The following is a 72,089-nucleotide window of genomic DNA, read 5'->3' on the forward strand; positions in this document are numbered from 1 at the left end:
AGGAGTACTTCTAACACAACGAGGGCACTGTGGCAAGCCAGGCAGTATTGTGGCAGACTTTCAAAGTGTTTATGAGAGGTTCCACGATGTCAACGGAATTTGGAGTGTTGAAAGACATCAGCAGAGAGCTGAAGCGGCGAGAAGGGGAAATCACCAGTATGCAAGAGCAAGATGCTAAATACCCTTCCCCTCAATTGGAATTAGACATTAGAACCCAGGTAGAAGAATTCAGGAAAGCGGTGGATCGCGAGGTCCGCTACTTTAATAGACCGACCGCTGCAAGGCGATATGGAGAACAGGAGCGTCCTGGCAGACTCTTGGCAAGAATGGTGAGGAGCGAGCGAGGGCCCACGTGCATACCTTGCATAACACGGCCAGATGGGGTAGTGACCACAGAACAAGCATGGATTGAGAAAACATTCTATGACTTTTATAGGCTTCTGTACTCTCCCCAAAGCATAGACACTGACCTCGATATAGACCTGTACCTTGCCAACATACCGATCCTATCTCCCACTGCTAGGGACGCCCTGGAAGGCCTGATTACTGCAGCCAAGATATCGGATGCTATTAAGGCTCTGCCCAACAGCAAAGCACCAGGCTCTGATGGCCTGGGGTGGACTTTTACAAAGAGTTTGCTGCGCTTCTCGTCCCCAAACTACACGCTGTCTGGATTGAAGCCCAAGAAAAAGGGCATCTACCAGAGACTACCAGGGAAGCTATCATCTTAAGTCAGGGAAACCCTTTGAAGATTGTGGCTCGTATAGGCCACTTTCGCTGATAAATACCGACGCCAACATCTTCCCCAAGATCCTGGCTGCGCGTTTAACACCACTAATGCCTTATATGGTCCATGAAAATCAAGCGAGCTTCATAACAGGCAGATCCACAGTGATACATTTTCGACGCTGTTACAACATACTGGCAGCAGCTCCGAAGGAACTACAGGGGGTGGCGATAGCATTGGACATGCAAAAGGCCTTTGATACGGTCTACTGGCCATTTCTGTTTAGAGTCCTACAAAATTACGGGTTCGGCGGTAACTTCATAAAGTGGGTCAAGGTGCTGTACACGCGCCCTCACGCTAGAATATGCGTCAACTGCGCTCTCTCTGCAGTGTTGGAACTGCTGGGAGGCACACGTCAAGGCTGCCCATTGTCCCCCCTACTGTTCGCACTAGTAATAGAGCCATTAGCGGATCTACTGAGGACTAGATATGGTAGATTCGGACAACAGCTGGCGGGCAGGATGGAGATTATCACACTGTATGCCGATGATATTCTATTATATTTGAAGAACCCCGAACGCAACCTACGCAGGGTTCTGGACGCAGTTAAAACATGTGGGGAGTATTCTGGCCTTAAACTAAATTCCGCTAAATCTGAAATCTTTCCCCTTACAGACGCAACTGTCCGGCCAACAGAACTCCATGGACTTCTTTGGAATCCCGTCCACATTAAATATCTGGGGGTACAAGTAGCAGAACGGCCCAACTATCCCGCACACTGAACTATGAAGCTTTAGCACATGCCCTCTGTGTCAAGATGGAACGATGGAGATCCCAACCAATATCGAGGATGGGCAAGATCGCTCTTATCAAAATGATAATTCTGCTGAAATTGTTTTATTTGTACAGTACCACCCCGGTATGGTCGAGTAGAGCATTATTTTCAGAAAATTAAGAGTGTATGAACCTCATTGGTATGGAACGGACAGTCAAGACTGAGCTGGCGGGTACTTACCAACCAATATTCCCTGGGGGGATTAACAGCACCAGACTTTAAAATCTACCATGTGGCAGCGCAAGCACACTACGCATCACAATGGGCAACTGCGTATCTTGATCCTCTGCACTCGACAGACACCATTCCAGTCCCGAAACCGAATGAGCTCCTCCACATAATGGTGGCGGCACATCCCAAATGCTACAACACCACAGATCCGGCACTCCTGACGTGCATGGCCTGGCCCAAAATAGCCGACACACAAGGGATGGAAACACTGTACCACCCGAATATGCCAATTTGGGGTTCCCACTACATATCACCCACACTTGACTCTGAGATCACTTCACATTGGGGCGCCAAAGGTATCAAGCAATTAGGGGACCTTTTTCCCGATAAGGAATTTAAAACAAGGGGAAACAAATAAAGAGAAAGTGGAAGACACGTCGAAACAGAAAATGCACTACATGCGCATGAGATCTCCCATCGCAAAGGTGTGGAGAGCCTAGGATTGGGGTACATGTTCACTGCAGGGGCAGTAAGCTCATAATGACTGCCTGAACACCGGTACCCCATAGAGCCAAGGAGATGTGGGAACTAGATCTGGGGCACCCAATCACTGATAAGCAGTGGGTACAAGTATGTGGTCTGACAAAACACATGTCATGCAACACACGTTACAAGCTGATACACTGTAAGATCAATGGATGGCAAATGTCCCAGATGTGGGAGCGAAGAAGCTGACACCCTACACATATACTGGTCATGCACGCACTTGAGAGAATACTGGGCAGATATATGTGATGTATTGGATGTGATGGCAGACCAACCTATTGAAAGGTCCCCAATGGTGTGCCTACTGGGGGCCACGGGGAAGATGAATCCCACGTGGTGAAAGTTACTAAACGTTTGTTTATTATTAGCAAAAAGGGCTATACTTATGAGGTGGAAAAACAGGAACCCACCTACTGGGATAAAGATATGCTCTGGCAATGACAATGAGCAAATGTACATAAAACTAATGCATGCCGCGACGCGGCCCAGAAACATTTGGGTCAGATATAAACAGTACCTTGCAGACAGTGTTGAAGAGGAAGAAGACGCAATTTGTAGTAACAATGTATGATTGATCTGGGAGATACGATAATGCTACGCAAGATGTGTAACTTAGGTATGATTGTATATGTAATGTACCTGTGTGAATTAAAATAAAAAAAACTTTAAAACATTTTTAAAACATTTTTTTCAAGTTATTTCCAACTTCCAGCCCAGTAGCCGCCTTTTCTTAATGCATCTTGAATGCATCCTTTGACCATTGGAATGTGCTGGCCAAACTCAAAATCTCCTCTCTAAAGCCACTCTTGAAAAAACGTTCCATACTTCCAAACATTCCTATCAATTATAGGGCTCTTGTCATTGGTTAGTTAATTGACAAACACCTGATAAAGACACCCGACTGTCCCTACACTGTAACAATCTTCTCATCCAAGAGCAATAGATTACCAGAATCTCTATATGGGTAGACCTTGGGAACCAGGCACATTTGGATGTCTACCTTGGGCAACAGTGAGATGTCTGCAGCATTAGACTGTTCCATTCAAATTGACTGGCCAGAAGGGTGTCCGAAGCTCAGCCCTGGTGTTGATCATCTCACCCTCATTGGACATATCAGAAATAGTCTTTGAATTGCCTTTCTACTCCCAACCGAGGGCCCTCAAAGCTCAGTTCTGTGTACGTGGGTTTGAACCTTACAATCCTACCCTCTTTCATCCACTTCTTTTGGTTGGACTTTCTAAAGCTATGTTGACAACATCACACACATATTGAAGATCCCACGATCCACTCTCTCTGTGGACTCAGCAGCCTTGAGAGATGTGCCATGGGAGCAGATTGATGGATGACTCTAAAACCTCTCAGTGCGTTGGCCATCCTTCGTGGCCCATACAAAACCTTTAAAATGATGGGTATCACCATGGGCTTGGATTGCTCGTCGGTAACCCGGCTCATCACAAATGCCAAAACATCATTTTTTCATCGTCACAATCCTGGGTCAAATCATTCCTTTTCTTACTTTTCCACAACAACCATTATAAGAGTACTGCCTTAGCCTGAATATGCAAATGGAGTGTACACATAACCCCTAGTGACCTTATAAGCAGACTCAAACATGTTCAGAACACAGAAGCATGGGTTTATCATGCGTCATGACGGTTCACCTGGGGGACCCTCCTCCTCGGTGAAGGCTGCATATCTTTGGGACTCATCCCTAATTAGGCCTTCTTCAGGGAGGCATGTCTCATACTAAGGAAAGACATGAAAAGCAGTCTTTTTCCTTCCCCTCTATAGACATAATTAAATCTAGAATGTAGGGGCTGATTATCAGGAGCAGCTTCACAAATACCTGTAACAGATTGATTCACGCCTGCACCAATGTGACTAGCCCCCCCCACCCTCTACCATTAGTGCACTTCACCAGAACTTTCTCGGGTATCTTTATACATGGCCAGGACAGCAGAAATTAGATTCATGGGACCTCATTAAGAGTTTCATGCTATTACCTCTCGTAATACTTCTAGACGGAATTACAGTTACCGTAGAGTCATGTGGAACCTTCAGTTATTCCCTTGTGGAAATATTGCATGTGGTAATGGTTTTGTATAGAGGACATTTCCTCCACGCAAAACTAGGTGATGCTCATGTGTTCAGTACTGAAACTCTAAATATGGCAGTGCGGTAAACGTGGTAGTAGTTCTTTTAACCCCACTTTTTTAACTGCACCATCAACCTCTGAACGATGACCATACAGCCTTATTCCACGACTTACTCAATTTGATCGATAAAAATGGATCGAATGGTACATTTGACAGATGTCAGCCAGTACCATTCGATCGATTTTTGGAGCAGGGGTTGTGGGGGTGTCCCCCGCTCCACATGTTTGGTATTTCTGGGCTTTGTGGGGTCCCCTGCTTCCTTGCCAATGGAAGCGGGGGACCCAAAAACAAAAAAACAAAAACAGAAAAAGGGGCCCTGCAGCGTCTGATCCGACCCGCGTTAGTATAGGGGAAAGGGGGGGTCTTTGGAAGGTAAAATCTGGTTTGTTTGGTCAAAGTAAAAAGGATTTGCTGCACAATTGACTACGGTCAATTCCGCAGCGAATCATTTTACTTCGATCAAACAACCCAATCCTTATTCCATATGCTGTTTATCCTGACACAGGTGCACAGCAACACTCTTTTATGTACATCATAGATTATCATGTATTTTTATTCTATTGTGCATTTGAAATGTGCTTATACAACAAGTAAATTGTGTTTCAAAGCGCCCGCAGGGCAACAGGGAGGGGACATGGGAATGAAGAACAAATACAACAATGAAAGATAGAGGCAGACCTACTAGGCCTTGTGAGAATTCAAAAAGTGCAAGTGCAGAGGGAGAGAAGGGATGAGGGAATCGGGGGTAAGTGCTAGGTGTCTCAAGAGGGAAGTGCTAGGGAGTGGGCAGCTGTAAGTGCATAGGTAGAGTGGTCAGCCGCCAAAATAAGTAAGTGTAGGTCTGCGCTGACATAGGCCAGTGGGTGCCAAGGCAAAGCGCTGGAAGGGGCGGAGGCTGTATGCGATTAGGTGTGGATGGTCAGGACACATAAGGACCCTGGTCACCAATCTCAGCAACTGTGGGATTTAAGAGAGGAGGGAGGAAGGGAAGGAGGATGTCAAAAGGAAAGTCTTGAGGAGCTTCTGGAATTTGGGGGAGGCTATTCCACAGAGGTGAGCCTGCTGAGGAAAGAGATCAGCCACCAGCTCGCTGTTTAGTGAAGCGCTTAACATACAGAGAGTTGGTGCCGGAGGAACGTAATGATCTGGAGGGAGAGCATTTAGTGAGAACAAGTTGTAGGTTGTGTGGTCCCCGCCTCCAGACAGCCTTGTGGATGATGCAGAGGGATTTGAACTTGATCCTTGCAGCAACCAGTGGAGAGTTTTTAGGGCTGGAGAGATGCGGTCCCTAGGCTTGAGGCCAAGTATATGACTCGCAGCCCTGTTCTGAATCAGCTCAAAGGGTCGTAGCAATGATATCCTCTCAGTAGAACACATCACACTCTTACACTGTGAACCTAAACTGTGATCTCCAACGCCATGCAGCAATACACAACGCGGCCGATTGATTGCACTACACGGGAATACTAATGGCATATGTGTTCTATACAATTGTCAATAACAAAACATAATCTGATATATATAATTCTCTTAGAATGTTTATGCTTTGCAAATTAAGCATGTGCACAGCATCTTTTCCCAGACACTCTTGCTACAATTCTGCATGATGGCCTTTAGACGCCAATGGCGTGACTAATGTCACAGTCATTATACCCTCACATTCAAATCCATGGGCTGTCTGCATCAGAATGCATGGCCAATCGTACAAGTATTTTAATGTCATGGTGGATGTTGTAAAAAATTAAATTAGCACTAAGGCCTTAGGTACTTTGTGATTCAAGCATACAACCCTTGTACCACAGATATATATGTCAAATGTAAAGATCTGTTATCATCTGTGTGTTTCCAAAATGTAATTATATTATTTCATACAAAGCAGGCTGTAACCCTCAATGGTGCTGTTTTTCTCAACCCTTTCTGAAGAAGGTATTTCTAAAGAGTGCAACTCGATTGCATGTCAGAAACAAATTCCCATTTTTTACAACTCCCTGAAAGCTTAACAAAGGGCTTTTTTTCCAACTGTGCATTACATCGCCCATGCAACCCATGGCTCACAACCCTCACTGCTGCCCCCTCCTTTTCCTTCTCCCTTTTTTTACTACTTGTCTTTCTTTTTTCCTTTTTTCACATTTTTACTTACCTTACGATACCAACTATATGATCAATAGGGTTTGAAAATTTGGATTCACTTTTTTTTATTTTGGTTTTCTGACTGCAAGTCTGATAACCTTCTATCAAAGAAGAATGAACGCGTGTATTTTAGGTTTTGCTGCTATGCTTTGCTCATTAAGACAAGTGTAATGTTCATATTATGACTACAATATACAGTGAAAGTGACCATTAGAAGTCAACGTTGCAAAATGTGCCAAAGAGCGGGATTACAATGTTAGTACAAGGAAAATAAACGAGTAAAAGCAATTTACGCACTATTGGCAGCATGCATCTTGTAATTCGAAGAGAAGGATTTGTAGCTTGTTCTACACACACCTTACAGGTAGGTTTTATTTTAAAAGATAATTGCCATCATTTTATAACCCTCCTAAATTGCATGCAAGAGGATTATGTCCTTTTCCATGGCATGATATGATATGACATTAATAACGCGCCTGAATACAAGTGTCTCTATTTTGGAAATGTCCATGGAATTATGGAGATTTCCAAAATAGAGAATGAATGTAAAGAGTAAAACCCAGGCAGGATTACCTTTACTCTTCACATTTCCTCTCTGTTTTGGGATTTTGTTAAATGCTCCCTGCAAATAAGGCTTTATTGGTGGCATAAATGATGGATTCCTATAGAACCCGCCTACTTTTTTACCAGGTAGAAAAATCAGGCAGTCAACCATGGTGCTATTTGAAGGTAGTGCGGGCGCGCAACATGAAAATATCTTTTTTTCCACGCCTGCGCTCTACTTCCAGTAGGTTGAAAATCCCCTTCATTGTTAAAGTGAAGCCCAAAGCATCCACCTTGCTTTTATGTCTCACTTTAATGATCCAGGATTTGAGTTTAGGTTTCCACATGTCACAAGGGGTGAGATCAGGGCACTTTCTAATGCACAAAGCCATTGAACTAATAGGTTCTGCACGCTGCTGAACTGACCTCAAGTTCACATCGACACAAACCACGCGAAGACTAATACAAAATGGCCACCAAATTGAAAGCTAGGGGTCATGCCTGGAAGGACATTTTGAAGACATTATCTAATGTGTTTCTACTCGCTAATGAGGAAGGGGTGTTGCGACATCAGCCAGAGATAGACAATGGATGTGTTGTATGTTCGTAACTTTCCCGGGCGAACTTCACAGGACACGACTGGAAGCCAGTGGAATGATCTAAGAGCTGGCGAGACACACCGCCTTTGGCGGCGCTGGAGCAGCCGCGGCACCCGGGTTTAATGAACACCTTTTCCTGGAGGCACTGAAAGGCCAGACAGAGAGCAACCATAATCCAATCTAGAGGGCCCTGTCAGATTCAGGCAGATTGCAGTTTCTCAGGGAGTGCCTGTGGCCGTGTGCATGGCTCTCATCAGGAACAGAATGGCCTAGCTGGCGCTGCTACACTGTGTACTCATAGGAGGTGCAGTCAGTCTCGGACTGGCTTTCAGGGCAATAGGCCCATGGCCGAACCGAAAACGCAATTTACTTGGGTGGGCTAGTTTTTGGGGTCAAAATGGACCCGTTTGATGAGTTACTTCACCATGCAACTAGTAGTTTTGACCAGTGTTACTGAATAAATATTCTTTAAAATGCACAATTTGAATCACAGTTCATCAGAAACCTCCCCCTTTGGTACTATTCAAACAGCGTCACAAAAGGAATGAATTCCTATTTACAACTGACCCACTTTTTTGTTGGTGCCCGAGACAATGTTATGCCCCAGGAGGACCCTGGGTGTAGTGCTGAACTTATCAAAGCTAGCACTTTTTTTGGGAAGAACATGTATTTCAAACAATATTAGAAACTTGGATACATGTTTTTATAGGGATGATATCAGTCAGTCCTCAAGAAAAAGGGAATGACGGTCATTCATCACCCGTATTTGTTTTGTAGCACTTTTTGCCGAAACTATTTGCCCGAAAAAAAATAATCAATAAATAGTGGGTGGGAGGACAAGGTCACATGAGGGGTAGGATGGGGAAAAAGTGCAGTAAAAAAACTGGGGAGGAATGAACATAGAACCCAACAAAGCAATAAAAAAAGAAAATATAAAATGCACTACCATCTTTTTTACCATTTTCACTTAGACATTAAAGCCCTGATTCATGGAATCTTTTGCACTGATTAAGAGAGCAGTGCAAAGTGGATTTTTGAAGCGCAAGTTCACTTTGCACTGCAAACTACTTTTTGCACCGTGCTAAATGGGCCTAAATCACTGTACTTTCACAGTGCAAAGTAACTTTTTAACAATAGCAGCCACAAGGAAGGAAGGCTATATGAACAAGCATTGGCAATCAGGGGAGTTGCTAGGTCTGGAAAAGACCCGGGGCTATGCTGATGTCGGAACTGTTGGGACTGGGGGCTAGCTAGTCTTTTGGCTGTAGCTCCTGAGATTCTATCCGGGGCTACAACCAAAAGATCAGGGGCTATAGCCCCCTTAGCCCCCCCCTAGCAACGCCCCTGTTGGCAATGCCAACAGTTTGGGCTATTGTGGAGGCATGGGAAAGGCATTTGCCAGACACTGCCGTAGTGGCATTAATTGGTCATTGATGACAGCAAGTGCAAAATGGTGTCAGTGCCTTGGCATCTAACAGCCGTGTCTAGCAAATGCCTAATACTTATACACAAGCTGCAGCACTAAACATTTGGCTTTGCCAATGCTTGTTTTAACATGACTCCAGTGAAGGACACACATAGGGCTTCATTACAACTCCGGCGGTAGCCGTGCTGGCAAAACCGGCACGGCTGCCACCAGAGTTGCGTTTTTACCGGAAACCCGCGAATGGTGCAAGAACCGTGTCATGCCGAGTTCGGCAGACCCGGTATTTGCCCTTTTGCGAGTTTCGGCAATAAGGAACTCCCCATCCCCATTCGGCCCCATAGGGCTGAATGGGAATGGGACGTTGGATGCACCAGCACCATTCAGAAGGGTGACGGTGCATGCGACGGGCTGTGCTCGAGGGTGCCGCTCAGCCCGCCCTTGTCAGACCTGGCGGGCTGACAGGAGCCCGCAAGCACAGCTCTTAGTATGGCGGTCCGGGAACTACGGTACCGGCATGCTTACGGATACCGCAGTTCCGGGACCACCAGGGTCGTAATGAGGCCCATAGTGATTGTAAATTGAGTGGCTGAAAGCACACCTGGTTTAGACATTTTACTAGAACAGTAGCACGGTTTACAGCTCCAATTATGTCATTAACTTTCAGAAGACTGCTTTGAAAAAACACTGGCAGGCACTTCAAGTGCACAGTTGGATAGTAAGGCTTGATTAAAGTTATTATTAATATTATTACTTGTGTATTTATTGAGCGCGGACCTAGCTTCGGGAAGCAACAGAGCACTTTACAATCATGGAGGAAGAAGAATACAGTGAGGAAAGCAGAGAAAAGGGAGCAGTGGACTAACAGAGGAGAGTGAGGGTGGGCAATTGGCAGCAAGGGATTTACAATCAACCAGGGGGCGAGACAGTGGGGAGCAGATCACTGAGTCTCAGGCAGGGTGGGGGAGTGCAGGGTGTGTGAATTGTAGGAGTTCCCACAAGGTGGTGTTTTGGGCAGGGAGGGGCAGAAATGGGTTGGGATGGCCATAAGGATGAGCATGTCCATGGGTAGTCAATGGGTGGGCAAATAACGAAACATTTGTGTCCTTCCTCATATGCCATTCCTCCCTATCTGTACTCTAATGCAATAGTGCTGGCATATCAGTGGATCTGTCATCTAATAGACCAAATTAAAAAGGAACACATACCCCGGCATAGACACAGGACTCGGATTATGCAGCCTCACTGAATATAAATGTACTGAAGCATGGACATAGAAGAAAGAGCAAACGCAACAGAAGGTTGCACACCTTAGCATAGAGAGCAGATAGAGATTAGAAGGTACCAGGAAGGTGGACACATGAGCAGATAGAGATTAGAAGGTACCAGGAAGGGGGACCTATGAGCAGATAGAGATTAGAAGGTACCAGGAAGGGGGACACATGAGCAGATAGAGATTAGAAGGTACCAGGAAGGGGGACCTATGAGCAGATAGAGATTAGAAGGTACCAGGAAGGGGGACATATGAGCAGATAGAGATTAGAAGGTACCAGGAAGGGGGACATATGAGCAGATATAGATTAGAAGGTACCAGGAAGGGGGACATATGAGCAGATAGAGATTAGAAGGTACCAGGAAGGGGGACATATGAGCAGATAGAGATTAGAAGGTACCCAAAGGGGGACATGAGCATATAGAGATTAGAAGGTACCAGGAAGGGGGACATATGAGCAGATAGAGATTAGAAGGTACCAGGAAGGGGGACATATGAGCAGATAAACATTAGAAGGTACCAGGAAGGGGGACATATGAGCAGATAGAGATTAGAAGGTACCAGGAAGGTGGACATATGAGCAGATAGAGATTAGAAGGTACCAGGAAGGGGGACACATGAGCAGATAGAGATTAGAAGGTACCCGGAAGGGGGACAAAGGTACCAGGAAGGGGGACACGTGAGCAGATAGAGATTAGAAGGTACCAGGAAGGTGGACATATGAGCAGATAGAGATTAGAAGGTACCAGGAAGGGGGACATATGAGCAGATAGAGATTAGAAGGTACCAGGAAGGTGGACACGTGAGCAGATAGAGATTAGAAGGTACCAGGAAGGTGGACACGTGAGCAGATAGAGATTAGAAGGTACCAGGAAGGTGGGCATATGAGCAGATAGAGAGTAGAAGGCACCAGGAAGGTGGGCATATGAGCAGATAGAGAGTAGAAAGTACCAGGAAGGGGGACACATGAGCAGATAGAGATTAGAAGGTACCAGGAAGGTGGACACATGAGCAGATAGAGATTAGAAGGTACCAGGAAGGGGGACACATGAGCAGATAGAGATTAGAAGGTACCCGGAAGGGGGACATGTGAGCAGATAGAGATTAGAAGGTACCAGGAAGGTGGACACGTGAGCAGATAGAGATTAGAAGGTACCAGGAAGGTGGACACATGAGCAGATAGAGATTAGAAGGTACCCGGAAGGTGGACATATGAGCAGATAGAGATTAGAATGTACCAGGAAGGTGGACATATGAATGTAGTCAGTTAAATCATGAGTGAGGATTTCTGAACAGTACCCTGATAACTAAATAACTATTGGGGGCTGACCATTTTGAAATGTTTAGGGGTTGAGAAATGTAACAGGTTATTTGAGTTGTCCAGGATCAGGCACTGTAGTTAACAGGCGAACCTGGGGTTTGAGCTAGTGTGCAATTTCAGCACTTCAGCACTGTTTTCCAGCTCTTGTGATATAGCAAGGTGCCGGTATTTGTGAATGTTTGACGTTCATGGCTTAAAATATCCTGTTTTGTAGACCTGGACTGGAACGTACACAAATCATTCAATAACCCAACATTTTCAAACAAAAGTCTTTACTGTGGATTGTTATTCATGATGTGCAGAAGAGCATTTGAAATTGTATGAAACAGCAAACTGTTTCTCGTGACAAAGAAGCAGGCCTGAAAACAGGCTTGCCACAGGACTGAGATATTGGGTTAGATCTTTTATGTCTAGGACCCTTCCCAGCAAATGGCTTAGATAAAGGAAAGAAAAGACAATGGGGGTCATTCCGAGGTTGGAGGTAAGGAATTACCGGCACCGGTAAGGGTGCCAATGCCGGTAATCCCTTACCTCCGTATTCCGAGGTCCCTTTGCGGGTCCTTCCTTACCTCCTGCTTTTAGTGCCGTAATTACCTCCTTCCCCATTCCCATTGAGCCCTATCGGGCAGAAATGGGAATGGGGAAGGGCAAAAGGTGAATGGGGATTTACCGGTCCCTCCAACCCTGGAATGGACTGGTAATTACTCCATTCACCATGCCGGATTTGGGACGGTTTTGGAGGCAACCATGGAGCTAATTACTCCATGGTTAGCTCCAAACCCGGAATGAGGCCCAATGGCCTAAACATTTTACCAGAATGTGAGAGGACAAACATGTTTTACAGAAGGCACCATAGTACAATAAAATATGATACGATATGTGTCCAAGATCACTGAATTGTCTGGAGGTAAAGCTGAAACATGAGCCTCAATGCTTTGGTTCCACAGTTTTGAATTTGGCTAATCATCTCCTGACTAACACTTTATACTGTTTATTGGTGGTTGCTGTGCAGGGTCGGACTGGGACAGAAATAGGCCTGGTCACCCAAAAACAATTGGCCCACCCCTTGCCTCAAAAATGTGACCCACCCCTCGCCTCACAACCCTTGACCTATGATGACATCACCAGAAGTGATGTCATTTGACCCCACCCAAAAGTGACATCCTGTGAAGTGATAAAACGCGACCTTTCACCCCTTCACAAAACATGAAGTGGTATCAAATAGCATTGTTCCTAAGTACACTAAATTACTGTTAATGCAAGCAGACGCCCAAGGCCAAATGATAATTTGTTATTGTATAGTACTTACTCTTAGGCTTTTTTTTATAGAACAAATATGCATACAATATCAACCAACCTGTGTTGGTACTCATTTATCGACCTAAGAAGGATGAAAGGCTTTTTGAAAAAATAAATTGAAAAAAAAATATTTTTTGTGTACTTTTTTTTCTTCTTCCAAACCGCCCCAAGCATGGCCATAAACCGGTCCCTACTCCCCAGGGAAGATTTCGGCCCAGCCAGGGGCCGAAAGGCAGAGGGGCCAATCCGAACCTGTTGCTGTCGAATTTTTACAACCCCCGTCAAGAGGAGCAGAGTTCTAGAAGAGCACCCTCCTGATGCTATGTTCATTTGTGCAGCAATTGTGATCTCGTTCAGGTGTGTTGTTTTGTAACACAGTACGTGTTACTGTCCCCAGAGTATATGTGCAAGGAAGTTTCTCACCCTCACACATAGGAAAGGCAGCATCATACTAGCCAGCATGTAGTCCTGCTGAATACTACCTAGCTTTCTTCTGAACCACAGTAGCACTCAAATGTATCAACATGCACTGAGACCTTGGTTTTACAAGTGCTCTATCTATTGTCTACAAAAACGTGAACAATATACAAGAGTTGCACTAGAGTAAACAGACAAACTGTATGCACGACAGTGCACACAGGGAGCATTACATGATTACAGGACCTGAACGGAATGTACTTGTCAACAAAAGCCTGGCAGCAGGTTTACAGCCTCACCAAAGAAGTATAAACGATTAAGATGTTTAAAAAATGGGCAAAGACCTCTTTGCAATAGGCAGCCATGTGCCTCACCCCCAATGAGGGCCACTTCTTTTGCCCATTTTGCCCTCCCATAAAGACGTCTCTGATTCTGAGAGATTATTTCATGGTCTTTGACGCTTTAATGAGTCCTTTTAGATCATGTTGCCTCATTATAACCTTGCCGGTCCGGAAACAACAGTGCCGGTAAGCTTACCGGCACCGTTGTTTCCGGACCAGCAAAGTACAAGTCTGAAGGGCGGGTGCCGCCCAGCAGGTCTGACTTGCCGGGTGGACCGGCACCCGCCAACAGACTTTCACGGAAGCACCGATTAACGGTGCCGGTGCTTCCGTGGTCCCCACTCCAATAGAATCCTATGAGACTCTATGGGAATGGAGAACAACACAGTTACTGGCGCCTCACTTTCCGGCATTCAGGGTTGTAATACCCCGGTGTTACCAGCAAGCCAGGCACCGGTAACTGTTTACGGGTCTGGCGGCTACCTGCCGGTTTCACTGTGATGGTTACCGCCGGACCTGCAATGAGGGCAATTGACTCTTTGAGTATGTGGAAGCACGAAAAGTGTATATACTATATAGATGAGCCAGCCAGATAGCACAGTGAGCTCAGCGTTCTAACGCAGGTTTGAATCCCAGCTGGGCCAACTCAGCCTTTCATCCTTCCAAGTTGGATAAAATGAGTACAAAGTGGGTAATGATATCAATTGTTATTACAGTGCGTTGATGCCCTTGGGTGAGCTAGCGCTATATAAAAACTGGTATTATTATTACATACTGCCCGCTTGTACTCATGGTAAGTGGGCATTATTGGGGCCTTATTCGAGTTAGGAAGGCTCAACAGGTGAAAGGAGCCTGGGAATATCTGCCAAGCCAATCCTGGCGAAGGACACACCGTTCTTCTGGACCTTGATAGCCTGGGAAATGAAGGGCCATACTCCAAGACTTGATAGTAATATTTCCAGTGCGACTTGGAGGACACACTATTAAAAGGTGTTCAGCAGCTTGGAAAGGAGGGTGAATCTGGTCTTACATCAGGGGAGCAATAAAAGGGGGCAGGTTACCCCAAACTATGTTCCGTTCTCTGTCCCCCATTTTCCTCTTTATGAGGTCGGGAAGGCTTTAGATTCTCAGGCATCGGGGAAGACCCCAGGCCGAAATAGACTCCCAATGGACCATTTTTTAAATCTGACCGCATGGTTTGGGACCCTGCCCTGCTCATCTGGTTTCATTCGATTTTAATAACAGTGCACATCTCTGAATCTTTTAAGATTGCAGGGCTGGTTCCTATGTTCAAAAAAAGGGAATATGGCTTATCCTATTTCCCTTTGTTTATTTGTTTGTTTATCGATTTATAAAGCACACAAAACCCTTAGGTTTCTGGGCGCAGTACATGTAGTCTCATAGTTCAGTGGCACGTATGGTTAAAGACATATACAAATAATCCGTTATAAAACATTACAGTTAAATACAAAATATTTACAGAAAATTTAATAAATAAATAAATAAATAAATAAAACCATATATACATAGTTAGCTTTACCTCAACAGTTTACATAACAAGAGATAGTGTTGTAGCTTTAGAATGCATCATTACAAATATTTTCAACGGTTGTATTGCCTGGGATCCTGGAAGGGGAGATTAATGCCCACATCATAACCCCAGCAAGAGTGGGTTTCGTAGCGGCGGGGACCATACAACGGGGCTTTAGTCTAATGCTCTCAATAATTAAATACACGCTACTTTGGAAGGGCTCTCTATATGTAGGCTTTGTTGATCTGAAAGCCGCATTTCAACATGGTCGGTAGGACCATAGTATGGCACTCTATGAGAACTCACACTGCTGGAGCTACTTAGGGGCCTGCATCATGATACAAGAGACAGAGGTCTCCTGGGTCAGCAGAGTCAGGTAACTGAAAACATTGCGATTGCTAAAGGTGTGACGCAAAATTGTGTCTTTAACCCAACCTTATTTCATCTTTTTATTAATGATGTAGTTTCCTGCCTCCAGCATAAGGCTGGAGACCTCCCAAGAATGGGTATCGAACCAGTCTTGATTTTACTTTTTGAGGATAATGCAGTCATTCTCCCCTAAACAGAGAATGGTCTGAGGCAATTGTTGGTGAGTTTTGAAGAGTTTGGCACTAAACATGTCTATCCATTAACGGGGCAAAACTAAGATAACGATTAGAGGAAAACAAAAACGAAGGAACCCAAAGATAATCTTAGGTGGGGCGCTCGGTCAATAAGTTAAATAATTTCATCAATTGGGGACTATATTTGCCTGCAATGGGTCCTGGAAGCCCCAGGCGGATAAAAGTCACGTGATTCTAATGCAGGCAGCGGAGGGATACTCTGTTTTTCATGCCATTTCGGTGACTGATTTGTGGATGTCCTACTAGAAGCTTATAGAGCTACAGCCATAGCCGGAGCGTTGCATGTCGCCAGGGTCTTGGCCATGTTAATTCGCTCGTATTACAGTGAGCAGAGAAAATATTTCTGAAATCACTATTAAGGATTCCATTTGTAACATCATAAAATGTGGCCCAAAAAGAACTAGGAAAAAGACCCATCTCTGAAGGAGCTGGCGTTGAAACCCCTAATGTTTTGGGTAAGGCGATGGGCAAATCCTGTCTGTTTTGTATATAAAACTATCGTCATAGAGCTTTGTGCTTGTCCAGGGTCAAAAGATCTTACCTGGTTTAGAGGAATCATAAATAGTTGCTTTGGGTCTGGACAATTTCTGGAAAAGCCAACCAATACCACGAAGCAAGATTTGAAGTACTTGAAAGCAGCTGAAATCCCCAGTATTGCTCGAGAGAATCTTAGATACCAATATGGGGGCCTTTTCTATTAGATTCCGTCTTGGCTCCTTGCCTTTGGCTGAGAAGGTGGGGAGGTGGAAAGGAGCCAACCTGAGTAACTTATGTTGTGCATGTTATGTTATGATATAATATGATATTTTATTTTTAGCACGCATATATACAAGTGTTTCAAGGCGCAACGAGGCAAGGGAGTGGAACAAGGGAGGACAAGACAACGGTCTTACTAGGCCAAGTGACATTGAGATCGGCCAAGTGACGTTGAGATGTGGAGGTCTCAGTCTGACAATTGTACATTTCCTGTGTGTATGTCCACTTTATGTGGCCCATAGGAACACATGGCTAAACCTCTTCTAAACAAGACCGGGATCAGGTGTAAGTGTGAGGCGATGGAGTGGGCCTCTAGCTGGCTAAGGAGGATGATGTTTTTGCAGTGGCTCATTTCATTTGGAGAGCATGGTCAAGAGCGAGTAGGCGGTAGAAAGGCATGGAGCTGGTGTATGTGTGTATGTTTGTTTTTCTGCTAGAAGCCCCTTGGGTTTTAAAATGTATTCTTTTAACATGTCTAACATTTTATCAGTTTGAGAACAATTCTGGTCATTTTTGTAATTGTTTTAAATCTAATGTTGGTTGAAGAAATAAAATGTACTGATTAATTGATTGTATATGATTTATTTTTATCAGGAGATGTAATGGTTCACATTTATTGCATTTTCTGTTCTAGTTAGCTGTTTTTTCTTGTTTGGTTGGGTGTCGCTAAAATGGGACAACAATGTGTGTATAAATGGACCTTTTTTTGGACCTGCTCAATGGCAAATGTCATGCCCAGGAAGGACAGACAGTTTGAGAGACACCATAACAGAAGAGGTGCCGTGAGAAAGAGTGTGGGGGAGTATGGGGTTACAATCAATCTGTAAATCACACTTTTAAGAAGTCGTTATATTTCCATTAATCAAACATCCATCCGCCTGTACGCTGGGCAACCCTGAGTCAATATGTCGTGCTAGAGACCTTCTTGCAAGGAGACATATATCCTGTGTCTCTGAGTATCCTACCCCCAGCTCTATATCTGTTCTGTCATTACCTCAGAAAAGCGCTTCGTTATGCATCTGTACGGTTGTATATCTCTGTAAAGCACTCCGTTATGCATCGGTACTGTAGTATGCATCTGTACTGTAGTACACCTCTGTAGTGTGCTCCGTTATGCATCTGTACTGTTGTACACCCCTATAAAGTGCTCCTTATGCATCTGTACTGTTGTTACCTCTGTAAAGGGCTCGGTTATGCATCTGTAATGTTGTACACCTCTGTAAAGTGCTCCTTTATACATCTGTACTGTTGTATACCTCTGTAAAGCACTCCGTTATGCATCTGTACTGTAGTATGCATCTGTACTGTAGTACACCTTTGTAAAGTGCTCCGTTATGCATCTGTACTGTAGTACACCTTTGTAAAGTGCTCCGTTATGCATTTGTACTGTTGTTACCGCTGTAAAGGGCTTGGTTATGCATCTGTAATGTTGTACACCTCTGTAAAGTGCTCTGTTATGCATCTGTATTGTTGTTACCTCTGTAAAGACCTCTGATGCTTCCAAAAGCTAGGTCCGAGCTCATTAAATACCATAATAAAAATAATAATAAGGAAGGCAGATGGACGAGTGGGTGAATGGTGGGGTGGATGCATGGATGGATGGATTGACTGGAAAAACTATAAATAGATAGATAGATAAACAGACATACAGATAGATAGATAGATAGATAGATAGATAGATAGATAGATAGATAGATAGATAAACAGACAGACAGACAGACAGACAGATAGACAGACAGACAGACAGACAGACAGACAGACAGACAGGCAGACAGACAGACAGACAGACAGACAGACAGACAGACAGACAGATAGATAGATAGATAGATAGATAGATAGATAGATTATGATGTGTTAATAGGCAGATATCTTTTAAGATATTCCCAAGATATGTCCCTAATTACATAAAACAAATCTTGTCCATCGGCTGAACAGTCATGTCACCTAAAAGAGATCACACAGACCTTCTTACTCTTTCTTAAAGAAGCCAGCATTGGAAGAAGGTATTTCATATGCTGTTTGGGCAGGGGATATAGAACATATCAGTTGTGTTTGCCATATCCACCTGACGTGCCTAGAAGCCTCCAACAGACACAGTGAGGCACAAGAAGCCAAGTTGTCCAAGCCACTGTCCCTTTGGGGTCTAGAATACTGAGGCGCACTACCCGTTCCATTCTTTTCTTGATCTCAGTGGGCAGGACTCTGCCCATGTCTTCTAGCCCACACTGCATGCAAGACTATAGAAGAGGAATGCTGCTTTGTGGTCGGTCAATAGTGGGTGAAGTCTGGTCGCAGTTGACTTCAAAAAGTCTATTCGATTTCAGAAAGAGCTCTCTGGGTCAGGGTCTGACTGGGACAACAAATAGGCCCGGACAGCAAATGAAAGGTGGCCCTGTACACAAAAAACGAGGCCCACAATCGTGAATTCCTGAAATTTGAGACTATTCTCAACACCATATGGAAAGATGATGGATTGGTAGCGCTGCAATGTGTGTTTATTGAAAGCAATGCTTTGGGTAATTATTGGGAAAAGTCAGGATTACAATTTAATGTCAACAACCCTGGAAGGGTGCGATGTGTTGCAGCATTTCCAGTATAGTGGTAAAAGAAAATAAACACAACGACACATGGAATCTTGAGACTAAACCAAACCAACAACGAATGACACTTTTCTGAGACACTAGCCTGTTCGACATATATAACATGCATGTATAGGTTATGGTTGAGCGGTAGAGAAGGACGTTAGGAGTAATATGTCTTACAGTTATGTAGCGCCTTAAAGTATTTTCTCAGAGCTAAGCTCTATAAGATTTCCCTACGACTTTGTAGCCAATATTTCATACTGTGCAACGCTCCAATCCTTCTTACCTTTAAATCAATCACCTACCGCCATCCTTCATTCATGCATGCACTCACAAGACAGGAGAGAACATTTATTTCCAAATTCAAAGACCACAATAAAGTAGAAATGTAACTGAGTTGTCGGTACCGAACAAGCCAAGCGTGCAGTTTAGTTGATCTTTAAGTTTGAATTTTCGATTTTACATTGGTAGCAAGCATTTAGCAAACATGTGATTGTTACCGTTGTGTGGCACAAAACAGCGCAAGTCTTCAATATTGCATGTTTCTGTAATGTGTGGCACAGGCCGCCATCAGGGCCCATTTCTTGGACAGTTTCATTTTGGAAAAGGGCGCCAAGACACTCTCAATGTGTGCAACTCCACTGCAATATCATGGCCGCCCTCTTCGTTAACACTGCAGTGCCTCCAAGGGTTGCCTCGATGACAGGGATGCCTTCAGCCTGATTGGTTCCTCATGCTACAACTAGCCAATCGGGTAGCCGGCAGGCTGTAAAGCTGTCTCCCAAAACCAAAGGCCCACATCAGAGGCCCTGTCTGAGCCTGTCCGGGCTGAGGAGGGCCTGGAGGTCCTTCTCCTACTTGCCCCCAGTTCCTGAAACGATAAACCAGCCTCCAGATATTTACTGCTACCACATGTACTTATATACATTGACCTCTACTTTATCGTAGAATCCTCCAGTGAGTGATGGATGAACTATCCCACTGCCTCCTCAACTAGCTTTTCACCTGCCTATGTTCTCTGCCTTCCTTCCCTTATCTTTCCTACCTCTCCTCTCTCTGCATTGTACCACTATTTTGAAACTCAAATTTAGGTGTGTGGGCCTTTTACCTCTGTGTACCTTTTTTGCACTGCATTGTACCACTATTTTTGAAAATCACATTGAGGTGTGTGTGCCTTTACATCTGTGCACCTTTTTTGCTCTGCATTGTATCACTATTTTTGAAAATCGAATTTAGATGGGTGTGCCTTTACATCTGTGCACCTTTTTTGCTCTGCATTGTACCACTATATTTGAAAATCAAATTTAGGTCTGTGTGCCTTTTACATCTGTGCACCCTTTTTGCTCTGCATTGTACCACTATTTTTGAAAATCGAATTTGGGTGTGTGCGCCTTTACATCTGTGCACCTATTTTGCTCTGCATTGTATCACTATTTTTGAAAATCGAATTTAGGTGTGTGTGCCTTTACATCTGTGCACCTTTCTGCTCTGCATTGTACCATCTTGCTTCTTAAATTTGCTTTACCCTTTGGATTAGTGTGTGCCTTTGTGACTACTAGGCCACCTGGTGAGTTAGCTAACGTCTGTGCTGTGCAGCCACTCCTCTGTCATTCCTCTACTATCCTACATCGCCCCTATAGCTCTCTCCACTTCACCCATCTTCTCTGCTACACTATCAGCTATCCCCTCCTCTCTCACAAAGTCCCAAAGAAAGAAACACAAGAAAGACATCCTTAGTGCTAACCATGTCCTTCCCATTGCAGACACCTATGCCAGTGCTTCTTCCAAAGAGGTCTTCACTGATATAATCTTCTCTGTCCACTCTCCAGACCTATGGACCCCCTTCTCATCTGTACTCTCTCTCCTTCCATACCCTCTCCCATTAATGGCAGAACCAAGTGGGAAGTCCTCTTGGCCGGCTTCTCTTCTTCACGTTGCTTCGTTAATGTCTGCCACACAGGCACCATCCTGGTCCAGGGTCTTCAACCAAATCTCGTTCTCTTTGACCGGGTCCTGCCATCTCTCATTAACTTCCTTCCTTCTCCTGCATTTCTCCCTACTACTCTCTCTCTCCCTCCTCTGACTGGTGTACCACACCCCTGTACCCAACCTAAGAAAACCTTCAAAGGCAGAGACCTCCCCCACGTGGCGAATCTTAATGCCCGCTCAGCCAGCAAACACTCTGCCGACATTTGCCTCCTTCTTGAAAACATTGACCTTGACACTCTCGCTCTTACAGAGACATGGTTCAATGCCAACTCAGTCACTGCTTTTGACTCCCTCCTCCCCGATGGCTTTAAGATATTATCCAAACCTCAGCCTCACTGTGCTGGTGGTGGGGTTGCCTTAATCTTCCCTGAGTGTGAACTGGGATGACCGACCCAGCCCTTTAAGATGAGGTAGCAATACTTAGAGATCGATGGTGATGCAGAATAAACTCAAACATTTTTAATAAAAAGGACTCAGAAAGTTGGCAAAGTACAATTGTTTTAATATCAATTATCTAAAACAGGGAGCACACCGGACATCATCCGACGTCGCACAAGCAACCTCAATCATAATATAAAACATGGCATTCTTATACAAAAAATTTGTCATCACTGACGTCAATCTACGTGGCAAACCATAAAAACCTACTTGGGGATGTGATAGGTTTACAGGGAAAATCTAGGTATACGTTCCATACTGATCAGGGAAGGTGATTGGGTATCTAACATCAGGTGGGCAACTAAGCCCTCCCTTAGTGCAGGTCACTATGAATGTCATCAAATACATGACGTCCCATTGGTTATACAAACTATAAGGCTCTCTCTTACGTGTTGGCACCCTTGTACCCCACTGTAATATTCCACAAACGTAAGCAGCACGCAGGCTGGCACCCAGGTGCTTGGTGGGCTGGTCATAACCATACCTTCCCACCAATTTGCTTACCATTTATCATCACTCTGCTGTCTGCCAGTCAATTAGCCCTTTGAAGATTGGCCTTGAATTTGTTCTTCGTGCCTGAGAATAAAAGGGAGTATAGGCATCCCCTGCCTCCCAGTTTTGATTCAGCTCAGTCCAGTGTCTATTTCCATCTGACCACGTGATTGGAGACCATGTTTCAGAGCATTTTGCTTTAATAAACTCTATTAAATGAAAAGCCTCTGACGTCTTCAATGTTCTTCCAAATCACCTCAACAAGAGTTTGTTCTTTTTATGTGTTAATTGTAGCTTCTGTAAGAACGTCCTGACTCGTCGTGGCCTTGACCTCTTGTTGCTAGGCCAACTAAGCCTTTCCTTGATCCACCTCCATGGTTAAGCTTTCAATTTCTAACTGTGAATCACTAAAAATCCTTTCCGCTCACAGTATCCAGCTCTGCTAAAGTACGTTGTGGAATTGTCCATAGTCCATACATTTCCTATTCATACATGTTGGCGCATCGTCGCAATCTATTCACTAAATGGCCAGCCTTAAAGAATACTTTACTTGCTTGCGTTGCTGTGACTGTACAATTGTAAAATGACTTGATATCTTCTTAATTATTTCTGTAATATGAAATTAACATCTTTATCTCGAGCCCAAACTGTTGCTCATCTTAAACACCTTCTCTTGGGTGCCTATGGATCATCTAATTTCTGTCGTCTCTGCATCTCTTCTGGGTGCATCAGCTTTGCTCTGTATGACGTCACCAATCTGCACTTTTGCTCGTCTTTCCCACTTCCTCTGGGATTTCATTCAGATGGCCATCATATTGTCGTGTATGCATGTATGCATGAATGGCTTTCTCAATGAAAACCTTACTTCCATGATCCTTTTCGGTATTCTCACTGGTATTGCACGTGTCTCACACTCTGGCTCCCAAAATATTAGCAGCATGGGGGAGGAGCTTTGGGTGAGGGTACTTGGGTCCACCTCTACAAGTGGGTTCCTAATTCCATTTTACCCACCCAGCCCTAATTTTCCTTTGAGATCCTGGTGTGCAAGTTGGTAATCTCTCCCTCCTCCACCCTGACCATTGCCACCATCTACTATCCTCCAGGTTCTATCACCCTGTTCCTCTCTGAATGGGCAGATTTCCGTTCTTCCTTACTTTCATCCACCTCCAATATCCACTTCTTGGGTGATTTCAACATCCACTGCTATAGCTTCCACTGTCTTCATTGACCTCTGCACCTCTCTATCACTCTCTATTCTCCCCTCTGGTCCAACCCACTCAGCTGGTCACACTCGTGATGCCCTCATCCATTCGGACCTCCCTCTCTCTTCCCCACTGGTCACCCCTCTATCCTGGTCAGACCATTCTCTCCTTTCCTCCCACTTAGGCCCCTGGGGCCCTCTGACCACGCCCCCAAAACCATGCCAACCTCGTTCACCAACATTCGCCCGATTAAATGAGTATCAGCTGCTGCCTTCGCCACCACCCCTGCTTCCCCCCCACTGCAGAGTCTTCCACTTATTCTGCTTTCAGCAACCTCCATCTGGCTACCACCAATGCCCTCCACACCTTTGCCCCAGTCATGAGAATCCACCTGAAACCTGCCTCTAAGCGTAACACCTGGTATGACTCCGATCTTGCAGCTCTGAATGAAAGTGCAGAGTGGCAGAACAGAAAGTGGCACACCTCAGACATTTTCTGACAAACTGGCCTGCGGTCTGCTCCAAAGACAATACAGACTCTCCATCCATGCCAAGAAAAGAGCCCACATACAGGCACGGGTCTCTAGTCCGTCCAACAACACAGCTGAACTTTTCAAGATTTTCAGGGATCTAGCCAACCCTTCTTCAGTCTCCTCCTCCCCTTCTCCCTTCCAGGCCCTCTGTAATGCACTATCCACATACTACCCCATAAAAACTCAGGACATCCTGAACTCCCTTCTCACTCACCCTCCCAACCCTTCCCACACCCCCATGCCTCCCTTGGCCCCTCACTCTCAATCTCCTCCTTGCCCCCTCTCCTCCTTCTCCCCCATCACATGTGAAGATGTTACCAGAGTTGTCATCTCCATGAAGGTCTCTTCTAAACAGGTGTCCTCTTGCTCAACCAGAACAATCAAGGACAACATTGGCTCTCTTACCCTCTAATCACTCTTTTGCTAATAGATCTTTCTCCTCCCCCCTCAAGCACTCTCCTGTTCGCCCCCTCCTGAAAAAACCTTCAGCAGACCCTACCTGTCCTGCCAACTACTGCCCTATTTCCATTACCCCCATCCCAGGGAAACTGCTGGAGAAGCTGGACCTGCCCCAACTCCACTCTCACACCGAACTTGTTGGTGGTCTCCACGACCATCAATTTGGATTCCGAGCATCCAGAGGCCCGGAAACGGCTCTTCTGAACACCTGTGAAGAACTGCTTGTATCTCTGGACTCCAACTCCCGCAGCTGTCCTTATACTACTCTATCTCTCCTCTGCATCTGACACTGTCAACCATTCCATCCTCATACAAGGACTCCACGATGCCCTTGGTTTCTTGGATCGGGCACTGGACTGGCTGACATCCTTCCTAACTGACCGCTCGTCCCAAGTCATCCAGGGCACCATCTCCTCTCAAACCTCCTTCTCCGCTTTGGCGTCCCCCAAGGTTATATACTGTACCCTTGGCTCTTTAACATCTACCTTGCTCTGCTGGCACGCCTCACCTCCTCTTTTCCCCCAATTTCCAGTGTTATGCAGACGACACTCAACTCTTTCTCAAACTTCCTGCTGACCCCCTTGCACCTTCCATTATCCCTGACTGCCTATCAACCATTCAGTCCTGGTGCACCTCTAACGATCTCTGCCTCAACGCCTGTAAAACTGAGAGCCTTCCCCTCGGGACCCCTACACCCACTTTCTTCCCTTCACTCTGGCATTCCTCCATGGGCTCCCCCTTGCTCCTTCCTTTGAAGCCAGAAACCTTGGAGTCATCTTCGACTCCACTCTCTCCTTCCTCCCTCACACTCAGGACATTGACAAGAAGTCCCACTTTCAGCTATTCCTTCTCAAAGGAATTCTCCCTTTTCTCACTTTTCCCCAGAGGCTCAATGTTACCCAAGCCCTGATTCTCTCTTGGCTTGACTATTGCAATAGCCTCCTCCTGAATCTACCATCTTCCAATCTGCGACCTCTCCAGCTAATCCAGAATAGGGTAGCAAGACTTATCCTTGGCCTTAAACCCAGGGACTGCATCTCTCCATCCCTAAAAAGTCTTCACTGGCTCCCGGTTGCTGCTCGGATTAAATTCAAATCCCTCTGCATCATCCACAAGGTTGTATGGGCCCGGGGACCACACTATCTTCAACTCTATCTCACTAAATACTCTCCCTCCAGACCTCTATATTCCTCTGGCACCAACTCTTTGTGTGTAAAGTGCTATGCTAAACAGAGGGCAGGAAGTCGATCTGGACAGCCTCCCCCGCCCTCTCCTCCTTTAGCAGGACTTCCTTAAATTCCGGAAGCTCCTCAAGACTTTCCTCTTTACCTCTTCCTTTCCATCTTCTCTCCACTGCTAATCTTACAAGTGCTGCGATTGGTGTCCTGGGTCCTTATGCATTCTTGGGCCCCTGACTTACCACACCCAATCGCCTAGCTTCTGTCTACCCTCAGCACTTGCCTTGGTACTCCCTCTGCCTTGGAGTCTTGCATTCACACCCAACACGGCTCCAGGCCGTGTGGCACTTCCCATACCATGCCTTCATCTGTTGCTCACTCTCTAGCACGGACACTACTGCACCGTCTCCCTCTGCCCTCTTCCTTACTGCACTTGCACGTTCTGAATACTCACAAGGCATGTTAGGTTTGTCCTTTTTCTCCTTTCCCCTCTGTTGTGTATTTAATTTGTATCACTCCCTTGTTCCCTCCCCTGCCCAGTAGGCGCTTTGAAACAGTATGCGTGTCCCCAGTTTTACATGTTTAGTCAAGTTCGCATTTTATCTTTGTGTGAAACGAGAACTTAAAACCACCCACAAACAAGAACAGAAAATAGTGAACGTGCAACTGAATACAGAGCTTAAACACATAAAAGATTAACTCAGTTGACTGACATAAAATCCAAATTGCCAAACGTCGTATTTTGATATTCAGCTGAGTTTGTGTTTTTGTGTATTACGTAGCTTGATCAACAGCAGGTTCCAGCTCTTTAGTGAATGTGTTAAGATCTGTGGTATACTAAAACATGCATGCCAACATCATCCATTCAGGAGCCGACTACGCACTCCTGATTTTTCTTTGCATTCTGGGAATTGTAGTTCTACTATTCCCTTCCTTTCATACCCCTAGGTCTACACCTCGCAGAATGCTAATAAAAAAGAAGTGGATAAACTTCTAACACAGATGGGCTAAATGCAAGATTTGGCTCACTGACACAAATGGGATAAATGTGAGGTATGGCTCACTAACACAGATGGGTTAACTGCAAGATATGGCTCACTAACACAGATGGGCTAAATGCAAGATATGGCTCAATAACATAAATGGGAAAAAAGCAAGATATGGCTCACTAATACAAATGGGCTAAATGCCTGATATGGCTCAATAACACAGATGGGATAAATGCAAGTCATCGCCTACTGACACAGATGTGCCAAATGCAAGACTCTACCCTAGGACACACACATGCTAAATGTGAGGTATGGCTCACCAACACAGATGGGATAACTGCAAGATATGGCTCACTAACAAAGATTGGCTAAATTGTATTTATTTATTTTATTTATTGTTTGCTTGTTAGGTGCTTATACCGGAAATTCATTCTGTTTAAAAGCGCCCATAGGGCAGCAGGTAGGGAACATGGGATAGCAGTACAATGAAATACAAAAAATACAGAGGCGGAAGGGATGGCCGAACCTACTATGCCTTGTGAGTAGTCAGAACGTGCAAGTAGAGGAAGGAAGAGGGAAGTGGGGTAGGTGCTGTAGTGTCCATGCTCATGGGTGAGCCACAGATGAAGCGCAAGGTATGTTAAGTGCTATGCGGCCCGGAGCCGTGTTGGGAGGAAAGTGCAAATCTCCAGTGCGGAGGGTGTGCTGAGGCAAGTGCTGAGGAAGACAGATGCTGGGGAGATTGGGTGTGAATGGTCTGAGGCCCAGGGATACATAAGGATCCAAGACACCAATCATAGCAACGGGTCGATTAGGAGAGGAGGGAAGAAGGGAAAGAGGAGGAAAAGAGGAGAGTCTTGAGGTGCTTTTGGAACTTCAGAAGGTCCTGCTCAGGACGCAGAGGGAGGGGCAGGCTGTTTCAGAGGAGGGATCCAGCTGAGGAAAGCAAGCAGCTTCCTGCTCTCTATTTAGCAAAATGCTTTACACACAGAGAGTTGGTGCCGGAAGAGCGTAGAGGTCTAGAAGGAGAGTATTTGCTAAGAGAGAGTTGCAAATAGTGCGGTCCCCGGCCCCAGACAGCCTTGTGGATGATGCAGAGGGATTTGAATTTGATCCTGTAGCAACTGGGAGCCAGTGGAGGCTTTTTAGGGCAGGAGAGATGCGGTCCCTTGGCTTAAGGCAAAGGATACGTTGTGCTGCTCTATTCTGGATTAGCTGAAGGGGTCACACAGTGGAGGAAGCTAGATTGAGGAGGAGGCTGCTGCAATAATCAAGCCTAGAGACAACCATGGATCGGGAATCATTGAGCTTCTGGGGGAAAGTGAGAAATAGGAGAATTCCTTTGAGAAGGAAGAGTGGGAAGTGGGAATGTCCTGCCTGTGATGGAGGAAGGATAAAGAGGAGTCAAAGATGACTCCAAGTTTTCTGGTTTCAAAAGAAGGAGCAGGGAGAGAGCCCAAGGTGGGAGGCCCGAGGGAAGGGAGGAAGGAGGGAGCAGGGGTCCCAATAGGAAGGATCTCAGTTTTGCTGCCATTGAGACAGAGATCATTGGAAAAGCGGTAAGCCTGGATTGCAGACAGGCAGTCAGAGATGAAGGAAGGTGCGAGTGAGTCAGCAGGAAGTCTGAAAAAGAGTTGAGTGTCGTCTGCATAACACTGGAAGTTGGGGGAGAAGGAGGAGATGGGACATGCCAGATGAGCAAGGTAGATGTTAAAGAGTCAGGGGGAATGAATGGATCCCTGGGGGACACTACAGGTGGAGAAAGAAGTAGGAGAGGAAAAGGTCCCCGGGGTGACATGGGAAGAGTGGTCAGTTAGGAAAGAAGTCTGCCATTCCATTGCCTGTTACGAGATACCAAGGGTATTTTTGTATGAGGATGGAATGGCTGATCGTGTCAAAGGCAGAAGAGGGATCAAGTAGACAGCTGGGGATTTGGAGTCCAGGGATGCAAGCAGTTCTTCACAGGTGCTCAGAAGAGATGTTTCCATGTCTCTGGATGCTCGGAATCCAGATTGATGACCATGGAGACCGCCGACAAGTTCAGTGTGCGAGTTGAGTTGGGGCAAGGCCAGCTTCTCCAGCAGTTTCCCCAGGAAGGGGGTGATTGAAATAGGGCAGTAGTTGGCTGGACAGATAGGGTCTGCTGAAGGTTTTTTCAGGAGGGGGCGCATGAAGGAGTGCTTGAGGTAGGAGGGGAAAGATCAACTGGTGAAAGAGTGGTTGCAGAAATTAGTGAGTGCGGGTGCAAGAGAGCCAATGTTGTCCTTGAAATTTCTGGACAAGCAGGGGGGAACCTGTTTGGAAGAAGCCTTCATAGAGAGGACACCTCTGGTAACTTCTTCAGGTGTGACAGGGGTTAAGGAGGAGAAGGCGGAAGGAGGCACGGGTGTGGCCAAGAGGCAAAGGGGTGTGGGATGGGTTAGGTGGGTGAGTAACAAGAGTGTTCAGGATGTTGTGAGTTTTGGTGGCAAAGTGGGTGGCCAGATATGAATGTCATCAAATACATGACGTCCCATTGGTTATACAAACTATAGGGCTCTCTCTTACGTGTTGGCACCCTTGTACCCCACTGTAATATTCCACAAACGTAAGCAGCACGTAGGGTGGCACCCAGGTGCTTGGTGGGCTGGTCATAACCATAGCTTCCCACCAATTTGCTTACCATTTATCATCACTCTGCTGTCTGCCAGTCAATTAGCCCTTTGAAGATTGGCCTTGAATTTGTTCTTCGTGCCTGACAATAAAAGGGAGTATAAGCACCCCCTGCCTCCCAGTTTTGATTCAGCTCAGTCCAGTGTCTATTTCCATCCGACCACGTGACTGGAGACCATGTTTCAGAGCATTTTGCTTTATTAGACTCTATTAAATGAAAAGCCTCTGACATCTTCAATGTTCTTTTTACGCGTTAATTGTAGCTTCTGTAAGAACGTCCTGACTCGTCGTGGCCTTGACCTCTTGTTGCTAGGCCAACTAAGCCTTTCCTTGATCCACCTCCATGGTTAAGCTTTCAATTTCTAACTGTGAATCACTAAAAATCCTTTCCGCTCACGGTATCCAGCTCTGCTAAAGTACGTTGTGGAATTGTCCATAGTCCATACATTTCCTATTCATACATGTTGGCGCATCGCCGCAATCTATTCACTAAATAGCCAGCCTTAAAGAATACTTTATTTGCTTGCATTGCTGTGACTGTACAATTGTAAAATGACTTGATATCTTCTTAATTATTTCTGCAGTATGAAATGAACATCTTTATCTCGAGCCCAAAATGTTGCTCATCTTAAACACCTCCTCTTGGGTGCCTATGGATCATCTAATTTCTTTCGTCTCTGCATCTCTTCTGGGTGCATCAGCTTTGCTCTGTATGATGTCACCAATATGCACTTTTGCTCGTCTTTCCCACTTCCTCTGGGATTTCATTCAGATGGCCATCATATTGTCGTGTATGCATGTATGCATGAATGGCTTTCTCAATGAAAACATTACTTCCATGATCCTTTTCTGTATCGGTATTCTCACTGGTATTGCACGTGTCTCACACTCTGGCTCCCAACATATAAGCAGCATGGGGGAGGAGCTTTGGGTGAGGGTACTTGTGTCCACCTCTACAAGTGGGTTCCTAATTCCATTTTACCCACCCAGCCCTACTTTTCCTTTGAGATCCTGGTGTGCAAGTTGGTAATCTCTCCCTCCTCCACCCTGACCATTGCCACCATCTACTGTCCTCCAGGTTCTATCACCCTGTTCCTCTCTGAATGGGCAGATTTCCGTTCTTTCATCCACCTCCAATCTCCACTTCTTGGGTGATTTCAACATCCAATTGGACGCCCCTGCTACAGCTTCCACTCTCTTCATTGACCTCTGCACCTCTCTATCACTCTCTATTCTCCCCTCTGGTCCAACCCATTTGGCTGGTCACACTCGTGATGGCCTCATCCATTCGGACCTCCCTCTCTCTTCCCCACTGGTCACCCCTCTATCCTGGTCAGACCATTCTCTCCTTTCCTCCCACTTAGGCCCCTGGGGCACTCTAACCACGCCCCAAAAACCATGCCAAACTCGTTCACCAACATTCGCCAGATGAAACGAGTATCAGCTGCTGCCTTCGCCACCACCCCTGCCCCCCCCACTGCAGATTCTTCCACTTATTCTGCTTTTAGCAACCTCCATCTGGCCACCACCAATGCCCTCCACACCTTTGCCCCAGTCATGAGAATCCACCTGAAACCTGCCTCTAAGCGTAACACCTGGTATGACTCCGATCTTGCAGCTCTGAATGAAAGTGCAGAGTGGCAGAACAGAAAGTGGCACACCTCAGACATTTTCTGACAAACTGGCCTGCGGTCTGCTCCAAAGACAATACAGACTCTCCATCCATGCCAAGAAAAGAGCCCACATACAGGCACGGGTCTCTAGTCTGTCCAACAACACAGCTGAACTTTTCAAGATTTTCAGGGAACTAGCCAATCCTTCTTCAGTCTCCTCCTCCCCTTCTTCCTTCCAGGCCCTCTGTAATGCAATATGCACACACTATGCCACAAAAACTCAGGACATCCTGAACTCCCTTCTCACTCACCCTCCCAACCCTTCCCACACCCCCATGCCTCCCTTGGCCCCCCACTCTCAATCTCCTCCTTGCCGCCTCTCCTCCTTCTCCCCCATCACATGTGAAGATGTTACCAGAGTTGCCAGCTCCATGAAGGTCTCTTCTAAACAGGTGTACCCTTGCTCATCCAGAACCATCAAGGACAACATAGGCTCTCTTACCCTCTCGCTCACTGATTTCTGCAATCACTCTTTTGCCAATGGATCTTTCTCCTCCCCCCTCAAGCACTCTCCTGTTCGCCCCCTCCTGAAAAAACCTTCAGCAGACCCTACCTGTCCTGCCAACTACTGCCCTATTTCCTGTAAGAGGATTCAATTCAACACTACAGCTAAGTCAATGCCTAGTCTGGGATACTGAATGGAAACCCTTATTGATATATCTTTATGTCCAGTTCATGCGTTCTGGATGACTACCCCTATATAACACCCCTCTCTTGGAATCCCCCTGACCCCACTGAGCCAAGAAGTAGTTCTGTTTTGCAAGTTAAAAGGTTTATTTGATAATTTAAACAATAGATATATATATCACACTTTATAATAAATTAATAATTGAATATCACACTTACTCTGAGCAGTAATCAATAATGGATAGTCTGGCACTAGCACACTTGTGAATAGGAACAGAAGAATAAGGTGGTAGAGAATACTTTATATAAGTTCAGATGGATGTAATGTTGAATGAAAATGCAATACAGAAAATACTCAATATGATTTCCACAAAACAATGTAATCACTTTGTTGGACAATTCACCCCCCCTGTTATGCAATGCAAGGAAATGGAAGGAAAGCACACAGTTCTCAGAAATGCAATCAATTGTAATTCAGTTCACCCCAGCAAGCTTAGACTACAGAAGTTTGAAACACAAGCCCAAAATGCTTTTATATGTATTGGCAATGAAGTGAAAAATATGCTAAAATGCTTTTAATTCCCTCTAGAGGTTCAGGGTGATTGGTATCAAGTTAATATTAGTCCAGGCTCACTCTAGCAATGATTCAGGGATGGTTCTTAAGAGGCAAACGAATTTTTAGCAAGGAAAGCAAAGAAGCTGCTGTTTTCACACGTGGAGAAATTTGCAAATCGCGGCAAATTCGCGAGTTCGTTTTTCGCGATTGCGGCAAATTTATAGAGAATAGGAATGCGGTTCTAGGTTCGTTGAAAAGCCAAGATTCCCAGCTTTCAGAGGAAAGTTACTGCAAGTCTCTAAGACAAACGGTCACGGAGATATGAGCGATATGGTAAAGGTCGTTTTTCAGATTTGAAATTTTAAAGTTCAAAGTGACAAGTGACAGCTAGCAACTAGAAAATGACAGGTGACAGCTTTGCAAATGACAGGTGACCGTTAGGAGACAGTTCTGGTTAGATTAAAATAGATTGAATGATATTATTTTAACTAAGAGATTGGTTCTGCACAGTTCTGCTAGGTACTCACAATATATTTAGAAATAGAATGGGCCTCGCCACGGATCTGGTCAGGTTTTCTTCACTCGCCACGGACGGTCTCTGCGCACAGCGTCTGGGTCAGCTCTCTAGTTCTGCGAACAGCGGACTGGTCTGGGTCTCTGGTTCTGATCAGGTCTGTGGGTCCGGATACAGCGGTCTCCGGTTCAGCTGGTCTCTCTCTGGATACAACACTGCTCTCTGGCAAATGGCAAGAGTTCTTGCAAAGAATTCAAACAGCTCGCCTGGCTGTGATAATGGCAATGATTTGAGGCCTGCTAAAGAGGGATTTAGCTTGTAGTTGACCTCTCTGCTACAAATTCTGAAGTAAAGTCTTGGTCTCTGAAGGTGGATAGATTGAAGTCTCTATGTTGGCTCTCTGGAGGTTGATGGAGGTAAAGTATGGATTTTCCCGGCAGAGCGTCCCGCAGCAGATGGAATTTAATGTCCCTATCTGTCCTGACTGTCTGCTTTTATGTGTTTTGAAAATGGGTGGAGAGGCTAGCTTCCTAGGCCCTACCCCTCTCCACTTGTCATTGGCCACTTCATCCTCTTCCCCTTGATTGGGGGAATGAAATGAAGTGTCATCATGATGAGGTCTGTTTATGGTACAGAGAACCCACCCCTGTCAAATTACACACAATCTATATTTTGACCCAAAAGACATTTGCACAGGTACACATTTGTTTAAAATTACATGCACCCATCACATATCACAGGAGGTATACCCTGTCCAAATCTGCTCTTCCTGGGAGCTTGCATTCAGAAATGGCAACATTTGCACTTTTTAACTGGTTTCGTAATATCGTACATTACCCCAAATTTACACACATGTGCGCAAGGAGTATGGACATTACTTGATGAAGTGTCAGATATTTAACATGCATACATTTTAAGTAATACCCTCTTAACTGCTAGTTTGCCCCCAGATCATGCCACCGGTTCTACAAACCTCTTAAAATGTGGGCAGAAAAATCACAAGAATTATGTTATCATTTAAATAATTTTCACAAGTCCGTACTATGAGTTATTCATCTTTTTCTAAAACCATATTCTGGCTACAGGGGTGTGTCTTTTCAGGTCACATGGTACAGAAACCAGTCTTTCCACTTTCTTCAAGCTCAGCCTCTGTCTCCAGTTTCTCCCCCTCCCAGTTTCTGCCAAGAGGAAGCCATTTTTATTACCCCTGCAATAAACCATCTGCCTGGGCCCTGGAAGGCCCATTGTTCAAGAGGAAGCCATTTATGGCCACTTCAATAAACCCTCTGCCTGGGTCCTATGTTTAGTCTCTAGCAGTCCCTTGGTAATTCAATCAGAGAAGTGTCATATCCCTTTTGGTGGGAGCAGCAAAAGGCAGGTAGGCCTGGGAACACAGCTGTTGTGCAAGTCTCAACTCCTGTCGGGGGTAGCTGGTAGGCAGAATTCAGTTCCTTAAGCCAGCCCCCAGCTAATGTCACTTTTAGTTACCCAGTTTTTTGCATTCAAATAAAACTAACCATTTTACATATGCAGCTAGAATGCTGATTATAAGTTTAAAACTATGACATTTAAACAATTGCAACCTATGTGACACTCAAAAGTAGGTCACTCATTTCTTTTAAACATTTAGATTTTAAGTGTCTTTCAGTCCAAATTTACTTAAACTGCTGAAATCCACAGCTCAGCCAGTCTTGTTATAAACCTTCAAGTCACTTCAGAATATAACTTTACATTGTATCCACCCCTCAGTAAGTCTTTCTTTGGCATGCTTTGGGTTCATTTATTCAGTTTTACACACAAAAAAAATCTGGTGGTTTTAAAACGCCGGCTTTCTGATAGTGGTGAGTACTGGTAATGCACCCATTTTTGGGATTCAAGAAAATGAATTCCCCACAATTCTAGGTTGCTTTTGGCAATCAGCATTGCCATTCCCAATGGTTTCAGGCTACTGTGTGGGTAGTCCAATGGTGGTTTTAGGCAGTGCCCTTCTGTGCCCATAACATCGGCAAAAATGAGTGGCAGCCTATTCTTCATGCATTTCCCTGTGCATTTTCTGGGAAGCTCTGTCCGTCATGATGTTTTCAATGCCAGTACTGCACAGTTTTTGAGGTAGGGCTCGGATGCCTGGGTAAGAACATCCCACAAGCCCCCTCTTGCGATGGCCATTCTGTTTCACTGATGGGACTCGCAAGACCTGGGATGTTTCCTCATCTTCTTCCAATAGATGGCACAGTTCAGCATCTTTTCCTCCATCCAGTACTGATCGATCGGTTCTCCTCGCCGGTCCTGATGGGAATATTGGGCGGTACCCTGGGCCCCTTGCGTCTCTGCTCCCGGTCTCCGGATCGTCCTCCTTGGCCCGTCTCCAGGTTTTCTTTCTCCTAGGACGACAAAGGAAGAGCGGCAATACCTATTCATGGACATTTTTCCCCCACCATTGATATAGTGAGGTGGCATGTATATTTTGGACATGCAAATTTTTTTAATTTAAGCGACAGGAACACACAAACTTGAGAAACACAGAATTTGATAGGCGATATGTAGGATCTTTTAAGTTAGAACTGAATTAATCTGAGACAGTACCCTCTAGGATTCCAGAGGATTCCTCCAGTTGTTGCAGAGTGTGCCTGGGATGGCAACACTTCAACTGGTTAATGTGGACCCACTTGTCTTCCCCCTCTGCCAAACCGCCTTTGGGGATGCGGATCTTATAGGCCACAGGGGAGATTTTGTCTATAATCTCAAAGGGTCCCTTCCATGTAGGCAAAAATTTTCGCTGTTTGGCCTGGTTCCTTTGGAAATTGTATAGATAGACCCGGTCCCCCACCAGATATTCCTTCCTGGAAGTCTTCAGGTCATAGTGGGTCTTCATGCTATCAGCTGATCTTTCTAGATTCCGCTGAGCATAAGCAAAAGCATGTTGAAGGTGTTTCCTTAAATTCTCCACATACTCATGAGTTGTGGAGGCATTTATCAGTGTCTGCTCTTGGGTCCTGGTGAGCAAATGCTGAGGAAGCACCATCTTGCGCCCAGTCATCAACCAAATGGTGACATTTTGGTTGCAGATGAAGGGGTAGATCTGATGGCCATTAGGACCAGAGGTAATCGGATATCCCAACTTGGCCCAGAATCCACCACAAACTTTTTTAATATGCTCACAATGGTTCGGTTATATCTCTCTACTGCCCCAGAAGAAGCTGGCCGGTAAGCAATATGCAACTTCCTTTTGACCCCCAGTATCTCCCACATTCGAGGTGACCATCTTTGTCATCACTTCACTGGTGAAGTGGCTACCTCTGTCTGACTCAATCCTTTGAGGTAGACCGAAACGGGAAAAGATGTGGTTAATCATCAGGGCAGCTGCAGTTTCTGCCTTGCAATTTGGGGCTGGGAGACATTCCACCCACTTGGTAAACAAGCATGTCACAGTCAACATGTACTTATTCCCCCTAGCAGAGCGAATCACGGGGCCTACAAAGTCGATTTGTAAATCTGACCATAGCAGGGTCATCCCCCTCTTTTGGAGAGGCGCACGGTGTGTGAGGGATGTTGGCTGAAATTGTGCACACACAAGACAACCCTTCAAATATTGGTTGAGGTCCCGACCCATGTGTGGGCAGTATGCAACCTCTCTTAAGATTTTCAAAGTTGTGTGAAACCCCCAATGACCGGAGGTGGCCGCATCATGGGCGTGACTTAACATCAGGCTTCGGAATGAGGTAGGAACCACCCACTGATCGTAGCCAGCTTTGGATTTCCTTACCAGCAAACCGTCTTGGATTCGGAACATTTTTGGACATTTCATCAACACTCTTAGGTCCTCTTTCCCAATATAATCGGTATCCGTCAGGGGAAAGTTCTCAGGGTCCTCAAGGTGCTGGTAAAATTTACCAATTATTGGATCCCCCTTCTGAGCGGTAATCAAATCAGCATCAGGGGTCTCCTTACTCCATTGTGCAATTGAAAGGTCGTTGTGAGCATTTGTCTGGGACCTAGTGATAGCAGTGACCTGGATCTCCCCCAACAGGGACTCAATCTCAATTAGATCCCCTTGGATGGCCCCGGTTTTGGCCAGCTGATCAGCTAAGTCATTTCCAGATTTGTCTGGTCCCTCTACTTTGGAATGACCCTTGATCTTCTTCCAATAGATGGTCATCTCATTCGAGGTGACCAGATCATCAATGTTTTGGATCAACTTCCCATGTTTCAAGGGTTTGTTATTAGCACATAACATGCCTCTGGTTTTCCAATTAACCAGGTGCTCCACGAACCCGTTCCGTACATAATCCGAGTCTGTGATTATGACCAGTTCGTGGAGTTGATGCTGGACAGCAGTGAGGATGGCCTGATGCACAGCCATCAATTCTTCCACCTGACTACTTCGGGGACCAATTTTGTATCCAGCGGAGGGTTCTGGGAACTCCTTCACCCATGCATTCCCTACGCCGGCCACCAGTTCTTTCTCCCCGTCGTTGTCAACATGGTAAGAGCATCCATCCACATATACAGTGGGCATTCCCTCACACTTGTCTTCTTCAAAGACTTTGTGGGGGGAATTAAGGTATGCCTCCATGTTGTCCTTGATTTTTAGACTTTCGTCCTCGAGACAGTTTTCTCTGGCACCATCATGCAAGTCAGCCAGACCTTGCGCGAGGGGACCCATCTTGTTTTGGCCATATCTGACCTCCACAGGAAAGCCTTGCATTGACAGAATCCAGGAAGTAATTCGGGAATTACTCACATTTCCGGGCCGGATTCTGTCACTTTGGAGATATTGCAGAGGCTGGTGTGGAGTCTCCACTATGATGTGTTCCCCCTGGATAAACGGGCATAATTCTTCAATGCCCACACCGTTGCCAGGAGTGCCTTCTCACAATCGTTGAATTTTTCCTCCACAGAGGATAAAGTTTTGCTCGCATAGGAGATTACTTTATTGCCCTTGTCATGCTTTTGGTATAATCCGCCGTCAAGCACGTATTAGAGAACCCCGTCTCCAGGAAGAACTCCTTGTTTCTGACAGGGTAAGCTAGGCAAGGCGCTTGTGAGAGGCTTCTTTTGAGTTGTTTTACCGCCTCGGCTTGTTCTGGACCCCATTCCCATTTGACCCCCCCCCCTTCAGGAGATGAATCAGGTGTCTGGTGATCTCTGCGTAGCCCTCAATGAACTTTCTGCTGTAATTAGTCAGTCCAAGGAGGCTCCTTAGTTCCCGCAGAGTTGTGGGGTCTTTCAATTTTTGGAGGGCTTCCACTTTCTTTTCCTGGGGACAGAGACCCTGAGGAGTAATCTCATGCCCCAAGAAATTAACACGGGTTCGACACCACTGTGCTTTCTGAAAGGAAAGTTTTGCTCCGGCGGCCCTCAACTGCGTCAGAACATAACGGATCTCCGCTATGTGTTCCTCCACAGATGAACTTTTGATGAGGACATCATCTACATAAGCCAGGTTACCCCTCGCACCCAGGTCGGGCATGGCCTTATGTAGGAAAATGTTAAACTCATTACCGGAGTTAAGGTATCCGAAGGGAGTCCGGGTCCATGTGTACTGCTGGCCCCCAAAGGTAAAAGCCAGCTTGTATTGGTCCTCCCTACTGACAGGCACAGTCCAGTATCCATTGGTCAGGTCTATTGCAGTGAATACCTGTGACCCCTGGATCTGGGCCAGCCCTTGGTCAATGTAGGGCAGAGGCCATCGGGAAGTATGGACCCGTTTGTTGAGCTCCCTGAGGTCGGCGCAGAGTCTCCACTGGCCGTTTGGCTTCAATATTCCCAGCACCGGATTATTGAAGGTGCTGTGGACTGGACGGATTATTCCCCGGGACTCAAGGTTCTTAATTATTTCAGTAAGGGACTCCATTGATGCGAGAGGCAAACGATATTGCTTCACAAACACTGGAGTCATTCCAGGGTCCGTGGGGATTGTTGTTGTGTGGATGTCGGTGCGACCACAGTCATATGAGTCTACCGCAAAGAGATCTTGGAAATCCAAGAAGACTTGTTTCAACTTTTGCTTCTGTTCCAGAGTCACACAGGCATCAGCTAGGTTGACTCTCTCTTCCACCATCTGCCTGAAGCCTGGAAAGACTTCTGGTTTGGCTATCTCAGCAGCCTCCTCCAGCTTGGTGGAGAAGTCCCTGGTCAGAGTGCTGATTTGGACTGGAGGCTTCAGGTGGGAAAGGCAGCCCTCATGGACCTGGAAAATCACCTCATCCCTCCTGAAGTCACAAGTCACATCTTCCTTGCCATAAGGGCAAGAAGTGTACACCAGGAAGTTCCCCCCATGCCGGGTAGAAATCCTGTCTGGTGTTGTATTGTCATCACTGTCACTGTCAAAGCAGTCCTTGGGGATTGGCCCTAACAGTCCATTACCTAAATCAATGGAAAAATGTCGGTCATCAACCGCCATTCCAATAATGGTGCCTGCGACTAGAGTAATACTCTTTAAGTCGCTGTTATCCACCTCTATTGGAATGGTGTCATGTTCTATGTTGACTAATGGAGTTGGGTTTACCCCCAACCCTTGCTGTTGGAGAGAAGCGTTTAGATGTATGTAAGCATCAGGGTTTTTCATATATTGTCCTCTTTTAACTTTCACTTCCAGGGAGAATTGTCGGGTCCTTTCTGGGATGGTGACTTCCTCTTTGATCTGAATTTCAACTGCATAAGGTAGCAATTGAGCTGACCTAAATGCTTTTTCTGGATCATCAAAGCCCATGGGATTATCCGCTAATCGGGACCAAGCTTTGAAGTTTATTAGGTCCAAACTAATGGCAAAGCGATTGAGAATGTCACTGCCTAAGTAAAAAGCGGCAGTGATGTCTCGCACGACCCAACAATTGTGGACTATGCTCTTGTTGCCAATGGAGATTTTGAGCATACACCTGCTTGGCAGGAGATGCTTGGAATTGGGTGCTTCTAGGTCCATTTCCCATTTGTCTTTCAGTTTGAAGGTGGGAATGGCTGGATCTTTTGGGAGTTGGCGAAACATGGCTTCGCTGATGAAGCTCTTACCATTGTTCACGCACACTCGAGCGAGACAGAGTCCTTCCCATCATTTAACTGAACAGGGATGAACAACTGCTCTCCAATTTGCTGAATATCAGCCAGGCTCTGAGCTGATTTCACATCTTTCTGGACTATAGGAGTGGGAGTTTCTGATTGTGGATTAGTAAAGAATTTCAGGGTGTTTCCTTCCAGTGTGGAATACCACCTTAAACTGGAAGGAAGGTTGATTTTCAGAAATAGAGCGGACCCCCCATCACCAGTCTGTTGTCCTACTGCTATTACTGTCACGTCTGGAATTTGGCTATTCTGGAAGTGAAATTCTACTTGGTCAGATTTTTGTTCAACCATGTGGCAGGTGCCGTTTAAACTAACATGGTTGACAATCTGTTTTAATTTTATTGGTCGGCTAGTCTGGGTCCAGAGGACCTTGTTTACGCAATCTATTAGGGGTGACAACCTTCTCAGGAGGTCATTCCCTAGTAAACAAGGGGTGCCCTCTGGAGTCACAACTATGACCGGGTGTTTCAACTTGTGTCGCCCAATTTTAATGTCCAAGTCTGCCGTCCCCTCGACGGGAATTTCCTTCCCGTCAAAGTTCTGCAGTTGTCCAGGAAGAGAGGTGAGAGGAATTTGGTAATTCTCTCCCCTTCCTGCATTGAGTTCGTCAAAGGCCCTTCTGGACAGAAGGGTAGCTTGAGATCCAGTGTCCACCAGTGCCAAAATTGTACCCTGCCCCTGTACTTGTACCGGGGCATAGTATCTTCCCTCCTTCTCCTCAAGGGGGCACAGATAATGCACATTTTTGGACAACTGGTGGGCTAACTTTCTGGTTTTGGACATCGCTAGCGAAGAGATTTGGGCAGAATTCTGTGGAGAGCCTTGGGCATCTGAAAGAAAAAATTGGCAACTGGAGATCAGAGCCATTGTGGGGTCCCCTGGCTCCGGGCCGCCCTCCCCTTTTGGGAGGCAGTCATCAGGATGGGTTTGAACCAGTGGATTTTCTTGCTGTTGGTTCTGGGATGAGATATTGGGCGGGGGTAGCTCAGTCTCCACATCTCCCTAGTCTGGATTGGCATCCGTAGGGACCCATTTTTCTTTGGGAGGAGTTCCCCCCTCTCTGAAGGAGAAGATCCTTTTCCCAGGATCCTCTGAGGATCCCTCTCCCTCAAATTGGAAGATCTGTACCTCCTCCTCAAACTGAGTCTGTTTGGGTCTTTTGTTTCTCCTACCCCCCCTCTGCTCCTTAGGAGGCAGACTTTCAGGGGCAAGAGATTTTGTTTCCGGTTCCTGGGTTTCCAGGGGCTGTTTACAAGTGAGGAAGGAAGCTTCCTCCAAGGCTTTACACCCCCCTTCCCCTTGTGCCTCCTCCCTGGGAACCGGTGAGTTATCGGGGTGCTGCCCCCGTCATTGTTCTGGGGCACCAGGTTCAGAGTTGGGTGCGTTCTGCACCGGCATGCCGATCTGAGGGTTCTGCTGAGCCCTCAGTATGTGACCCAGATCCCGCGCCATGTTTTGAACCTGGCGCTCTAACTGGGAAACCCGCTCAGGCTGATATGGGGCCCTGTTTTCTCCCCTGGGCTGATCCCGGGAAGGGTAGCTATCCCTTCTTTGGTAGTACCCCTGGTTGGGAAGATTTGGATACCCCTCCACCCTTGGCCTCCCCTCTCCCGGATTTGGTTGTCTGGGCTCAGGGAATTGGGGAAAGAAGGGTGGAGGATTTTGGGGCTGGAAGTTGGGTGGATACCTGGGGAAGAAGTTCTGCCCAGGGTTTGGTGAGTTTCTGGGAGGTGCTTGGCTGGATCCCCCCCCTTGGGCTGGAGGAGTCCACACATAACCCAGGATGGGTCTGTTTCCCTTGTAACGGGGGCTTACATAATCAGGAGAGCGAGGGACCCCATTTGTGGGGCTGCCTCCCTGGCTCCCTGTCTGTGACTGGCCCGAGGACCTTCTGGGCCTAGCATTATTAGGTGCAGGTAGGTTTTTAGGCCCCCCCATCTCCAACTCTAAAACGGGGGTGACCTTTACCTCTGCCACCTTGGCAGCAGCAGGGGTGTTGTTGGCTTTGGGGTTTTTGGGCGCATTATTTTTATTTTCTATTGGCTTCTGCACCTCATAGACCCGGGTCGCCTGTTCAATGACCCAGTCTAAAGATCTTTTCTCGTGAAAATCCCTCACGAGCTGGGTCATTATGTATTTGGGCAAGGCATGGAAAAACGTATTAATAAATTCTCTGCTATCCGTGCGCACCCTTCTTGTGGTCTGTGCAAAAGCACGCTTTAACTCCTGCACAAACACTTGTGGGGCCTGATCCTCCCCACATTGTAAATTGTAGGCTGCCTTGCGAGCCTCTTAAGGATTTCTATGAGTAGAAAAATGTTTCAGGATGGCCGCCTTATAGGTGGACCATCTTAAATGATTTTGGTCCTCCAGCCCCGCAAAGAAACTGGAGTATTCCGGGGAGAAGGTCCACTTTACATATTGAATACAGCTTTGGCTGTCCTTCAAATGGAAAGTCTCCATCATTTGCTCAAACAACTCTAAGTGCTCCCAAACAGAATACTTGGCGTTCTTATGATAAGGCGTGATGACGCTCCTGATTGCCTTAATCTGCTTTAAGGGGTCCTTAAGCAAGGCCCTTTTTGTCTTATTGGCCCTTTTGGTCCGGATAACTCTGGTCCATTCATCTTCTGACTCAGAGGCACTGCTCCCAGAGGTTCCCGTCTGTTCTTCCAGGTTTTCCCGGATTCTGCGAGCCTGGGAATGGCTGGCAGAATGTGGGGACCTGGTCTCCTGTGTCCTGTACCGCTCAGAGGAGTCTTCAGATCCCTCCTTGCTGCCAGGATTTGATGGGTACCCCCCCCCACTGACCTAACTGGCAGAGGTTTTCAGGATGCCCTTAATGGGCCTACTCACCTGGGGTTCCCCATCAAATTGCACTGTGCTTGGGTGCCCATACCCGGATGCCCGCCCCTCCATTCCTGGGTGGTACTGGCCTATGAGCCCCATGCTTCTGGCTGGATAGTAATCTGCCATCCCTGTGGCCCTGTGCTCATGTGCGCCAGGGGACATGGGGGTGGCAGAGTCCAGGGACTGAGAGAAATAAAGGCCTCTGGTACTAGGGCTCCTGGGGTTATGCTCAGGAGTTTCTCTTTCCCAGCGAACCTCATCTCTATCCCCCCCTGCTCCCTGTTGCAATGCAAGAGCCTGCGCCTTCAGTTCCTCAGTTAAGGCCTTACTAGATTCTATCAGTCTCTCCTGCATCGCTACAAAAGAAGGAGCAGGGAGAGAGCCCATGGTGGGAGGACCGAGGGAAGGGAGGAAGGAGGGAGCAGGGGTCCCAATAGGAAGGATCTCAGTTTTGCTGCCATTGAGACAGAGATCATTGGAAGAGCAGTAAGCCTGGATGGCAGACAGGCAGTCAGAGATGAAGGAAGGTGCGAGTGAGTCAGCAGGAAGTCTGAAAAAGAGTTGAGTGTCGTCTGCATAACACTGGAAGTTGGGGGAGAAGGAGGAGATGGGACATGCCAGATGAGCAAGGTCGATGTTAAAGAGCCAGGGGGAATGAATGGATCCTACAGGTGGAGAAAGAAGTAGGAGAGGAAAAGGTTCCCAGGGTGAAATGGGAAGAGTGGTCAGTTAGGAAAGAAGTCTGCCATTCCATTGCCTGTTACGAGATACCAAGGGAATTTTGTATGAGGATGGAATGGCTGATAGTGTCAAACGCAGAAGAGGGATCAAGTAGACAGCGGGGATATGGAGTCCAGGGATGCGAGCTGTTCTTCACAGGTGCTCAGAAGAGATGTTTCTATGTCTCTGGATGCTCGGAATCCAGATTGATGACCATGGAGACCGCCGACAAGTTCAGTGTGCGAGTTGAGTTGGGGCAAGGCCAACTTCTCCAGCAGTTTCCCCAGAAGGGGGTGATTGAAATAGGGCAGTAGTTGGCTGGACAGATAGGGTCTGCTGAAGGTTTTTTCAGGAGGGGGCGCATGAAGGAGTGCTTGAGGTAGGAGGGGAAAGATCCACTGGTGAAAGAGTGGTTGCAGAAATTAGTGAGTGCGGGTGCAAGAGAGCCAATGTTGTCCTTGAAATTTCTGGACAAGCAGGGGGGAACCTGTTTGGAAGAAGCCTTCATAGATTGGACACCTCTGGTAACTTCTTCAGGTGTGACAGGGGTTAAGGAGGAGAAGGCAGAAGGAGGCACGGGTGTGGCCAAGGGAGGCAAAGGGGTGTGGGATGGGTTGGGTGGGTGAGTAACAAGGGTGTTCAGGATGTCGTGAGTTTTGGTGGCAAAGTGGGTGGCCAGATATGGCTCATCAACATAGATGGGCTAAATGCAAGACATGGCCCACCAAGACAAATGGGTTAAATGCAAGGTATGGCTTACTGACCCAAATGGTCCAAATGCAAAGTATGGGCACCAACACAGATGGGTCAAATGCAAGATAGGGCTCACTAACACAAATGGGCTAAATGTGAGATATTGCTCACTAACAAAGATGGGCCAAACACAGATGGGCTAAATGCAAGATATGGCTCACTGATACAGGTGGGCCAAATACAAGATATGGCTCACTGACACAAATGTGCTAAATGTGAGGTATGGCTCACCGACACAGATGGGCCAAATTCAAGATATGGCTCACTGACACAGATGGGCCAAATGCAAGATATGGCTCAGTAACACAGATGGGCTAAATGTGAAGTATAGCTCACTAACACAAATGGGCTAAATGCAAGATATGGCTCACCGGCACAGATGGGCTAAATGCAAGACATGGCTCTTTGACACAAATGGGCCAGATGCAAGGTACAGCTCACCTACTAAGATGGGCCAAATGCAAGATATTGGCCACTAACACAGATGGGCCAAATGCAAGACCCGGCCCACTGACACAAACGGGCTAAATGCAAGGTATGGCTCGCCAACACAGATGGGTTGACTGCAAGATATGGTTCACTAAAAAAAATGGCCAAATGCAAGATATGGCTCACTTACATAGATGGGCTAAATGCAAGACATGGCCAACCAACACAAATGCACCAAAATCAAGACATGGCTTACTCATACAGATGGGCCAAATGCGAGGTATGGGCACCAACACACATGGGTCAAATGAAAGATATGGCTCACTAACATAAATGGGGTGAGGTATGGCTTACTAACACAGATGGGCTTAATGTAAGATATGACTCACTGGCACACATGGGCAAAATGCAAGATATGGCTCACTAACAAAAACGAGCTAAAAGCGAGGTACGGCCCACTAACACAGATGGACCAAATGCAATATATGGCCCACTGACACAGATGGGCTAAATGTTATTGTTAATGTTAAAGGTATTTATACCGCGCACCGTAAACAATGGAGTTGGTCCCCAGGCGCTCAGGCGGATCTGCAAACAAGAAAGCGGGGTGGGTTAGTCGGGTGAAGAGGGAGCAGGAAACCGAGAGAAGTGGTGTGCTGTTGGCAGCTTCAGTTCGGTTTTCACTGTGCGCTGAGCTTTGATGTGAATATCGGACTGATGCGAGACCTTGTGTGCTGTTGGTGCGATTTATGTGTTGTTCGTTTTTTGTTGCGGAGTGGTGAAGTGTGTGCGGTTTGCTGAGTGAGAAGATGATTTGGTGGATTTTCGTGTGGCCTAGGTATGCAGAGATTTGTACATAAGGTTAGTGGGTTATATACCTTAGTCCTTATAAATCTTGTTCTATGTATCCGTTGTCCTATAGGTAGGCATATTTTCCACTTTTCTTTCCTGTCCATCTTATTGTTATGAGTGATGGCGTGGCTCATTTCCAGCTGTGTTGTATTTGAACTTAGTGTAATGGGAAGGGGCCTGTCTTGTCCTCTACTCTGGTTTTGGTGCTGTAAATTAACAGTCACCCACTCCCTTGCTATCTATTTCCACCAGTGGTCCATTGGTGGCTGTGTGTAGTTTGTAGGCCAAGGTGTTATTGATATATCGTTTTTGCCCTACCATCCCGATCTATCTGTGTTTAATCTATGGTATCTTCTTATCCTATTTTTCTCTCAGTTGGTAAATTGATATGGCGTAGATTGTTCTTCCTTAACTTTGTTTATGGGTGGTAGCTTAGGGGGATGGGGTGGGTCGGTTTCTTCACTCAGCATTGGTTCAGCTGTCTATATGCCCACATAGGCGTTCTTCTAGTTATGGGGTGAAGACACAGGATTTGAGGAGTTTTCTGAATAGTAAGTGATTTCTTGTGTTACGTAAGTTCTTAGGGAGCTCGTTCCAAGTTTTTGTGACGAGGTGAGAGAAAGAAGATTCTCAGAATTTTCTTTTGTTGTAGAGTTTTGGTTCCAAACGGATGTCGTTGCCCGATCTGAGCGTCCTTGTTGGATGATGTAGGCTTAATTTGTCTCTTAGGAACTCTGTGCCTTGGTTGTGGATTGCTCTGTGTTTAATGCACATTGATTTGAACTTGATTAGTTCTTTTAATTGTAGCTGATGTAGTGTTTTCAGCGCTGGTGTGATCTGTTGTCATCAGGGTAGTTTGAGGAGTAGTCCGGCTGCTGCATTTTGTGTGAGTTGTAGTTTTTTTTAGAAGTCGTTCAGGCATTCCCAGATATAGGCTATTGGCATAGTCTACTCTGGACATGACGAGAGCGATGACGGTGAGTATTTTGTTTGCGAATTACAGGAATGGTAGGATCCTTTTTACCGCTCGTTGGAGAAAGAAGCATTTCTTGATTAGAGTGTTTAGTTGTGGCTCTAGAGTAAGTTTGTTGTCCATCAAGACTCACAGGTGTTTTACAATCGATGATTGGGCTGGGGTTGTACCGAGTTCCCTTGGCCAAGGGATGTAGTAGTTGTCTCCTCAGTGTTTGTGATGATCATTATTTTGATTTTGCCTGGGTTCAGCCTGAGGTAGTTCAAGTTCATCCAGTTGTATTTTTCATGAAGGCAGTTCTCTAATGTTGTGTTTTCTTCTTGAATGTCTTGTATTTTGTAGACTATTTCTGTATCGTCAGCATAGTTGTAGCAGGTGAGGCTGTGTCTTTTGATGATCTTGATTATTTGAGACAGGTAGATGTTGAATAATTATGGGGAGAAGGATGATCCTTGTGGTACTCCGCATGAGGATTCTCTTGGGTTGGATTTGAAAGGTTTCATCCATATGGTCTCTGTTCTGTTTGTTAGGAAGGATTTGTGATGAGGATGTCGTTGTTAACTGTGTCAAATGCCGCAGAGAGTTCTAGAAGTATCAAAGTGGTACTGATATCCAAATCTACGTTTGCCTTCAGGTCATCCCATATTGAGAGGAGTGCTGATTCTGTTCCTCTCACTGGTCTAAAGCCTACTTGTGCCTGATCTAGTAGGCGGGTCTCTTCTATGAATTCTTGGGTGCTCTGTATATGTGTATTTCGAGCACTTTAGCTGGGTACCGGATGTTGGAGATGGGTCTGTAGTTGGAGAAGTCCTCTACGTTTCCTGCTGTATCTTTGAGTAGCAGCCTGATGTATGCTGATTTGAAGGATTGTGGCACTTTCCCTGTTGAGATTGAAAGGTTGAAGACAATTCTATGGTATTCCATGAGTTTTCCTTGTGAGAGGATTGATTTGTATATGTCCGGGGGGCAGGGATCCGCGGGGAACCTGTTTTGTTGCATTGATTTAACAGTTTGACGAATGTCTCCATTGATATTTGGGGGAAGCTTCAGAGTTTGTTTGGGCGTTCCTTGTAGGGGTAGGAGGGTTCTATAGTCTGTTTGCATGATCTGTTTTGTATGGTCTGTTGGATGGTGATGATTTTGTTATTGAAATGGTCTTCTAGGTCTTCAATCTTCGATTGTATTGGAATGTTGTTGCAGCCAGGTGGATTTTGTATTTCATTTATGATTTTAAAGATTTCTTTTTGGGTGTTTGGTGCTTTGAAGATTTGGTTGTCGTCGTATTTCCTTTTTGCTTTTGGTATTTACTTTTTGTATGAGCGGATATGTTGTTGTAATTTGAATTTTTTTAATCCTCCATTCTAGTTCCAGTTTTCGTTTTTTTCTTTTCATGGCGATGAGTAGGGGGGTGAACCATTTTGCCGTTGCTCTTTTGCGTGAAGGGGTGAACGTTTTTTCTTTGGTGATCTTGTCGATTGTTGTTGTGATCCAATTGCAGAGTAGAACTGTTTTTTTGTCCAGGTCAGCTTCGTCCATAGTTGTTGCTTGTGGTTTGCTGAGTTCCAGAGGTTCAGTTAGGTTGGAACTTTTTCATGGTTCTGCAATTTCTTTTCATGATGGTCGGTGGCTTATTTGTTGCTTGTTTATTGGAGTGGTCAGTGTGATTATGAAGGGAATGATGAGGTGGTCGCTCCATAGTGTTTGAATTGGTGGCACCGTGGTAATGAGATTTCTGTTGGTGAAGATTGTGTCAAGTGTCTGCCTTGCAGTGTGGGTTGCTCCTTTGACTAGTTGGTGTAGATTCATTGTTGCTAGTTGGCTGGCTAGAGATTTTTGTGTGGCTGTGGTTTCTTCATCGAACCAGATGTGGAAGTATCAGAGAATGATCAGGTGATTGTGCTTGATGGCTAGGTTGGTGATTGCTTCCATGAAGAAATCTACGAAGGTTGAATCGTAAATTGGCGGTCTATATATCAATATGAATTTCAGGTTTGTTCTGGGGTTTGCTGATAGGTGTAGGATTAGGGATTCACCTTCATCAATGTTTCATGGGCATTCCAGTCTAATTTCCAGGTGTTCCTTGTGGCTGATTGCCAGTCCACCAGCTCTTTTGCTTTTCCTGTTTGCTTGGACACACTTGAAGTTATCAAGCAGGCAGTTGTTGAGAGTGATCTTGTAATTGTCATCTAGCCATGTTTCAGTTAGAAACAGGATGTCGATACCACCGTCACATAGGAGGTCGTATATTTTGGTGGCACGTTTGGACATTGACTTTGCGTTGATTAGATTGCAATGGATCTTTTTGGTGTGTTTTTGTTTGTTGTTCCTCGTTTTGGTTTGTGGGTGTTCAATCGGGGTGCTTTTGTATTGACATTGATTGGTTGAAGATTAGCGAAGGCTGCTTCTTCATTGAATAGGTCTTTTGGATTGATAATTGGGTTGTTCAATCAGGGTGCTTCTCTATTGAGGCTGATTGGTTGAAGATCAGCAAAGGCTGCTTCTTCATTGAATCGGTCTGTTAGATTGATGGTTGGGTTGTTGACTTCTAGTGCTTTGTTTTCACGCGTGGTTGATGTGGATATAAATAGTGCCCTCTTGTTCTTGTGATGTACGGAGTGCGGGGGTTAGTATCATCCCAATCTCTTCTTGGGTACTCCTGTCTTTTTTCCGGTTGTTTGGGGGGAGTTATTTGCTTGTCTCGAGATGTCAGTGTCATGGAAGTATCAAGGCTCTGCGGTTGTGGAAAGGTACGGTATAAGGATTTTTCTCTTACAATGTTTGTTCTGTTGATAGTAGTATTTGGCGGGGTGTATTCTGTATTCAAGACCGCTTCTACTGGAGGCACTTCATCTTACGTTGCGATGCCTGGGCGATCTCGAAGGGGGTCTGTCCATTCCGTCGGTTGGGTTAAGGAGTTCCTTTTTCTATAGGGGGACTGTCCAAGGGAGTAGGGGAGTACTAGGGTTGGGTGTGTGGCTCGGCTGATTGGTGCTATGGGGAGGAGGGTAGTAGGGTTAGTGATTGGAGGTAGTTACTGGCTTTGGAGGCTGCTGGGTGTTCTTGGGTGTCGGACGGCCTAGGAGTTGTTGGAGTTGGGCGTGTGGCTTGGCTGTTTCTGGCTATGTTTGGGGCTATGGGGAGGAGGGTAGCAGGGGTAGTGATTGGAGGTAATCACTAGCTTTGGAGGCTACCAGGTATTCTTGGGTGTCGGGCGGACTAGGTACTGATAGAGTGCCCAGGGGTTTGAGATGACAAGATAGTTGGAGCCTCAGTTCCACTGATGTTTTAATTGAGATACTCTTTGATTTAGGATTGCAGAGTGTTGGGGAGGGGTCTAGGTTTCGGCTAGGCCAAGCAATAAGTTAAGCACCTCGATTATTGAGATCTAGACAACAAGGGGGAGGCTCTGGCTTCCCAGAAAGTGGTCAAGTACCAAGATATGGGACACCTGGATAGTGGGAGGGAGGCCTGTGTTTCACAAACGCCTGAATTTGCTATGCCTAGACAGCAGGAGTAAGGACTGGGTTTCACAGATGGCTAGTGGTATTTAGAACATCTAGAATTGACAGACCTGGACTCTGGGTGAGAGGCCTAGGTTTCAAAGATTTGCAGGCCATACTTAGAACACCTAGATTTGAGACACCTAGACAGTGGGAGAGACGTCCAGGTTTCAACCAGTAGCAGGCAGTAATTAGAACAACTAGATTTGAGACACCTAGATAATGGTAGAAAGGCCTAGGTTTCAGAAAATGGCAGGCGGTAGATAGAACATCTAGACTTGAGACACCTAGATAACAGGACAAAGGCCTAGGTTTCAAACGTTAGCAGGCAATAGTTAGAATACCAAGGTTTGAGACACCCAGACGTGAGACAACTAGATAACGGGAGAAAGGCCTAGGTTTCAAACATTAGCCAGCAGTAGTTACAACATCTAGAATTGAGAATCCTAGACAACGGGAGAGTGGCCTAGGGTTCAAACAGCAGCAGGTATTGATTTGAACAACTAGAATTTGCGATACCTAGATAATGGAGAGAAAGCCCTAGGTTTCAAAGGGTGGCAGGCAGTTGTGAGAACAGCTTGATTTGAGACAACTGGATAACAGGAGAAAGGCCTAAGTTTCAGAAACTGACAGGTATTAATTAGAACAGATAGACAATGTGATGGAGGCCTAGATTTCAAAGAGTAGCAGGCAGTAATTAGAGAAGCTAATTTTGTGATACCTAGATTATGGGAGAAAGGCCAATGTTTCAAAGAGTGGCAGGCAGAAATTAGAACACCTAGATTTGGGATACCTAGACAACGGGACAGTTTCCAATTTCCAAAGCGTGCAACTCCGGCTGATATTCACAGTACTGTCCCAATGTGGCGCATGCTACTGTTAACTGTTACAGTGGCACTCTCTAGGTGTGACTCAATGCAAGATTAAAAATGTCCACGGCGTACGACATGGTCAATATTCACAGTACTATCTCAGTGTGGCGCTCTCTAGAAGTGGCTCAATGCAATACTAACAATTCTCTAAGAGTGAAATGCAGGCTGATATTTACAGTACTATCTCAAAGTGGCACTTTCTAGATGTGACTCAATGCAATATTAACAATTCTCTAAGAGTTTGACGCAGGCCAATATTCACAGTACCATCTCAATGTGGCATTTTCTATATGTGACTCATTGCAATATTAATATTAACAGTTCTCTAAGATTGCGACGCAGGCCGATGTTCACAGTACTAGTGTAGAGGAGGTCCCAGATATGGCCTGCACTCCAGCCACCCATTTTGAAATACCAGGAACATACTCGCCGAGATATGTGACGTATGAGGAGCAAATAAACTAACAGAGAGCAGCACTAGGGCTCTGCCCAGTGCCCATCAGAAGAGCAATACCTGTTGAAGTGCCAATAACCAGACAACCATGGGCAGCAGGGTACCCATTGAGACAACCGTACCAGCAGCTGACACAAAATGAAGACTACTTACAAACTGTCCCTGAAGAGACCCAAAGGGCTCTAATTGAAGACGAATGGTGACGACACAAGGGCCTGGACAGAAGTTCAGTTGAACGAAACGACAATCAAAAGATGACACGCAAAGACGAAATGTAAGGAATAATGATGTAATGGACTTAAAAGGAGAAACGATGCTGAACTTTAAAGAAACGTAACCATAAAACAGGATGAAGATAAGCAACTAGCTAACGCCTGTAAATAGGCTCGGAATGCAGGAAGCTAAGGAAAACTGCTTGCTATTCTCAGTAGAAGAAAAGAGCGGTAAGCGCCAACTATATATCTACCTCAACAAAGCACATTATAAAAGCGCAAATCCATTTTACAAAAGCAGAATTAAGCCCAGGATGGGAGGGGGTCAAACAGGCCAGGATTCATATACCAGCACAAAGCCAGATGAAAGAGCGGAATCGAAACTTAGCAAGAAGCAGCTCATGTCTGTGAATTCGAGGTCACCAAAGGAAGGGGGGAGAGCGGCAACTTCGAAGAATCGAAACTTAAAAGCATAGCAGCCTGCCACGTGAAGGTCGAGATAAGGAGGCCCAGGCAGGTGGCAAGGCTGAAGGGAGAAACAAATACGCAAATAGAAGGAAAATGAAGCAGCTTCACGGTGTACTAATACGTGAACAGCCAGGCGTGGAGAGGTACCAACGTCTGATATCACCCAACACCAGAGGATGTCATAACTTTTCTTGATAAGAAGCTACAGTTTTGAGGCCTTCCTCTGCCAACTAATTGACACATAGCCCTAAAGTACTGATTGATGGAAGGGAGGCATGGGGAATCTTGGGGCATCCGCATCTGGGTGACCATTCTGCATGCTGCTAATTAAAGTGGATATTTATGCCTAGGGGTGTAACCGACCCAATCACAATGGACCAAATAATCAAGGGTCCTATAGCTAGTAGAACCAATGAGACGTCATACTTTTAGTGACGTCTAGCACGAGTGATGTAGAGGGATGGGCTTAGATGCCCACCCGATCAGAAATATCCAATCCTCACACTCCGTTACCATATACAGATATAGGGCCTCATTACCTGGTAGGCAGTGAGCCAGCCATGGTGCTATTAGCGCCATGGCTCATGCCGGTAAAATACCGGCACCGCCTTGGCGGAAAGGGGATTTACCACCCCATTCCAAGGTTGGAGGGGCGGTAAATCCCCTTTCCGCCATTGCCCTTCCCCATTCCCATTTCTGCCCCATAGGGCTCTATGGGAATGGGGAAGGCGCTAATTACGGCACCGCAATTTTGCGGTGCCGTAATTAGCTCCGAGGTCCCTTAGCGGGTTGGATTTTAACGCCTGCAAAAAGCAGGCGTTAAATCCCCCAACCCTCAAAGGGACCTCGTAGTAAGGCGGTAGGGATTTACCGGTACCGGTATTTTACCGGTACCGGTAAATCCCTAACGCCATCCGTGTAATGAGGCCCATAGTACCTATACTTAAGTTATCTTTTTAACCAATAGAATTGCATGACAACTTGTGAGTGTTACACGTCAATGATGACGAGAATTTGCTATAACTATTGGTGTCTGAATGAAGAATTGGGGAGTTGAGGCGAAACGGGCGATCGCATCACTGATGATTTCCTATTGTTTCCCCGTTTTTTGTACTTGTCATTAACCGGACTTCCCTTTGCCAAACCATTGAGTTGTCTGTATTGATTGGTGTTGGAGTAAGAGAATCCCGCACCACATCCACCTTAAGGTGTAGCTATCTCGTCTTAAAGTACTCAAGGGTGAGCTCTGATCCCACGGGCCCATCAGAGGTTGCTCTGCCCTCCTGTTCACTTGGTAGCAGAGGACGGTTATTGGCCATCAATTATTGATTATTGATTAAAATAAGACTCCTATTGACCGTCGACACAAAGTAACTCTAGGTCTTCCGCAATATCACGAGTCCTTCACCATTTGGCCGAGTAGACTGTGAAGCTTCCCGTGGACAATGATAGTTTAAATTTATCCAAAACTGCAGTGGGTCTGAAGGGACCGTTTTAAAAAACATAAACCCTTCCATTCCTACGGGCAGCGGATTAGGTGAAAGACTTAAGGAGGCGGTAACGGAGGCGGTGATCCCGAGGGTCCAGAGAGGAACAATGCGAGCGGTGAGTGAAACAAAAATTGAATGCTTTGGCAAATGTCATAGGCATTAGAACAAGTAAGGGAAAAGGTAACGGAGGGAGGTGGGAAAAACAAAATAAACAGAAATAGAGAAGACTGTAGATATATATAAGGGGATAATGACTTGAGTATAATTGAATACACAGAGGTTACCGGGGTAGACACCCAAGAAAACAGAGATTACCAGGGCAGACTCCCGAGAAGAGAGAGGATACCAAGGCGGACACCTGAGATAAAGAGAGAGGATACGCCTTATTCCTGCTCTTTAATATAGCGTTCAGAAGAAACGTGAACTCAGAGCCCACATAGTAGGGGACGATTAGGCTACCACCACGTTTAAAGTGGTCGTGTTCAGAGTTTGTTTAAACTCCATGTCGGGGTACAAATTAGAGGCAGAAATATTTGTGTCCAGCTGGTGTCTGTCTAGTCTGTCAAGTGTCTGTTGTATGTGTTCTGTGTATGTCGCATGTAAGGAATTTTGTCTCTTTGTTGTTTGAAACTAAGTACGGTTTTTACGTGATTCTATAGTTGAGGGGGAATCGCACACAAATGGATGTTCTTGAGTAAATTGGTGATACAAAAGTTTTGGCGGGAAAAGATTGGATTGGAGCTTGCAGTATTTGGTGCTCGCTCATATTGTTGGGAGTGTTGAAGTTGCATGAAAGTATTGTTAGAAACAGATTTAAGCATGAAAGACATTACTCCATTAGCACACTTATGTAAACAACTGCCGAAACAGGCACCCAAGCTTAAGAAATACAGCACTGAGTGGGTTAAGGGTACCGCCCACAGGATGTTTATGCCATATGCCGTGGCCATGAAATGGGTCTTTATCAAAAGCCGTCTTACAGCATATGACAAATTACTTGCATGCCACATATACAGGCAAGAAACTAGGGAAACGCCTTGCTGTTCTAGAACTTTAGAAAAGTTTGAACAGTCAAAGGAGGAAGAGCCACCTGCTGACCTGATATTAAACGTATGCACGGAGGGGGGTGAAACGCCTACCGCGCCACCTGCCCCGCCTGAAACAGAAACTGAGGGAAGTAAGCCTGAGGGACTCTACCCATTAAGAGAGCTTAAGGCAGCCACAGGGTATAACAACCCTGCATATAAGTCACCTACGTACAGTAGTGATGAAAATAAAGGGAAGGATCAGGATAAGAATCTTACCTCCGCAGTCCCGAGGGACAAGGAGAGACGCGATGATGGGAGGAAGGATCAGGCACATATTAGTGCATCTCTCAATAACGAGAGAGAGGGAAGGAAATGGAAAATAGTTAAAAACATAACTGATGAGATAGCATTTGCAAAGGACGAATGGATAGGAGGACAGATATTGTGAAACTCGATGGAAAAGTAAGTGAGGATGTGAGACCTAAAGAGAAGTCAGATGAGGCACAGAGTAGGGAGAAGGAGAAGGAAAAGGAATTAAGGGACGAAAGGATAAGAAGGAAAGATAGGCTGAGGTGAGAACAGCTATATCGCGAGGAGCAAGAAAAGCAGCTCGATCGCAAACAGAAAGCCGCCTATGACCAGTACAGACAGAAACAGCTAAGGTTGGAAGAAGAACAGAGGGTACGTGAAAAAAGGATAAAAGAAAAGATGAGGAAGCTTGAAGGGCAGAGATGAACGTAGAAATGAAAGGAGAAGGGAAGAAGATAAGGTCAGAGAAGAGGTGAGGAAGCGCAAAGAATTTGATGATGATATTGAATGTAAGCATAGACAGAGGACACGCGATCTCGAATATCTGGAGCGGGAAGTTAAAAAACCCTATCCTGTTGTAGACTGGGAAGACATTGAAGAATTCTTTCCTGCGTACGACACCAGAAGCATCGCAGAGACGATCGATAAAATATATGATGAAATGGGGTTAGAACAAATATCCTGAGGGGAAAGGGAAGACGTGCGCTTGGAAAGCATCAGCTGTATGACACTGAGGATGTCACCCGAAGTAGTGGGAACAGGAGACTGTCCCTGGACAGACTAGAAATCAGTAAAAACGATGATGACACAAGGAGTTGCGTGAATTGGGAACTATCAATGTCCGACTCCGTAGAGGAGATGGAGTGCAAGACTTATAAAGAGGGGAGACGGCGCAAAAAGCAGGTCCAAGGGACAAAGGGGTAAGATGGCCAGACGCTAGCGAGTCCACACCGAGGACATCAGAGTCTGCCGCGCAGTCTGACGAGCATGAAGGAACACCCCCATGGTCAGAGTGGGGTGTCAGCACCCGCCTACGTAGACAGGTGGAGGACATTGCCAGGCAGACGGCGATGCGGGAATGTTACCCCAGCGATAGACAGGAGAGCTATGGGGGAAGAGAAAGAAGGCTGCGCAATCCAATTTCAGTTAATAGAAAATGGGGGAGCAAGACCGCAATATATTCCATGGCCACACATGGATCGCGAAAACCTGAAAAACAAGCTTCTAATGCTGAAATCGTGAGCCGGGAAGTGGATACACGAGTTAGAATAAATGACATGGGGTGTCACGTTAGCAATAGGGGACATTAAAGGTCTTCTGTTCACCATACTTGGTGAGAGAGCAGACGATGTGTGGGGACGGGCAGAGTACCTTGGTATAGCCATAATTAACACTGCACACGATGGAGCGCCATTTAATAATTGCATAGCAGCAGTATGGAAAGCGTTACGAGTGCTTTACCCGAACACTTCCGATATGGGAGCTATAATGACTGGAAAAATGAAGGAGTCAGAAGATCTGTTGATTTATACCCAGAATTTCCAAGACGCGTGGGTGCTCGAAACGCATGAATCTTGGACAAAATATATACCAGTGTTTTACCACATATTGTGCCAAGGGTTGCCAGAACCAGTACAGAAACAGCTCAAGAAATTGGTAGGTGTTGAGGCTAAACCTTGGTCTGAAATACACAAACTATCGTACATTATTGTAGATTGTTGTAAGAAAAGAATTGGAAACAGGAGGCATCTCGAAAGGGTGAGGAAGCAAAGCTGGTGCAAAAGAAATTATCAAAGTATACTCTCGAGGGAGCCATGCTAACTAACTCAGCTGAACAGAATATACAAAAGGTGGCTAACCCACAGCAGAATAACCAGGGTAACGTAGGACAGTAACCAAGGGAAAGAGGATTTAGAGGAATAGGATGGCAGAGTAATCAAGGAGGGTTCCAAAGCAATCAAGGAGGCTTACAAAACGTGCAAACGGGCAGCCTAGGTATGTCAAACGGACAACTAATCCGACCAGCGCCAATATGTTGGCTGTGTGGAATGACGGGGCATTTAGCGCGCACGTGTAGAAGTCAAGGTGTGTGGCAGAATAGTCAAGGAATGGGAGCAGGCACGGCGAATCCACCTGCAATCTCAGAACAGGCGGTGCACAGAATCACACAGTGTAGCAGCAAGCACCAGGCGTGCAGCAAGGTGCGCAACAAGCTGTTCAACCCCCGAACATGGGGAATTTGCCACAAGGGCAATTTCAAGAGGCACCACTGCAAACGTCTCAGGGCACAAACTCCGGAAGGGGAGGCAACCCAGGGAATAGAGAGAAGCCAGAAGTGTACAGTGGACCGAACTTATATATGAACTAGGACAGCTCACTGGGAACCCTGATGTGCTCTATCCTATCAGTGACACTAGACCCTAATAGGGAACCGAGGGTGAATTTCGTCATAGGGGGTAAAAAATATTCCTTCTTAGTCAACACGGGTGCAACACGCTCTTGCATACGCCAAGGCAAGTTTTCCTGTCCGGCGAGGCCATAGATACTCAGAGCTTTACAGGAGCTCAAAGTCCGGTTCCCTTTACAGACGCACTCCCAGTCTCCGTAGGAGAGTGTGAGATGAATGTACCTTTATTATTTTCACGTCAGACCCCAGTAAACATTTTGGGTTGAGACTTAATGACAAAATTGAACATGAAGATCTTGTTCACGGAGGAGGGCATAGTATGCTACACTCCAGGAATGCATTATTCTATACCATTAGAGCCAGAGGTTTTTGCATATGGCATGTGTGTGCTTATGGCAGGATTACCAGGCCTCGCAGATAGAACTATGAGAACCCCTGATGAGTTTCTATTCAGACCAAGTATAACTATGCATGAAGAGAAGGGACAAGTATTTCCCTTGATGATACACGCAGCAGCAGTGCGAGGGAAAGTAGCATTGGTCGACGGATACGATGATGAAGGCCGACAATGGTGCACAATTATCGCCATTGAAAAGGGTATCGTGTGACTTACGTCACCGATGATGATCTGTTTGAAGAACAACCAGACTCAGAAGAGACAAGGGTGGAAGTGAGTCTCATATTTTGGGTAAAAATAATCAAAAGAGAAGTGCCTCAGAGAATGATGTTGGCGCTGATATTTCCAGGTGCCTGTATGGACAACAGGACCATATGATGTAGGCCTCCTGAAGGGGGTGGGAGAAGTGAAAATTAAACTGAAACCAGGAGCAATTTTACAGAGAGTGCGACAATATCCCATGTCCAGAGAGGCGATTGAAGGGATCGCGAAGACAATTTCCACCATGATGGACCAGGGCATCTTTGTGACATCAGAGTCACCCTGTAATATGGTGATTTATCCTGTCAAGAAATCAAAGGAAGGTTCTTGGCATTTAATCCAAGATTTAAGAGCATTAAACAAAATTGTTGAAGCCGAGTTCCCTCTAGTCCCTAATCTATCTACAATCCTATGTAACATACCCATCGAGGCAAAATATTTCACGGTGATTGACTTGAAAAATGCCTTTTTCTCAATCCCATTGCACCGTGACTCTCAAGATCTGACGTCATTCACATTCAGACAAATGCGCCTGAAAAGCATGAGGGTGCCACAGGGGTACTGTGAGTCCCCGCCCATTTTCAACAGAGTCCTACAGATGAACCTAAGCAATATTGCATTAAAAAGTGTTGTCTTGCAGTATGTGGACGACATCTTGATCTGCAGCTCCACAGAAGAACAATGCAGGCACGATTCTGTTCAGCTACTGACTATACTAGCTAAGAAAGAATATAAGGTTGACATGGAAAAGCTACAATACTGTCAACAGGAGGTGCTGTACATAGTCCAGCTAATTTCACATGAAGGTAAAAAGGTGACCCCAGAAAGGGCTGAGGCCATCATGAACACGGCTAAGCCACTCACGATAAAGCAAATGCAGGGCTTTTTAGGCCAGTGCAATTATGTCAGAGCATGGGTCTTCGATTACAGCTTGTATGACAAAGGAAAAGATTGAATGGACTGAGGCAATGGAAAAGGGGTTTGCAGAACTCAAGAGAGTGATTTGCACGGCTCCAGTTCTCGGGATTCTTAATTATGCAGAGGAATTCTACCTGTTCTCACACACAGATGGCAGCATTATGACGGCAGTGCTCGCTCAAAAAACCTTGTTGGGGTACAAGCCCCTGGCATCTTACAATGGGAACCTGGACCCAGTAATGAGAGGCCACTTCCCATGTGAACAAAGCTTAGCTGCTGCAGCGATCGCCATAGAGAAAGTGACAACCATTGTAATGGGATGTTCTATGACGTTATACGTCGGGCACTCATTATTCACCATTTTAGAGAAACAAAAGGGCACATTGGCATCTCAAAGAGCTTCTGCCTATGAAGTGATTATATCTAATCCATCGATCAAAATAGTTTGATGTAAAACAGTGAACCCAGCTACATTCATAGCTGAGCCAGTCACTGAAGGAGAGCCGATACATGACTGTGTAAACTATGAAGAATTCTATGATGAAATCCCTATGGTGAAAGAAAATGCTCTGTCGGGAGGAGAGATCGTTTTTATTGACGGATCTTCGAGAATCGACCAAGAAGACGAACAAAGATCCACAGACGTCGCAGTGATGAAACACATAGCAAATTGAGATTTTTGAGTACTCGTCAGTGTACGAATACCATCTCATTATTCAGCGCAGGCTGCAGAATTATTAGCGTTGATACTCGCCATTGAGAATCACGCAGACCAGGAAGTTACGGTGTACAGTGACTCCGCCTATGTGACGTCCACAGTGCACGCAGAACTAGCACGCTGGAAAAGGAGGGGCTACCTCCGAGCAGACGGCACGCCAGTGCAGCATGCAGCCTTATTGGACAGGCTGTTTAAGGCACTACAGCTCCCAGTGAGCATAGCGGTCGTGAAATGCGCCACCCACACCAAAGGGACAGATTTCGTGTCACGCGGAAACCATGCAGCAGACACGGTAGCCAAGTGTATGGCCTCCAAAAGTGAGAGGATCATGGAAGTGGAAGTGGCATGCACCCATGAGAGAATGATGGTGGCCCATACCACACCCGAAGCCTATAGTAATCTGGGGCAGACCCAATTAATGGAGCTTCAAGGGGAGGCACCACAGGATGAGAAGAACCTGTGGAAACGTTTAGGGTGTTCTTTAAACCCCTCTGACGGATTGTGGCAGCAAATCAGCACTGGTAAACCAGTAATGCCTGTAGCTCTACTAAAAATAGCATTGGAGCAATTGCATTACCCATTACACATGTCAAAAGAGAATTTAGCAGCAACGCTCGCAGAAGACTGGTTTGTACCGAATTTAGCAGAGCATGTTGCATTCTTTATGGTGAACTGCATAATCTGCCAGCAATTCACCGCTGGGCACACATTAAAAGTAGTGAGAGGAGTCATCCCCCGGTCAAATGGGCCTTTTCAGCACTTACATATCGACTATGTCAACATTATTCAAGTGTGTAACGGGTACAGATACTTAATTGTAGTGTTGTGTCCATTCTCTAGATGGATAGAAGCAGGTCCATGTACACACACAGACTCTACCTGTGTGGCCAAATTCCTAGTGAGAGAAGTGTTCCCTAGATGGGGGGTGTGTGAAGTGATGAGATCAGATAAAGGGGCTCATTTTGTAAATGCAGGCTTTGAACAGATTAGCTTGTTCCTTGGTATAAAGCACTAGTTCTCATCAGCGTATCATCTGGAAGGTAATGGAATTTGTGAGCGGCTCAACGGCTTGTTAAAGGAAAGAATAGCCAAGTTGAAGCTTACTCTAAAGAGGGGATGGTTGCACTGCCTTCCATTGCATTGTATGCTCTTCGGAACCAACCAGGCTCCGACCATCATCTTACGCCGCACGAGATAGTCACAGGAAGGAGAATGAATACTCCCCTAGCCCCTCGAGACAGAGCTAGATGTGATGCCCATACTACCCAAGAGGTCCTGGGAACCGAAATGCAAAAATATCTGAACTGCATGACATCCAGCCTTACTGTAATTTCAGTGGCAACGAAAAGGTTGCAGCACAGCACAAAACACAGCAGGAGACACTGAAACAGACGCAGTTCAAGGTCTACATGTTCCACTCATCTTCCCTGGAGATGCCATGTTGGTAAAAAACCATATGAGAAAAAAGTGGGACGAGCCGAGTTTCAATGGTCCTTTCATCGTGGAGGACTGCACTCCTTCAGCTGTAAAACTGCAGGGCAGGAGAGCATGGATTTTTCTCAATGACATTAAGCCCTATGTCCAAGAAAGCCCTCTTGCTGCATCCCACCGCAAATAAACTACAGACAACAGGGAAGAACCACAGCACGTACAGATGAGATCCATGACGAGGAAGAAGGATGCATGAGCAGCAAAGCCAAGACAAAAGAACCCATTTGCAATTCGTGGCTTGAATTGGACATTTCCTCTAAGCAAAAAAGGGGATAAGGACATAAAACGGACACTCTGTGCATCCTTGTTGCGGGGTGAAGATGAAAATTGCGCATGTAAGCCACAACACGTTTGCTGACATGAACTTGTAAACCAAGCCACTCTTAAGCATTGTTGAGAAACAAGACCCTAACAGACACTGATCAAGGACTTTTACTTTAAGAGCAAAATACAGTATCCTGAATCATCCAATACCAAGACTTTGCTTGGCAGCACTTATGGTGTCCCCCAGCAGAAACATCACAAAGGACGTGCTTACCTACTTCCAGTTAGTATTGGTATCATACCCGCACTAGTAGGGAGGGTCACCAGTGTCTCAGACTTTATCCAAGATCCTGCCAACAAGAAGGTAATCTGGCAACTATTTACCGTCATCGCAGAAGCCTTCATTGTACTACCTGAATACAGTGATAAAGACACAAATGCTTCCACCACAGGCGATTCCAGATGAACTCATCAATACACTTTTCTTTCGCATAATCGAAGAGTGCCCATCTATTGTTGGGAGAACAACTGACACTCTGACCTTTATTCGATATCCAGCAAACTCTGAACATTTGAGCCAGCTGTGGAACAAACTTAGCTATTTGGTCGCAATCCACGCTTCAGGAAAGTGCAAGGATTGTTCACGTCAAGGGAAGGGCCTGTAATCCTGAACCCAGCAAGGCAGGTCAAATGTCCCTGTCACCTGAAGACAGCCGACTGGTACATAACGTCCTCTTTCGCAGAGTCAAGCACGTCATCATTTCGCCGTGGGACAGATCGAGGGAGCAGAGACAAGAATTTCACCTTTGGTTGTTTGATTGCCATTTTCCCATTTCTTCACAGTGACCAGTGTCCAGCATGTCCTCAGGACTGAAGCAGATTCAGGGGCGGACTGGGAACTAACCTACTTTGAACATGCACAATAAAAGTGACTCATCAAAGTGTTAGTTTAATTTATTTTTTCATAGTGTAGCAAGGATACTGCATCCTGTATCAAGAGACAATCGTCACCCGCAACAGGGGGGACACTTGTGAAGCATCAGACACTTTATGATACAAACTGTTCAAGAACAATATTGAATCGGGGGAATTCAATAACATTGACATTGAATAAATGATCGGGATTGGGGCCCAGAACAGTAACCTGGTCCTCCCACAAACAGAGGGGCACTCTCGCTTCTCTGGGAGAAAATGCTGCTGCCTCACTTACTGTACCATCATGTATTTATGCATTGTGCTTATCATTATTTTGCTGTTATTGACGATCAGAACTGCATTTTTTCTTGATGCACGAAGCAGTGTACGAATCAGTCCTACAAAAGCACCCAGACCCCATATAAAGTAATTCCAGTCCTGAGAAAATCTAATGGTAAGGTAAATGACCTGAGAATGAATGTAGTTAGCAGTGGGACATACACACATGAGATAACGAATGAAGAGAAAAGCTGGAGACAGGGTCAGCACGGAATGAATGAAAACATAGCACAGACAACTACACGCACCCACACAGTGGATGCACACGAACCAGGGCATGTGTCCATGGCCACAGAACCTCAAGCGAAGGCAACAGAGAGCATGGAACTGCCTACCGAACAATCAGTCCCAGAAAATAATGAGAGAGACCGAAAAGAATCGAGAGAAAGGCCAACGAAAGAAGACTTAACAAAAGCCCTTAAGAAGACAGAGGCGGCTGCAGGAGAATTCACTGCAAGGACACAAATGTTAATAGATCTATCTAATAGATCTATTAGCTAGAGTGAAGAAACGGCATGAGGAACTGAAAAATAAAACCACAGAGACTGTATTGACGAGCGCACAAGTTCCAAAAGGAGGGACAAGTACCAGATCCACGATGCAGCCATATACTGGGCCAGTGACAGGCTGGTGGTTGATAAAGGCACTTATTGACGGCAGAAAAAGAATGCAAGAAGAGAAGGAGAGAATTGCAAAACCTCCACCTACCTCATCGATGCAGATAAGGAAACCTGCTCCATGGATCAGGATGCCCGAGAGTCCTCCAGCAAGGAAAAGCCGCACAGATGCGTTTAGGGATGCAGCTATAGCAAACTAAAGAAAGACACTAAGGATCAAGAGAAGCCTGCATGAAGATAACAGTGAACCGAACAACTACCTGGACAGCACAGCACATCTAGGAAACAACATATGGTACCAACCCATAAAAGAAGTCGGAAGAAGTGGATCAGAAGGAGAATGCTTTGTTTGTGCACTTCTACCATACAGCATGGGCAAATCCAAGATCTTCGTGCTTGTGGAAATGGATGTCCCGACAGCACACTGTTTGTCACACTTAGCAATGTGCCACACCAGAGGACAGTTTATGGGAAGGGATGCCTCATTGATATGGGCAACCAAAATGGATTACCCCGATGAAGATGACTACCTCCAGGACATTAAGACAAGAAATAGAGCCCATATTAGGAATCACGTGATCAGGTATGAAAGGCCAGAAGTTAAACGAGCAGGAATAAGATGGGAAAATAACCCAAGACTGAACGTCCAATGAAAAACTCCAGAAGAAGCTCAAATTTGGAAGAACAGAGGCCAGATGCAGATTTGGGTAAAAGTGCTTTCACCAAATGGATGGGAAGAAGGAGTGGTGATCTGCCGAGCATGGATGGTCCTTGGAGCCTGCAAGGAAGCAATAGAAAACTCAGAGATTGTGCAAACCTTTATGGCCGAAACTCACAAAATTACTAACATGGGTCGAAGACAGAGGAGGACTCTCGCAGATAGTGCCACTGGAAAGCACAAAATTGTGCTTCAGGAACAATGGCATGAGGAAGATGGGAGAGAATCAAATTTTTGAAGCTCCAGGAATGACTCACGGAACTGCAGTAATTATGGATCATTGCTGGGCGTGTGGCTCCAAAGCATACATAAGACTGCCGAGAAACCGGGGAGGCATATGCACAATAGTGAACGTCCATGTTCCTGCACTAGTGATCCCAAAAAGTGAACTGAATATTGACAGTTTCTCGAAAGCAGATGCCCACATGAGGAAAAGGAGATCTGTGGACAACACGAGTGAAGAGAGAACATTATTTTTCTGCCAAATCAGAGGAAGCATTTCATGCAATCCCGTATGAACACAGGCTTTTCAGCCTCATCTCATCAGTGTTCACAACGATCCTCATGCCTAGAATCCAAGTTGGAGTAAATACCAAATGGTTACAGATAACCAGATGGGAGTTATTGCAGACCATTAACACTACCATAAAAGGATTCAATGGGATTAAGGAAGAACTAAGAACAATCCGACTGATGACTCTACAGAACAAATATGTACTTAACATGATCACAGCGATAGATGGAGGTGTTTGTGCAAAAATCGGAGAATCATGTTGCACGTTTATACCTTCACACGACGAAGAAAATGGAACTTTAACAGAAGCCATAAGTATGCTGACAAACCTACAGAACCAGATGATCGATGAAACTGAAGAAGTTGATGATGACAGCTGGTTTGGAACACTATTCTCATGGGTCCCACAATGGATGGCAAACATATTCAAGTTTCTGGGAGCCCTGCTATTGATGATACTACTAGGATTTTGTGTCATTAAGATAATAATCTCAGAATGGCATAAAACTGCGAAGAAAGCCATAGGGATGAAGATCATGATCGATGTCAAACCAGGATGGAAGCCCAGAAACCTGACAGATGAAGAAATAAGAGACTTCATGAAGGCCAGCAAATATGCGCCACAAGGGACAAAGTTCCTGTATCCCAGGAAATGTAGAAATTATGAAGGAAAATGGTTCTATTGCAGCCCAAATGGACAGTGCCAGCTAATGACCTGGAACAAAGATGAACATGTAAAAACAGCAGGAAGTTTGAAAGTAGTGATACAAATTTGGACTCCTAAGAGACACTCTTTCACACCATTATGTAAAAACCCAGAAGACGAAGAAATGGATACAGAAGAACTAAGCAAGACAAATCCTAAGGAGGAAGTAGAAGTGGTTGATGAACCGACCAGAGGGGGGAGTGTAGAGGAGGTCCAAGATATGGCCTGCACTCCAGCCACCCGTTTTGAAATACCAGGAACATACTCGCCGAGATATGTGACGTATGAGGAGCAAATAAACCAACAGAGAGCAGCACTAGGACTCCACCCAGTCCCCATCAGAACAGCAATACCTGTTGAACTGGCAATAACTAGACAACCATGGGCAACACGGAACCAATTGAGGCAACCATAACAGCAGCTGACACGAAATTAACACTACTTACAAACTGTCCACGAAGAGACCCAAAGGGCCCTAATTGAAGATGAATGGTGACAACACAAGGGCCCGGACAGACGTTCAGATGAACGAAACGACAATCAAAATATGACACGCAAAGATGAAATGTAAGGAATAATGATGCAATGGACTTAAAAGGAGAAACGATGCTGAACTTTAAAGAAACGTAACCATAAAACAGGATGAAGATACGCAACTAGCTAATGCCTGTAAATAGGCTCGGAACGCAAGAAGCTAAGGAAACAGTACTGCTTGCTATGCTTAGTAGATGAATAGAGTGGCAAGCGCATACTATATATGTACCTCAAAGAAGCACATTATACAAGTGCAAATCCATTTTATAAAATTAGAATTAAGCCCAGGATGGTAGGGGTCAAACAGGCCAGGATTCATATACCAGCACAAAGCCAGACGAAAGACCGGAATCGAAACTGAGAAAGAAGCAGCTCATGCCTGGGAATTCGAGGTCACCCAAGGAAGGGAGGAGAGCGGCAACTTCGAAGATTCGAAACTTAAGAGCATAGCAGCCTGCTACATGAAGGTCGAGATAAGGAGGCCCAGGCAGGTGGCAAGGCTGAAGGGAGAATCAAATACGCAAATAGAAGGAAAATGAAAAAGCTTCACAGTGTACTAACAGGTGACCAGCCAGGCACAGAGAGGTACCAACGTCTGATATCACCCAACACCAGAGGATGCCATAACTTTTCCTGATAAGAAGCTACAGTTTCAAGGCCATCCTCTGCCAACTAATTGACACATAACCCTAAAGTACTGATTGATGGAACAGAGGCAGGGTGAATCTTGGGGCATACCACATCTGGGTGACCATTCTGCATGCTGCTAATTAAAGTGGAGATTTATGCCTAGGGGTGTAACCGACCCAATCAAAACGGACCAAATAATCAAGGGTCCTCTAGCTAGTGGAACCAATGAGACGTCATACTTTTTGTGATGTCTAGCACGAGTGATGTAGAGGGATGGGCTTAGATGCCCACCCGATAAGAGCTAACCAATCCTCAAACTTTGTTACCATATACAGATATAGTACCTATACTTAAGTTATCTTTTTAACCAATAGAATTGCATGACAACTTTTGAGTGTTAAATGTCAATGATGATGAGAATTTACTATTACTATTGCTTTCTGATGAAGAATTGGGGAGTTGAGGCGAGACGGGCGATCACATCACTGATGATTTCCTATTGTTTCCCCGTTTTTTGTACTTGTCATTAAACGGACTTCCCTTTGCCAAACCATTGAGTTGTCCTTATTGATTGGTGTTGGAGTAAGAGAATCCCGCACACCATCCACCTCAAGGTGCAGCTATCTCGTCTTAAAGTACTCGAGGGTGAGCTCTGATCCCATGAGCCCGTCAGAGGTCGCTTCGCCCTCCTGTACACTATCTCAGCGTGGCACAGGCCAATAATCACAGTACCATATCAGTGTGGCACAGGCCAATAATCATAGTACTATCTTAGTATCTAAAGTAGCCATTGATTGAGGAAATGCTTTGATAGGCCATACTGTCTAACCTCAACAAGAAAGCAGCGTCGCTCAAAGCTAGTTCAAATGGTAGGGGAGGAGAAGAAATCTAGCAGGCTGGAAATACAAATCATGGTAGCAGCAGAGACCACCAAAAATAATAAGGTGCTTCCTTAACCATGAGTGTCAAATGACACTCTGCATAAAGGAGGGTACTTAAATCCAGATATGTCAAAAAGTATGAAGATAGGTTCAAAGTCAACCAGAGTATGCGAGAACCATAAATCATATGGAAAATAGGCTACTGACCTGGAAGTCTAGCTCTCCAAGATTGATACCTTTTATAGATTCTTAGCTTTTGTTGAACCTGCTTAACACATGTTGACACTCCTCAGTAACATGTAGAGGCTTTTTTTTAAAAGCTCCTGCTGATGTTAGCTAAGACAAGGGGCCTCATTACGAGTCTGGCAGGTTACCGCCGGACTCGTATTACCATTCCGCCTCTGTGATTGCCGTAATCACCGGGGCATTACAACCCCGGTGACCCAGTAATTCCGGAGGCAGAATTCTGTTAATCCCCATCCCCATGGAGTCCCTTAGGATTTAGGACTCCATGGGAATGGGGAAGTGGAAAGACCGGCACCATGCTGTAATGGTGCCGGAGTTTCCATGTCCACCTGCAGGCGGGTCGTGTTAAACCCGCCAGGTCAGACCTGGCGGGAGTGGCACCTCCTGCCTGCAGGACTCTTAATCAGCCGGTCCGGAAAAGAACAGTGGTGGCGGATTTACCAACGCCGTTCTTTCCGGACCGGCTGACTCGTAATGAGGCCCAAGGACTTACTTTTGTTCTCCCTCTCATTTCACTGTGCCTTTGCCACTCCGACTCCATTCATTCCACCCATGTGTGGTTGGGTAGATGATTCTAACTAGCACAAGCGCGTGCACACGCACGCGCGCAGACACGCGCACCCACACACACGCACGCAGGCACGTGCACTCATGCGCGCACGCAGGCACGCGCACTCACGCAAACACACACATACACACACACACACGGTTCAATGGAAATTCATGCTTTTATTGGAGTCAAGAAGATGGAAGCAGTGACAGCAATATACATGGACTAACAGTACAGCCAGCACTGATTGCTTCCCATGCAAAACCTTGGCAAACAAAATAAACATACTGAGTGCATTTTGATGTATTTATTGTGCTTTACATGAAATAAAAACAGAATACTGGGCATTTGACCAGAGTTTCCTCTGATTTTCAAGCTTTCCCTGCGTATTTGTTCATTTTCTTTCCCACAGTGCTCTGAAATATATTTCTCTACAGAGTTCCACATATTTTTCTACTGATGTGGACTTCCTCCAGCCATAAGAATTAGACCTAATAAAAGACATGATTCTAAAGAACACAGTTTTTTCTCAGAGTTCTTGAAGGTGCCAGTGACTGCAAAGGAGGCATCTGCCAGACTGCATCGCGATGCCAGAGCGGGCTAGGAGGGGCTAGGAGGGAATACAAGTTGGATCACTTTCAATTCAGCACGTCATCAAATTGATTTGCTGGGAATACAGCTGAGAGTCTGCCATTGTTCTCCTTGCAGGGTTCTTGTAGAACTCTAGCCAGTGGAGCCATCTCCAAGTTTCCATTGGAAAGTCCGGCATGGACATACATAAGTACTTCAAGAAATAATTGACTGAGGGCAGTGGGAAAGACCAACATTAGAATGCTAATCAGTCCCAGTGATGTATTCCAATAATTCAAGTTTTTACACTGTGCACATTTCCATGATGTTTTCCCTAATAGGGTGTGGTAAGCCCGGGAGAAAAAAAGAGCTCCCCCAGGGTATTCATCGGCAGTGGGAGAGAAGTGGCAGGCGGTGGAAGGCTAGCTCCAGAAATCAAGGCTCAGCATTGCGGCTCTAAGCGAAATTGCGCTATTCGCCCGCTGCCACTTTAATTAAAGGACTTGGCCAAACCAAAGCCATGGTTGTTGGCTTTGTCAATGTTGGTTCTGTGCTTGGGACTGCAGCTGAGGTCCTACAACTCAGAATCATTGAGTTGTAACCAGCAAAAGGCCTGATGCTCAGGAACGGTGCCCAAGGGGATGTACAAAAGAGCCTACACCACTGATCCAGACAAACATCTGCATGACGTCTCTATGTTTATTTTTATTAATTTGCATTTATAAAGCACTTTCACCAAAGTATCTCATAGGGATACAGCACAAGGCTACAATTAATGTGAGGAAGACAACCAGGAAGTGGACAGGAGATGGATCTTCCGTAAAGAACGAGAAGAAGCAAGAACAAAGTGGCAGAGGTAGAACGTTCCAAGGTTTCAGAGCCAGAAGGGGAAAGAGCAGAAGTGGGTCGAGCATAGGAAGGGAGGGGGACATAAAGTAGAAGAAGGGAAAAAGATGGAAGGGAATGACTAGGAAAATACACCAAAATAAGAGACGAGTGATAAGAAGTGGCAAGACCATGCAGGCATTTAACAACAATACAGAAGACATGAAGCAGCAGACGGGCAGGGAGAGAAAGCCATTGATAATGAGCGTGGAAAGGAGAATGAGGAGGAAGCAAGCAAAGAGATGAGGAGCAGAGTTAAAAATGGAAGGAGGCGAAATGGCATAGGAAGGGAGAAAAACTTGAACAGCAGCCGTATTCTAGCACCTTGAAGGGTCTTTTTGCTCGATGGAATTACCAATTAAATGTCTCAGACCAAATAACCGGAAAGACTCAAAGAAGATGATAGATTACTGCTTTTATCTCAATAAAGGAAAGCCGGGTACATCATCATTCATCAAATGGATTCATGCAGGATCACACTGTCTTCTTGATTATGCTTAGTTTATATAATGCTAGATGCTTCATCTATGATGTCATCCTACGTGGCATATTACAAAAACCTATTGAGTGGTGGGATTGGATTAGGAGAACATGTCTACATATAGAATGCATAAATATTAGTTTCCCATTGGTGGCCCCATGTCTGTAGGACACACCCTGAGCTACTCCTAAAATACGTATAATACTGATTACAGCAAAGAATATGGCAGCAGAATAATACTTGCAACATTGTTTGTAAAAGTTAATGGCAGGCTTTTTAATTGGTTGGAAACTCAAATCCAACTTTTGACATTCGGCTCGCTAGCAGCACGTACATAGAAACGAAACCCAGATGCTTGTAGATAAGTCAGCTCACCCCTTGTTTTCCCAATTAGTCTACCCTCTCTCATCCGTAGGCCCCATGCCAAGGCCCTTTGTTTGAAGATTGACCATGCCAGTCTGCATTGTCTTAGAACATTCAAAGGCGTGTAGGCACACAATTATCTTAGCTTCGAGCCAAATGAATAGCCCTTGTTTACGAGCTCTTCGACCGTGCCATGTAGACAGTGTATTCAACACTATTTTATTTAATTATACTGGGTTCAGTTGTTCCTCTTGGCATTTAGAGACTTGCTCACTCTATCCCATATAAACTTTATGCACTTTTAATTGTCCAATACTTCTTGTTCCTCCTAATCTTAAGAAATATGTCCTTCGCACATGTCTGCTCATTGGACTCTCTTCATACCCTGCCTTCATCTCTTGAAATAGCATCCTTGGTACTAGGCCAATGTACTCCTCTATTTTGCAAGGGAAAAACAACTTCTTCAACATCTTTTCACTTTAAGATCCTGGGCTTGTGTTTTGAGGTAGCTGGGTTGATTGACATAAGCCGTCGTCCATCTTCTTCGTGGCCGTCCTAAACGTTGAATATATACCTCTCATAAGCAAGCTTCTATGTGTTCTTTCTACCTTGCTTTTCAGTGTATTTACAGTTATTGATCAGTGAGTCACTTTGTTCTTCTCTATGTTCATGATTACTATACTATATCATTGAATATATGTTTCTCTTATTTCTTCAGTTACATCATCATTCTTAAGTATTTTCATATTGTTTCAGCATAGGTTCTTACATCTTCTTCATGACATTCTTTCGCTGTCGTTAGACTTTGTTTTCACATACATTCATTCTGTTCATGGCTGCATTTTCACAGCTCGGCAAAGAGCATCTTTCTTAATAGCTTTCCTCCATTATGTCAGCTTGTGGATACACTCTAAATGGTTGCCTGAGTGCATATATTCTCTCATATACTTTGCATGGTACAGGAATATTGCAAAGGTTCCCAATTGTGGCTCTTCGACTCTCATTCCAATAGGATGGTGCTCAGGGGGCGCAGACCAGGGTGAAGGTTTTCACCTGCTCCTCTACACACCCAATACAAGAAAAACTAGAGAAAATATATAAGAATTTTGGTAGAAGAAAAGGTGAAAAAAGTAGAGATTTTATGAATGTTGTAAAGCTGATAGTGAAAGTGCAAATGCGTGAAGAAATAAGGTTTGAATAGGTGAGGGAAGGGTCAAAGATGACATGAACATTCCTAGTAGAAGAAAGAAGACTCACAGGAGGAAAGAGAGCTGAAGAATGAAGAGAGCACCCATGATGGGGGGTCTTGTGAGGAGAACGTTTGTTGTAAGTACACTTTAAGGACACGCACTGGTCAAAAGGGGGAGCTAGTGGAGGAAGAAGTTAGTAATAAAGTGAAAGTGAGACCTCCAACACATCTCTGTGTCCTTCCTTTTCCATTTCATGTCGGGGTAACAACTGGCGACGAGGGAAACAAGCCTTTGTCCCTGTCCTGCTGTGACTGCTGCATTGTCCTGCTGAGCTACGTGGGTAGCATTTCGGTCCCAACATCCGTTCACGCATCCAGCTGGTGTATCCAGCGTCCCGTGAACCATCCCTGCCTTTGTGCTGCATCCAGAGCGCTGTCTCCTGGGTGTTCCTTGCCGTGGCTGGGGTCCTTGTTGAGATCCAGCCTGCGGTGCTGCAACCCGCAGAACCAGCACAGTGGAGCGGGCCCAGCTAATCATCCTTATTTCCAGGGCCCGACTAAGAGTACAATGCAAGCACACCCACTGTGGTGTGCGCACATGAGGAGGCCTGCAGAACTTGTTTCAATTACGGCGGCTGAGGGTGGAGAGTTCCGTGATAAGACACATCCACGTTATTAATGGATGTCTTACCTTGTCAAACTGCGGCTGGTTCGCAGACAAGCTGAGCGCAAGTGGCGCATCTCTTACTGCGCTCCCTCCTGTCTGGCGTTTCGTCAAACTACTGCCTCTTACCTGCTGGAGATCACACAAGTGAAATGCACTTTCTTTGCCTCCCAGGTGCAAGCTGCTGTAAATTCCTCTAAGAAATTATTCAAGGTAGCCTGTTCCCTATCCTCGCCCTCTGTCACCAATCAGGTGGCCCTCTCACAAGGGCTTTGGACTGCTATGTCA

This window comes from Ambystoma mexicanum, chromosome 4p, assembly GCF_040938575.1.
Source record: "Ambystoma mexicanum isolate Mex_15411 chromosome 4p, UKY_AmexF1_1, whole genome shotgun sequence".
In the NCBI taxonomy this organism is placed as follows: Eukaryota; Metazoa; Chordata; class Amphibia; order Caudata; family Ambystomatidae; genus Ambystoma; species Ambystoma mexicanum.